Source organism: Pogona vitticeps, chromosome 2, assembly GCF_051106095.1.
Source record: "Pogona vitticeps strain Pit_001003342236 chromosome 2, PviZW2.1, whole genome shotgun sequence".
Taxonomy (NCBI): Eukaryota; Metazoa; Chordata; class Lepidosauria; order Squamata; family Agamidae; genus Pogona; species Pogona vitticeps.
Genome location: NC_135784.1, coordinates 240377353 through 240449441, shown reverse-complemented (window position 1 = coordinate 240449441; position 72089 = coordinate 240377353). Strand labels below are relative to the sequence as shown.

The 72089-nt window shown below is 40.0% G+C and overlaps 1 protein-coding gene and 1 long non-coding RNA gene across 4 annotated transcripts; both read left to right on the top strand.

Moving 5' to 3' along the window:
* The first annotated feature begins 13470 nt into the window (after window positions 1–13470).
* On the top strand, window positions 13471–22014 carry LOC144586954 (uncharacterized). 3 transcript variants are annotated; one of them, XR_013542052.1, is made up of 3 exons: window positions 13471–16691; window positions 20668–20757; window positions 21175–22014. It is a non-coding gene; the product is annotated as an uncharacterized LOC144586954 (long non-coding RNA). The 3 variants fall into 3 exon arrangements; XR_013542055.1 differs by lacking the exon at window positions 13471–16691 and adding an exon at window positions 16717–18710; XR_013542054.1 differs by lacking the exon at window positions 13471–16691 and adding an exon at window positions 18918–19164.
* Window positions 22015–24002: 1988 nt separating this feature from the next.
* On the top strand, window positions 24003–66925 carry SLC28A3 (solute carrier family 28 member 3). Its single transcript, XM_078384093.1, has 16 exons — window positions 24003–24166; window positions 27436–27527; window positions 29874–30063; window positions 32297–32441; window positions 33270–33383; window positions 35746–35823; window positions 44070–44150; window positions 45480–45560; window positions 46431–46556; window positions 48525–48655; window positions 50287–50455; window positions 51951–52148; window positions 57874–57955; window positions 59706–59804; window positions 62232–62340; window positions 64520–66925. Exons 1-16 carry the CDS (start codon window positions 24003–24005, stop codon window positions 64635–64637), a joined length of 1977 nt encoding a protein of 658 aa, XP_078240219.1. The 3' UTR covers window positions 64638–66925.
* The last annotated feature ends 5164 nt before the right edge of the window (window positions 66926–72089 follow it).

The window sequence follows — 72089 nt, the reverse complement described above, 5'->3', positions numbered from 1 at the left end:
CTTCACCAATGCTCGGAAGTGACTCTTATGACACAGCAGTGGAGAAACTATCAGTGAAAGTGGAAATTATCTGCCCTCCCTTATTTCCAGAAAAACCTGATGGAGCATTTGCCCCATGCCACTCTCCATCCTTTTTTTTTCTTTTTAACAATATCAGTAAATGAAAATAAACATAGACAAACACATCCAACTAAGCATATTATAGGTTGCTAGCTTAAACTAACCCATACTGATCAATAAAGCAACTTCCAATACTTTCAGCTTCCCTTCTCTATTCTGAATCCACTGCCAGTGTACATCCTGGTTTCTTTTTCCAACTTTCTCATATGCTGCCAGTTTCACATAATGAGCTTTTCTACTATCTTTTCTTCTTTTCCTGAACACTGCTGTTTATGTTGACTAATATATCTCTATTAGAAATGGCCATTATTAGAGCAGATCCACTGAAATCATTGGGAACAAATTAATCGTAACTAAAGTAAAACCCGGTGGATTCAATAGGTCTTCTTTAAGTATGATTAAGTCCTGTTCCAACCAACCAGTTTCACCCCACTATCCAACCTTTCGGCCAGAGCCTGGAAGTTTATCTGTTGTTGTTGTTGTTGTTGTTGTTGTTGTTTAAAAAACAGTCCCCAGAGTATGCCAGCCACTGTGGCAAGAATATTTGAGATCAGACATCCAAAAATGACTGGAAGTTTGCATAAGAAGATGGCCTTTTAGATGACAGGCAGACAGGAAACTGACAACTCCTGAAAACAAGATTTTAAGGAAGTCAAAATAGCTCCTAAACTTTCTATACCCAGCTTTATTTAATCATAATGAGAATGGGAAACTACATAACTGGATCAAATTGAGATGATAGGCAGCTCCTCTATATATGTGCCCAGGTCTCCTTTTCTTTACTGCTGGAGAAACTGCAAAACTACAGTCTATTATTCTAAAAAGTCACCTCAAATTACCATGGGGAATTTGTGTGTCTCAAAGTGTAATATACTCTATGAACTAAATTGAACATTTGTCCCACCTAGAGCAGATATGCTGAGTTGTAACATCTTGTTAGTGTTAGCTACTATGTGTCCCCCTAAAGGGTTGCCATATATCAGAACTGACATGACAGGATGCAATTATTATTATTATAGGTATGGCTGACACTGGATTTAGCCCTATATATGTAATTGCACGATACTAGCATAAATAATGATGCTTGAAGAGTGGGATTGCTTTGCATTAGCTTAAACAAGTCTCCCTACAAGTGTCTTGAAAACCTTAATCCCTTCTTCTTGAAACCATGTAATACTTGAAGTTAGATTGTAGGGAGGGGGCTTGGGGACAACATTTAGCCCATAATTCCACATCAGTCACCGTAATGGATGGGAATCGTATTACAGCCATAATAGTTTGATGCTGACAATTAATCTTTTCTGTAGCAGCTTTAGGCAGCTTTTTGAAGATAATTCACTTTCTTCTTCCAGTTGGAATTGTGAAATACATTTTAAGAGACTTACATGTAAAGCTGTGCAAGATAAATACTCAGTCATAAATAATGGGGTGGGGTTGGGGGGGTGGCCCAAGAGCTGTGAAGTCAGGGGGAAGCACTGTGCATTTTTCTCATTTTGTTACATGTGCTTGTAATAAGTCAATAAGAAATATTTTTCCTGACTCATATTAGTCTACTGGCATGAACAATATTGTGATGATTGTATGTGGCAGTCTGGGGATGGAGTGTCAGCCAGCAACACCTGTCTGCCTTTATTTTATTACAACTTTTTCCAATTATTATTATTTTGTGTAAGTAATCTTAATATTAAGTTGCTTCTTGAAAAAAAGAGATGACTCTATGTTAAATTAGTTTTAAATTACTTCATAATTCATATATTAAATCTGTGCTACATTTAACTTTCCTGTATCATGAATAAAAAGCATTGTATTTCTCCATGCATAAGACTATACTTTTGTCTAAAATCTTTCGACTAAAAATTGAGGATCGTCTTATATACGGAAGCTGAGAACAAAAACAAGTGGAGGGGAAAGCAGGGATCAAAGTGATCCTGAAGGGCTTTGACCCCTGCTTTCCCCTCCACTTGCTAAGCCCCACTTAGATTTCTTAATTTTGGGTTAGAAAAGTGGGGAGCGTCTTATACATGGGGGCATCTTATACACAGAAAATACGGTACTTTGCACTGAGTAAGTTCTGGAATATTTGTTGATCCAAAGAGAATTTAAACATACTGAGAGTAAGCAGTAAAGATAGCAGAGTATGGATTGGGTCAAAGCAGAGCTCAGAATGTTACATTGTAAAGGGAGCTCCTCGGCCCAAAGCCTGTTGCACAACCTTGTCAGCAGCAGATTGCCACTGATTAAAGACTTCATTTATTGATTTCAGGGTGTGCATAGCTGCATGCAAAGGCATGAAGCTGCATACAGACCAGCACTAAAAAGGGAAGTCTATAATCAGCAAGTAATCTGCCCACTCACAAGCATGTAGTTTTCACCGTACAGGGCAACTTACCCAACAGGATTTCTGTCCTTCTGTTACCAGTGACTTCTCATCAGCCAGGTAGCCATTATCATTACTTCAAATGTGTGCAAGTAATCATTGTGTTGCATGGAGTATGAGGTTGACAGCTCAATTTCCACTGTGCTTGGGCAAGCCGCATAGTCTTAGCGCTGGCCCCAGAAGAAGGGAATGGTAAACCACTTCTGAATGGGAAACCCTGAAAAGGGTAGCCATAGGTCAGAATTGATTTGATGGCACATGATTATTAGGTAAAGGTTCCCCTTGACAATTTTTGTCCAGTCATGTTCGACTCTAGGGGGTGGTGCTCATCCCCGTTTCCAAGCCATAGAACCAGCGTTTTGTCCGAAGACGATCTTCCGTGGTCACATGGCCCGTGCGACTTAGACACGGAATGCTGTTACCTTCCCACTGAGGTGGTCCCTATTTATCTACTTGCATTTGCATGCTTTAGAACCACTAGGTTGGCGGGAGCTGGGACAAGCGACGGGCGCTCACTCCGTCACATGGATTCGATCTTACGACTGCTTGGTCTTCTGACCCTGCAGCACAGGCTTCTGCGGATTAGCCCGCAGCGCCACCATGTCCCTTGATTATTATTTGTTATTAAATTATCTTGGAAATATTTGTAAAAATACAGAGATAAAAAAATTAGGGCCAAAGTCCTACTGTCCTTTTTTCACTGGTATAACATAAGCAGTGTAACTTTTAGCAGCAAATTGTTGCCAGCTGAAAGTCAGGATTGACCGTCTTTGCTGTACACTGAGTGATGTGCCTCAGCACAAAACAGATAATGGCAACACTGATTCATAATTTGCAGCAACACACTTTAAAACGTTGTATTCACAAATAACACAAAGAGATTTAACGAATAAGATTCGACCAATACTCCCCTGGTCACTTAGGACTGCTGTCAAAATTTCTGTCAAAATGCTTCTAAAATGCTTTGTAAAGTCATGTTTTACTCACTAAAGCTTAGTAAGTAAGATGTGCACATATTCATCCCCTTTTTGATTAAGTTAAGTCCCAATTAAGGAGTTAAGCATTAAGTCTCCTCAACTTGTTGTGTTGGATCTCTATTTCTTGATCAGCCTTTTTGGCTGACCAGGAGCATCTCTGACTTGTCTGGATTAAGTTTCAGTTTATTCATCCTCATCCGGTCCATTACTGAAATCAGACACTGGTCCAGAGCTAAAACAACTTTCTTTCAAAAGAAAGGAGAGATTAGGGTTGGGTGTCATCCACATATTGGTAACATCAAGATCCCAAACTCCAGGCAACCTCTCCCAGATGTTTCGTGTATGTGTTAAATAGCATAGGGGTCAAAACAGAACCTTGAGGATTTTTCTGGGCTGGAATGATTGTCTATCCAGCACTAACCACTCATTTTTTCCAGCCTTTGAATTAAAAGAGAGACCTCACCTCTCTGTTGAATTATAATTTTCCCTCACTTTAGCCTGTTGGCAGTTGTTTGTTTGCTGTTGATCTGTTCAGTTGGTTGTTAAGCATGAGTGTAGTAAAGAAAGCAGCATACACAAGTCTGTAATTTCAAGCAACTATAGGCAAAGAAACGTTTTTAATTCTTTCTCTTAAAAATGTTTCAGAGTGACTTACTGAGATCTTAAGTGCCAGTTAATGAGAAAGGGGTGGATGCTGGAGAAATTGTAGCTTTTCTGTCCTGTGGATCTCTGTACTTCTACGGTATAACAAAAAGAAAATTTTACCAGAAATTCAAAACTTTCTAACACCTTGGGGCTCCTGGAACTCAAAGAAAGGTTCAGGTTGAATTGGAAGCCCTTCATACTTCTCACCCAGAAGGATCCAATGGCTAGAATACTGTAGGTGCACAGAGTTCATCCAGAGACAGAAGACACTTCATGGCTTGAAGGTTCCTCAATGAGAAGGCTTCTACCTGCAATTTGTGAATTTCACCACAGGGAGGAGACACACACAGATCAGCAGCTCTTCTCACTACTGCACCTCTAATAGCAGAAGTCAGGAGAGCCACTACAGTGATATTAGGTGAAGTCTGCAGAGTGGATGTTTTCCATTATCATATCCTGAGAGTCTTCATCAATCACCAATGCCTTTCAAAATAAAATGTCATTATGTGTGGTAGAAGCTGCTAAGTTCTATACTCCCAACTAACTCTTTCCTTACAGCTACTTTCAAATGGACCATAACAGTCTTTTCAAGGTATATTCCCAGCTATTTTAGTACCTGGCCCACAATCATCAAAGTACATCCAACTTCAGAGCAGGGAGAGGCGCAGGCCTCAAAGCTTGCCACCACCTCTTCTCTGCTTTCACAACCAAGGAAGGGAAGTGAGGCACCTTACCTGTGTGACCTAGGGAGCAGAAGGAATCTTGACTTCTCTGGCTCAGATTATAATCAGAACAAGGTAAGATCTTTCCAGAATGTGATGCTCATTTCACCCATGGTACTAATCATATAAGGATTTCAAGATTTCTAACAGCAAACCAAAAAATGCAGACTTCAGGAATATTACCCATTAAAAGCATAAAATACACAATAAGCAAATTTGGAAATGTCTGCTTAATTATGCTATATGCATCTTGTTGTTGCTTTAGACAGGGACTCATGCAACTCATTTGTCAAAGTCTTAGACAGGTAAAACAGACAAGGGTGCAATCAGGTGAGCATGTATCCTGCTGTTTGGTCTGCTGTTTTGGTCCCTTTTTCCAGCAATCACATGGCATAATTACTGGAGAGAATCAGACCATCCTTAGAATGTTTCTGCCTGCACTTTTCTGAATCCCTGTCAGAGTTTTTTAATTTTTGGTGTGGGTAGAATCACTATGTTTTGGGTTGTTTCCAGGGAGTGCAATTGCTAGAAACGAACCAAAGTGAGCTTGGGGCTAACAAATTGCTGTCTGCTGTTGATTTCCCATGTTGTGAAGTGGTTTAAAAAGACAGCCACTTCATGATATTGTCCAATTAAACACTTCCTCTGCTTTGTGGAGGGGCAAAGGAAATTTGTTGCCCCTAATGGGCAGTACTGATGCAGTGCCTTTACTTGTAAAAAAATTAAAAATTGAAAATTTCCTTCTGGGTGGTTTACAATTTAATTATGCAAGCTACACATTCCACACACACCTGCTGGTTATTCAGTTTATCTACTTTGGAAGGATGGAAGGCTGAGTGAAACTTGAGCCAACTACCTGGGATTAAACCTGGGTCATGAGCAGAGTTTTCGCTGCAGTACTGCAGTTTAACCACTGCACCACAAGCCTCCCAAGAAGTGGTGTTTTTTTCTTTATTACTTTTTTTTAAAGGTTGGGTTGAGAACCTGCCTACAGCCAAATCCACTATCGGCACTTGTCAGTGGATTTGGCTATGGGCAAGTTATCCACCCAACCTTTTAAAAAGTCACAAAGAAAAAGCGGGGGGGACCTCATTATCTCTCCTGTTTCTTCCCACCAAGAGGAAGTTTTCAAAAACATTTTTACAAGTGATGCAGCATATCTGTGCTGCCCTCATCATGGCGGCGTCTATTCGTTTAGTCGTGTCCGACTCTTCATGACCCCATGGACCAGAGCACGCCAGGCCCTGCTATCTTCCACTGCCTCCGGTAGTTGTGTCAATTTCATGTTGGTTGCTTCGCAGACACTGTCCAGACACTGTCCAGCTGCCCTCATCGAGTCTCATAAAACGTTTCACTTCCTCTGCCCATCCATGGACCAGAGGCAGTGTTTAATGTGCCAATATTGTGAACTGGCTGTCTTCTTTCGACATTTGACAATATGAGAAATTGGCAGCAGAAGGAACTGGACAAAATAAGGTCACACAAGCACAAAATATCAGTGTTCGAAAAGATCTCAGACCTGAAATTCCTGATTAGAAGAGAATGTCACAGAAACCATTTGTGAATCATCATCATCTACTTACATTTCCTCCACACCCTTTGCAAAATAATCAGGAGGCTAGCAAAAGGAAAGTAGTGGCTTTAGAAGGAATAATTCATTTCAGGGTTAGGGCAGACAGTGTACATGGAATGTAAGAACCAATGTAAGGGTGAACTTAGATCCATCCTAGTTACAAAATCCAAGTGAATTAGATATACACTAATAAACAGAATGCCAATTTGGTTGTGAGTCTTGTCCTTCTGTGAGAAGGAACCTCTTCCCAGCAGTAAAGAGGAGTGTGAGCCGTCCCCTCAAGCACCCACAACAGAGGGATATTGTACTCCATACTGTATTGAGCCACTTAGAACAACAGGGAACTTATGCGAGGCTGTTGTTTGTGGATTATAGCTCTGCTTTTAATATCATTCTACCAAATAGGTTGTTTTTTAAAATGATCAACCTGGGATTACCTCAGGAGATCTGCATGTGGATAAAGGATTTTCTGACAGATAGGCCACAGTCAGTAAGGATAGGATCTCACCATTCTTCTACCCTGGTACTAAGTACAGGAGCTCCCCAGGGCTGCGTGCTAAGTCCCTTCCTCTATTCCCTGTACACACATGATTGCACCCCACTGTATAACACCAATGCAATTATTAAATTTGTGGATGATATGACAGTGGTGGGGCTCATAAATAAGAACAATGAGTCTGCTTATAGAAAGGAAGTACAAAGGTTGATACTTTGGTGTAAAGAAAATCATCTCACACTTAACATCAAAAAAACTAAAGAACTCATAATTGATTTTAGGAGGAAGAGAAATGTACATTTACCACTGTACATAAACGGTGAGGAAATGGAGAGAGTTGGTAGTTTTAAATTTCTGGGTACTTACATCTCAGAGGACCTCTCATGGACTATAAATGCCAACATGCCAATGAAGAAGGCACAGAAGAGGCTGTTTTTCCTGAGAATGCTCGGCAAGTTAAATTTATCTCAGCATTTACTTCTGTCATACTATCGTAGCACCATTGAGAGTGTCCTAACCTATGGCATTCTGGCATGGTTTGGGAGTAGCTCTGTAGCGGACAAAAAAGCTCTACAGAGAACCATTAAAATTGCCCAGAATATCATCGGGCTCCAGCTACCAACCCTGGATGACATCTTCACATCCCGCTGTCTGAGGAAGACACACAGCATCCTGAGAGACTCTTCCCATCCTGCTTATAACTTTTTTGAACAGTTATCGTCTGGCAGAAGATATAGAACAATTAAAACTCGGACCACACGTTTTCTGAATAGTTTTTATCCCAGAGCTATAATTGCAATTAATAATGAGCTTAAAGACCACCAGTAGTGAATAATTAGTTGGACTTTGTTACTTGGCCTGCGGTGTAGATGTTTGTATTTTTAGTGGGGGACTTTTAGTGGGTGGGGAGTGTTTGGGGAATTTTATGTGTGTGCATGTGTCTGGTCTCTGAGTGTCTGTGAATTTCATTGTATGGGTATACTGTGTATATACTTACAATGACAATAAATTAAATCATCATCATCATCATCATCATCATCATCATCATCATCATCATCAATAATAATAATAATAATAATAATAATAATAATAATAATAATAATAATAATAATAATAATAATAATAATAATAATGAGACAGCATATACACTGATACCAACAGTAGCCCAATTGGGAATAGAGGGGGGAAAGAGTGGGAAGGAGGAGCGAGAGGGAGGCAAGAAAGGGGAGGAGCCAATAGTAGAGGGATACCAGGTGACGGGGCTGAGGAGAATTGAGAAGGTGAAGAAGAGCTAGACTGGGAGGCTGATGAGGCGAAGGAGGAGGAGAAAAAGAAAGGGAGGTTAAGGAGGAAGACATTCCTCTAGGATGGGGTTGGTTAGAAATGGAAGACCCCTGAACAGGAGAATGTGTTGAGATGAAACTGCCTGTGGAAGAAATAGACAGGAGACAGCAATATCACACTGTGGGTCACGCAGGGAGTAACAGAGGAAAAGAGGGAGAAGAGGAGAAAAGGCAAAGAAAGGAAGGCTATGCAATACAGCTCGGGGAAGTAGATCCCATAGAATGGACAGTGTATGTCTATCCAAAGAAGGAAGATCGAGGAAGAAGGGGGCCAGACCAGTGGTGATGCCTCAGCCAGAGATGCCCGCAGAGGGAGAATGGGCTCGGCACCCCTGTCGTGACACCATATCTGAGGAGGCCCACAAGAAAGCCAACAGATCACAAACAGTTTGAAGTGAACCCCCAAGGGTGAACTCCTTTGTGTTGCCAGAGTTAAGAGACAATTATATTGAATACAAAGAAACGGAAGGCCCCGTTGGTCCACCTGAAGTTGTTATTTATAGTACTCCATTGTTTGAAAACAAAAGAAGTGTTTGTGAAAAAGGACTGCCTCCACTTTTTGGGGAACAGAAAGAGGAATGGGGTTTTCCCAAAGTTGAACTCACTCACACCTTCCCTTGAGGGACGTGGTGGAGCTGCGGGTTAAACCGCAGAAGCCTCTGTGCTGTAAGGTCTGTAGATCATCAGCTGTAAGATTGAATCCACATGACAGAGTGAGCACCCATCGCTTGTCCCAGCTCCCGCCAACCTAGCGGTTTGAAAGTATGCAAATGCGAGTAATATAGGGACCACCTCGGTGGGAAGGTAACAGCATTCCGTGTCTAAGTTGCACTGTCCATGTGACCACGGAAGATTGTGGCTCTATGGCTTGGAAACAGGGATGAGCATCAACCCCTAGAGTCGAACATGACTGGACAAAAATTGTCAAGGGGAACCTTTACCTTTACACCTTCCCATATGCTCAGGTTGGGTATCTGTCTTTTCCTACCACATGCATATTTGCATGCATAATCATTTTGGGGGAAAGAACCTTTATTAAAAAGCATGAAACTTCTCCAGGATCAAAGGTTCCTTATGACATAACACACACTGGAAATCAGGTTTGTGCATATCCAAGTTTTGGTTGTAAATATGAAAAAAAAAAACACCCACAATTTATTCAGAAGAGAAAACAAATCTGGATTGAAAAATGAAAAGCACATCAAACACAGACTCAGTGCTTGAAAAACCTAACATCTGTATTCCTCTGTTATTGCTAAGAAGTACCTCAGCAAACCACAGTGACCACTGAAGCTTACATGCTCAAGGATATGGCAATTTCCTGAGATGCCGCCTTTTCTCGGGGTCTGTTTGTGTCAAACATGATTGTGGAAGATCCATTCTCTGATCTCCCATTATTTTTTTCAAGGGGATACAAATTGGAGTGGAACCATAGGCTTGGAGAGAGCAGCCATTTGGTATTTATCTTTGTGTTACTTCCTGAATATAAATCCCCTGAAAGGTATTTGTTCTCTCGGCTAAAATAGACATGGGCTTGTCGGCTTGAAACAGAACTGCCTGAGGTAAGGATAGTCACAATTTCTACCATTTCTTGCAGCTCCAGCCTCCTTTCTGTTGCAGTTACTGTTTTTTTAAAAGTGGGAGATCTCCTGATTCCATATGTGGTCTGGCCCTCATCCATATTTCAAGGTTATTATAATGGAGCATTTCACATATCAGGATGATTTTTCCCACAAAGAAAGGCATGCATGTTTACTCTTTCTTGGCTTTTTTTTTTTTTTTTTTTTTTTTTTTTTTTTTTTGTGATTTCATGGGACTGCTGGGGCATCAGGTGTTCTCTTGCCCTGGTCTTTCAAATAGAAACCACACTTTTCCTTTCAGAGATTTAAGAAGAAATTTTACTTTGCACTGTGGATCTGTAATGCCCAACTTTTTCTTTAAGGAATTCCTTTTCCTTTGTGGCTCTGAAGGGGTTGCTGACACTCGCAAAAAAGGGTGCGGACAGAAGGGTTTACAGAAGCTTAGTTTTTTTTTCAAATTGAGACGTCATCCTGTAATGCGAACCAGGAAAAGTTGCTCTGATTTATTTGCACTGACAAATAAATCAGTGGCTCCATTTATATTTGTGGATTAACTCACTAGTTGATCTTGTGTGAATTCTCCACATTAACCATCTTCGTTTGAACGTCCTTCCTTTCTGAACTTTTGCTTCTTAGCTCGGGGTTTCTGTTTTTGCTTTGACCTGGATGTTGTGAAATTCTCTAATTTTGCCTTAATGTGTGACTGTCCACATCCCTGTTACCAACAATTGTCCTCTTTAGTTAATTATTAACATTAACTAATGAGGTCTGCTGTGTTTGACAACTGAGCATGGGCAATCATGTCTTTAGACAAGATCTGGAGCCAGGCAGAACAACAGCCTGCCTCTCACAAAGCTTCCGACATAGCCTTTCTCTAACTAGAAGCCTAATTTAGGACTCATAAAACTGACTGTTTCTTAGGACTTCTGTAGAACTTTTAAAAGGAATAATGGCACCAGCTTCCTTCTTAATGTACAGGACAGCAAAGCTTGCATAACCACTCATGAGGGCCAGGCCTTAGTCTCTGTTCCACAAGGCAAATGCCTGTCAGTTATTAAAACATAATGGAGTGAAAGGGTATTGTGTTTCAAGAGAGCTAATCTTGGGGATGACCTTGCTGACAGCAGAGATTTTCAGTAATTAAAGACTCTCCCTCATTCTGTACCCCCCAGCCTGAAAACCAAAGAGATTCCACAGGAGTCTTGGGATCTGCAGGGAAGAAATTGGAAATGTTTCATTTCCAAAAATTTGCTGCAACTGATGATGCCATCAGTCTTATGTAACAGGATCTCACCCAATACAATGCAATACCTTACGGTAGCGTACAATATGGAGCAGTATATACACAATATACAAATACACAATGGTTGAAATCATGTTGCACTGCTTCACAAAAAACCACAACTTTTGGGGTGACTTGCCTCAGGTTAAGAAATAGCTAGAGTAGAGACATAGTCCATAGTACTGTAGTGTCTACAAAGATTTCTTAATTTGAGCCAATTCGCTTCCAAAAACTACACCTTTTGCATAGCAAGATTTTGTCCAATGTAGACATTAACCCATGGTATTTATTAAGTAGTCTGAAAAGTTGTCGGTTGGATCAGAGGAAGGCCTGCCTAAATAGGTATGTTCTTAACAAGTGGGATACCCAGTGTGGTGTAGTGGCTAGAGTAATGGACTAAGGAGGTTTGCATTCAAAGCCCTATCCAGCCACTGAACCTTACTGGGTGTGTGGAACATAACAATAACTGTGTGCCATCATATCAATTCTGATTTACGGTGACCCTTTTCAGGATTTTCCTAGTAGAGGATACACAGAAGTTATTTACCACTCCTTTCTTTTGGGGGGGGGGGGACCCAGGTACTATGCAGCTTGCCCAAGGCCAGACAGGTTAGCTCCACTCATAGGAATCACCGTGCGGGACTGAATTCCCAGCCTAAGTCTCTACAGCTAAATCACTGAGCTATCCAACAGCAAACTATATCTCATTTACCTTGAAAGCCCTTTTAAGGTCACTATAAGTCAGTCCTGACTTGGCAGCATGTGACATAATATACATAACATCATCTCAACAATTGTACATACATGTTGAACATATGATGCAAGGTCATTCCACATAATAATTATAACATTGCTAAAGGCCCTGCTCCGGAGGGATGAAAAGGGAACTTGAGAAGCAAGTGTATCACCCTGAGGCCCCTTCTGAGCAGACCTTAATGATCAAATGGGTCTATGTGGTAACCTGGCCTGCCATTGTTTTGTATTGCCTGGGCAACAATACAAGTAGCCACTGCAGTTCCTTCAGCAGTAGTGTTATGTGCTGCCAGTAGATCTATCTGTTCTCTTGGAAGCTTAGCTGAAACATTCTGTGTTTTATTTTGATTTATTTTCTAAACACGTCTTTCCTGTTTCTTTACTGCAGTCACATGCCAGGTTGACATGTACATTGTGCTATCCACCATATCCACAAAATCTTTTTCGTCTTCAATCAGCATTATTTCAGATTCTATAACACTTGAGCATTTTAACAAGGCTGTCTGTTCATTGCACCATCAAATTGTAGAGCCCAAAGGGATCCCAAGGGGTATCTAGTCCAACCTCTGCCAATGAAGGAAATTCACAGCTAATGCACGCCGGGCAAACTGCCGTCTGACACTGATTTAAAAAAAAAAATCCCATGGAGGAGAAATCACTACCTTCTGAAGCAGCCTGTTAACAGTCAGACAGGTCATACCATCAGCAAGTTCAGCTTACTTAGTGCAAACATTGTTAATATAAGCTACCCCTTCTTCTTTACTTAAAAGGGCACCTACTTGGTGACTAATGTTCCATGTCCCTCATCCATGTCACTTTAATAATACATTGTGTACATTTTTGAGCAAGCAAGATCACACAATGTTAAACAGATTTGTTGTTGCATAATAGGCCCTCTAAGCCACTTGCTAAATGCCTTGAGGTGCTACTTCTAAAAACTATCTGTCCACTTCATCTCAACAGACCATTCTGTGCTTCTTGATTAAATTGAACAGACACACATTTTGACATGATCTTGACATGACTCTGGACCTACCTGCTGTTTGGAATATCTTTGCAAGCAAGCACAAAAGCCGTCTTTAACGATGAAACCACCACTTTTTTGGAATCAGGAAATGAGTACATGAGCATAAACCACAGGGAGAAGGACTTGTTGCAAGCAAGCATGAAATCAACAGAACTTCCTTATCCTGACTATGTTTCACTATGTATGAACAGATGTCATAAGCGGAAGCATTAAAACAACTTATTGCCCTCCAGATTTTGTTGGGTGTAGTCAGCAGTGGTGGCTACAGCATTGGACTAAGATTCAGATTTACTACTACTACTACTACTACTACTACTACTACTACTACTACTACTACTACTACTACTACTACTACTACTACCACCACCACCACCACCACCAATAACAACAACAATAATAATAATACTACTGCTGAAAGATTGTGGAAAATCTTATCAAAATTAAATGGCTGAATGATGGAAATACAATTAAATCCTTAAACACATGGGCAGTTCCAGTAATTAGATACCCAGCTGCAGTAATTAGATATCCAGCTATAGTAATACTGTACTGTAGATTAGACTCAAAATGAATTATAAGAATTGGATTGAAAAACATGGAAACTAATGAACATGTATCACACACTACATCCAAAAACTGATGTGGACAAAACAGTACCAGAAGCAGTTACAGATCTCAGAAATCACATCAGAGTTACAAAAACAGCAATATTAGGAACAGCATACATACTGTGCTGATATTTAACAGATAGGTTTTCAGTTAAAACTTGTATCTCTTTATAATACCAGTCAATGTTTTTTATAATTTTGACTGTGCCTAGTGTTTTTTAAAATCATCATCATCATCATCATCATCCACATAGGCATCCTTCAGTCTCGAGAGACTATGGTAATGTGCTCTGTATGGAGGACCTGGAACAGCATCTAGTGTTTCAGCGCTGTATGCAAAGCTGGAGTGTCCTCTCCAGAGCACGAAGCCTGGGTAGAATAATATGGAGGATAGGCTGTTACCCAAGCAGCAAATCCATGTCACCCAAGCAGTGACTCTCCATGTCACTGAAATAGTCCAATGGAAAGGCAAGAGCCAATACAACTGGTTCCAGCAACGTCACAGGAGTTAGCAGAACAACACGAACTGCCTCCAGGACTCAGGCTCCGGATTTTGCCTCGAAGTTAACTGCTGAAGCCGTTTCCATGAGTGGATATAGCCACAAGGCAGTGGAGGTTTGAAATAGGAGTTTTCCTTCTCCTAGATGGGCTGCCTTCCAAGGCTGATGATTCCCACCTACCAGTCTTCATCATCATCATTATCATCATCATCATTATAATGTGCTGTCATGTTGATTCCAACTTATGGCAACCCATTCTAGGGTTTTCTAGGTAGAGTACTCACATGTGACTTACCATTCTCTTTTGGGGGTGCTCTGGGACTGTGCAGCTTGCCAAGCTGCACAGTCCCTGGGAGGCACAGTGGGGAATCCAGGTACTCAACTTACGGACTGATACAGACAGTAATTTCATGGTCATGAAACTCAATGGTTAACTTTGATCCTGCTACACTCTCTTGGCCTGCCCTATTTCACAGGTTGTTGTGGAGACAACATTCCTTTGGAGGAATGGGATATAAGCACTTAGATAATCACCTGGCAGGTATGTTTGAATTATATTCCTGCATTGAGCCAGGAGGTTGGACTTGATGACCTTGTAGGCCCCTTCCAACTTCACTTTTTGATGATTCTTCGATAAGCGCAAAAAATTAATTGCCATCCGCACTAGTCACAACAGCATTAAGAGGTACACATTTTCTTCCTTCCTTCAGTAAGATTTACACAAGGGATCCCACTGAAAGTACCCCACCTCCTCAAATAAGAAAACTTTTCTAGGTTGAGTAGAGCCTCCTGGGTCACTGGCAAGGTCTGAAATTGGCATGTGAGACTTTTTGCTTATTTCAACTAACCTGTCAAAGTAAGTCAGCTTGCTGCTCCCTACTGCATAATTTAGATGCAACCCCATAGTTACTTTATTTCCCCATTTCCCATCAATAACTTTTTCTATTTACATTCTTTTGCTGTGGCTAACATATTTTGTAGTTACCTAAAGGTAAATTATTTAAGTAACATAATAAAAAGGGCATGTTTCAGGTTTTTTAATGAAACACAAACACAGAGATACATTTTCATTAAATTATATGACACACCTTAGAGTATGTCATATAATTTGACTGCTATTCTATATTGTATAATTTTATTGTTTGGGGTCCTAGATGAGCTTCCTTGACTTTTCAGGAAAGGCAGGGTATGCTTGAAAAAATACTGAGCCTGTTTGCATTCCACTGGCTGCAATCCTATTCAAATAATCTGGCAGGTAAATCTCACCGAACTCAGAAGGACCTGCTCACAAGCAAACATGTGTAACACTGCAGTGATTGATAACCACAATGCTAACTGGCATAAGTGACCCATTAATTCCCACGGAAAAGTCTGTCATTTCAAGTTTTCTCTGCTAGAAGAGTAAGATTTGGGATGTCCTAGCAGATCACTTAGCTGCTGTTGCAATTAGAAATCTTTGCTGATCTATTGCAAATTGCTCAAGAGATCTCCCAGAAGATACTGTACAGATGTACCTTCTGTCCATAGGAGGGCCATGAGTTTTCCTTCACAGAGGTCAGCCCTCTGTTTGAAAGGCTATTGAAAGAATTCTCCATTCCAAGGCAAACAGTTTGAAATGACTGCCTGATCCAAGTGCACTATAGATTTTTTTTAACTCCAAGGAGATGCCCTAGCTGTGTTAGTCTGTTACAGCAAAAAACAATTTGTCATAGGTTTTGTGGATTACAGCCCAGTTCTTTGAATGTATCTTCAGAACCATGTGAAGAAATGGCTGCCATTCATAATAGTTTATGCCAAATATATCTTGCTAATCTTCTTTTTCTTTTTTAATGAGCAGGCACACAGGGCAAACCCATGTCCACTAAGGCAGGTTGTACTCTTATTTCTATTTTAAACATTCTTGAGGGTGTGTATTTTTCCAAATTTGCATTAGAAATGTAAACTAGCACAGGCAAATTTTATGCAAATTGATATCCCCTCTGTATACTTAGCTGCACTGTCTGCCCCTCCCCTGATTTATGTATAGAGATGGAAAATGGGGGTGGGGTTGTTTGTTTGGTGAAGGGGTTGACTGCAGCATTCAAAATGCCCCAGCCATCTTGGCTGCCCCTTTTTCAAAGTTCTGATTAGCAGGCCCATTTCCCATCTCTGCCTAGATAACCTGCAAGCAGAAATTCAGGTATTCAGTGCCCTTTGAAATGTGTGCTTCATCCCATCATCAATAAATAACTTCATCTCTTTAAATAAAAGCATAATGGCATTAAAATGTTAATGCTACAACCAGAAGGTTATGCAGAGATCTGGACGTCTGGCTGTGAGAGAGATAATCATTGAACACGCTTCTGAACTCTCAGACAACTCAACCCCATGTGTTAATCATCCTCTTCTGTAAGATTTCACAAGCCTGGATTTTCACTTGGGTTAGTGTGTGACTACAGTGACTCCTTAGAGAGGTGGAGCATTCATTCAGCTTCAGAAATCTGGGTGTGACTACAGTCAGGTAAACCTCTTGTATTCGGAAGAAATAACAAATAGAGAGCTCCAATGGATATTGTTGATGGTCGTATAGGATCATAGCTGCAGCTTTGAAAAGAAGCCAGGCTCCCTGCCTACCCACTCAACAAAGCAATGGCAATGCCAGAAGTTAATGGAACTTTTTCTAACAGCTACAGGAACCCTGCATTTGAGGTAAGTTCCAAAGTAGTTTGGGTGTTTTTTTCCCATTGCTCTTTAGAAAAGCTAAAATGCCATGAAATGTGCCTGTGTGTTTGTGTTTCATTAAAGAAACAGAGGTTCTCTCCAGATTTCGCAAGAGCTGAGGCACCTGCCAAGAGCTGTCCTGTGAATGCAAGGTGTTCTTGCCTCAGATAACACAGTTGTGTGAAAACAGAGGCTCCACTGACTGTTTCTTTTGTCTCATGTTTTGTCATCAGAGCAGATCAACCCTTTCTTTGCTTTTGACTCTGAAGCACTGTAGCACTTGCACTCGTACAGACTTTCTAAACATTCTGCATTCACCAATGCCATTTGAAGAGCTCAGCATCTCCAGCTGGATTGTTGTCATTGTAAATTGTTATTGCCCAACTAGATTATTACAAAAGAGGCACTGGGAGCTATGTTTATCAGCCTCCTGCTCTGTTGCACTTGTAAAAAAAATTATAGAGAAAGTACTGTAGTCATATGCTAAAATACGTATACATACGCAAGCAGATTCATTTGATGTAGCTTCTCTGGTGTTGGTACCTCCATAGCACCCAAAGAAAAGAGGGGAAAACAACAACAACAAAAAATTCTGCTATCATGGGTTTTCCTTTTTTTCTGGCAAAACAAAATTTAAAAAAATTAAGAGAAAAAAATGTTGTAGCACCTTAAAGACTTACTGCTATATTTTAATGTGGGCTTTCACAGACAGGCCCACTTCCTCAGACTTGCCCACAAAAGGTGGCAGTAAAATATAGCAGTTTGCTTGTTTAAAATATTGGTCTTTAAGGTGCCCTAATGTGTTTTTTTCCTCTTCTTTTTGCCTATTGGTTTTGCCTGCTAGCACACACTAACATGGCTACCTCTTCTAAAACTTTCCTTTTTCTTGTATCCCCACATAGAAATAAAAGGACTCTGAAGGTCTTTGTGGACTTCATACAAATAAGAGCCACAGAACTTCAGCAACAACACTCATTAACATGGACAGCAAAGACTGTTCACAAGTTAGCAAGTTTCATAAAACACTAAACTATGTGAATACACCTGAAACGACAGCACTAGCACTCTAGATAGCTGATGGAGAAAGAAGACTCCTGTCCATGAACGACACCCACCTGAAATTGGGGGCATCTGGAATAGGCCCCTGCCAATTTTTTTAGAACAGCCTTTTCTACCCTCCGGGCATAAGCACACCAATTAACAGAAGTATACCTGCTAATATGCATCCTGAAAGAGGATAATACAATGGGCTCAAGTCACAGGAAGCCAGATTTTGGTTAAATATCAGGAAAAACATCCTGTTAGAGCAGTGCAACAATGAAGCCAATTACCTGGAGAGGTGGGGAGTGCTCCAACACTGGAGGCATTCAAGAGAAACTTAAGACAACCACCTGGCAGATATCCTTTGGTTTGTATTCCTGCATTAAGCAGGAGGTTGGACTTGATGGCCTTATAGGCCCCTTCGAACATTATTCTATGATTTATGGAGAAAAGGGATCAAAATCTTCCCAAATCCCACCCACTTCCTGAGACAATAGTATTTGTGAGAGAAAGAGGTTTGCTCAATAGGGAAATGGCAGAAGCCACTGTATGGGAAGGGAAGGCTGGTGCCCAATAAATTAAAGGAATACAAATCCACAAGCAGCTCAGCCTCTCATCTCTTCAATATTGGCTGCACCCATGAACAAAACCTTCAATCCAGACACCCCTGATCCCATGATAAATTCTGAGTCACTTGTTTCACACAACAGAAGTCCATACCAAAGCCAAGTTGTCTGTGTGTGTGTAGGGGGGAGGTTGGAAAATGTGACTTTATTTACCTCCTCCTCTCCACCTCTGCGAGCAAAGGTAAAGAGTCAACACTTATGTAAACCCCGCAGATTCAATGAGTTTATTTACGTTGGGACAATCAACTGGATTCAAGCCATTATCTCTTAGTCAATCCTGCTTCCTAGGTTCTTGTGGCAATAAAAACAGGGAAGACCACCATCTTGGACAAAAGGCAAGGTAAAAATGTAATAACTTAAAGTCCATGTTTCTAAATGTGTGTCTGCCTTCAGTCGTAGAAAACTGAGGAGAGCAGAAGCATGACTTAGACTACAAACAGCTTGTTGGGCAAGCAGACGCTAGATTCTACCACATCCAGTCCACTGTTTGTTCTGCAAGGGCTTCCTCAAACATCCTGGCTAGGCTCCAAAACAAGAAGTCAGCCCAGCTGGGAGAAGAAGTAGGAGTGGTTGTGGGGCAGACTCCTCACTCCTTCCTGCAGATTTGACCTTGATTTAAATCCTACAACACACTTGACACACTTGGTAATGGTGGTGCTGTTAATCTCTTGACTTGCTTTTACATCTGATTTGAGTTAAATTGTTTACACTCTCTGAGTTGCTTTTCAATTGACTTTGTGGCTGGAATTTTTTCCCCTGAAATCTGCTGATACAGGATAGAAATTTGCTGGCAGGTAAGTAAACAATAGGGTTTCTATAATGATGCATAGTTTGAATCCCATTCAACATTTAACAGCAAATTAGTGCTAAAATGTTGAGCACATAGGAAGAAAGTATGGTAAACATTGACTGCATCATATTTACTTGCTTTTCACATTTCTTACATCTCTGGCATCATGAATACTTACCTGATGGGGACAGAATGCAGCTAAATTATTTTCTAAGGGGAATTTTCAACCAAATGAGACTATTATGCATTAAGAGGGCTACAAAATGGACTATAAAACCCCACTCCCTTCTTCTGCCTTGCTTTTCCCATTGAACAGCTGAACCATAGAAAACAGCTCAGTAAGGGAAAGGAAAGAGCACAACAAAGAGAAAAGAGAACATTAGTTACTAATGCAGGAAGAAACCTCATGGTGCAATTCATTATGCAAGCTCCTTCCTCTGTATGGAAACCTATGGTACTCCAAAAAGTCACCTGTGCATTTTGCAAGTGCATGTGTGCAGTGTCCAGAGTGCAACTGCATTTTGAAAATGTTGACTTTCAATAAACTGTACAGGAGGGCTTGGCAGAGCAGCTGTGCATGTTAGGTGAAGTGTGCTTTCTCAGTGTTAACTGCCCATAAAAGAAAAAAGTGGAATGGAGTGCTTTTTAACATTTGTACCCCATTTTTCCTCAAAGAGCTGAATATTACATAATAAACCTATTTGTTTAAGCTGAGGTGAAGAATAATGTCTAACCTATAGATGAATCACTCCCTCTTCACACAAAAAAAGAAGAAATTAACCCCTCATTCTGCATAAGATTTAGATATACAAATATCCATTTATGGATATAAATTTGAATAGATATTCTAATTTAGATAGGATTATAATTCAGTGTCTCATACCAGAGAAAGACTGAGTTTTTCAGGGTCCCGTTCACCCTTTTTTCTTCTATTCCCAAATCAGATTCGGGCAAACAGCCTTTCACACAGGAAATTAAAGCCTGAGACAGGTGATCAAGGCAATAGGCATCTTAGAACCCAGAAATCATAGTTTGATACTTCATTATGAGGTGTCTGTGATACACCAATACATCTAGAAAAGATCATGTTGAGAAAGGCCACTACAGGCTTGGTTTCATGTTCTGGGAACCTGTTGCCCTCCAGATGTTAATGATGATGATGATGATCATCATCATCCTCTTAGAACTGCAGAACTGGAAAAGACCCTAATGATCAAGTCCAATCCCTATCAAGGAGGCACAATGGGGAATTGAACTCCTAACCTAAATCACTGAGCTATCCAGGGCTCTTAACTCAGGGAGCCTCTGGACATTGCCACAATTAAGTGGTCTGAAGAGAGTTGAAGTCCAACATCCCCATCAAACATAACAGATTTTGTTTCTGCAAAGAACTATTATTTGCTTTAGCTTTTTTCTTATTACAGTGTACATCATCGCTATACAGTGTGAGGATCGAGGGTATATCCACCTGAACTTTTTTCTCATCTTCCATTGTTCTGTCTTTCAGGAGGATATAAGTGACTTCCCAAACAAGAATGATGATACTGCGTTTAGAAACAGGAACTTGGAAAAAGGCCATTCATTCCACCTGAACCAGGCAAGAGAAACTTTTTTTCATGAGATTACCACAAACAGCTCTAAATCTGGCCTGCATCCAAAGTGAAGGTCAAAGTATTTATCTGGGTTGGAGAACATTTACCCCTCCAAATACAGTATGCAACTTCAGTTCCCATCCACCCTAGCCAGCAACCATGGCCACTGGAGAGAGAGAATACTGTAGTAACATTTGGAGGGCCCGAGGTTCCTTCTCCCTGTTTCACATTGAAGTTCTCTATCAGGTTTTTTTTTTTTCCAGTCAGCCCCAACCGCGGGTGATGGGGATAAATGAGATGAGAAACCCAGAGAACACTATATTCCATGTGGGGGACATTTGCAAAGGTCAGCCACTGTGATACAAGAAACAATGGATAAGGATCACACTATCAAGAATGTGTTGTGCTTCTTCTCTCTCCAGAATGAAACCAACATTGATATTGGCAGAGATCATCAAATACACAAACATGAAGCAGAAGACAACGATTCCAAAGGGTAATAATCTCATTTTTGGAGTCTTCTGTTCCCATTTTCCCCTTCAAATGAAGTGTTAAAAGAGACCATATGCTGTAGGGTCCTGGGCTGGGACTTGAGAGATCTCTGTTCTAGTCTCCACTGCGCCCTGAAACTTTTGGGGTGATTTTGAGCCACTAATTTTCTCTCCACCTGACCTACCTCATAGGGTTATTGTTAGGATAAAGTGGGCAATGAGAGAGCTATGTATGGCACTACATTAGAGGAAAGATCGGAAATATAATAAATAAATGGTCTTGTTATCTTCGGCTTGGCAATCTAGTATTCTTTGTCTTGGCTTCAGAGCTTTTGTTTATAAATGGAGGAAAAACCTATTTCAGAGATTGCCATCTGACCTACTCATTTCTCAATATTTACAATGTGAAAGAAATATAGGTGCATCAGGATTGTATAATTTATAAGGTGGTGTGTGAAGAATTGTTTCTAGTCTGTGGCCCCCTTCATATGTACCAGGACACACACACCATATGCCTCTGTTGAGAATGGTTGCTCTACAAATTTTCCAAGTTCTCAACAAACCTTCATCCTAAAATCGACGTTGCCAGTTTTGCAATGAATATTTGACCTTGAGGATTTCTTTCCATTTGTAGGTGAATTTGTAGCAACAGCTATAAAATTTTTTAGCTTTTTTAAAAAGGAGAAATAATTTTTATCAACCTCTGCACCTAGATGTAAAGCAACAGATAATTTTAGTTTCTACAGAGTGATTTCTCAGAGCTATGGATGACTGATGCTTCTCAGCATCTTCCAGTAATCATCACCTACTCAGTTCTACAGTAGTTGTACAGAACTAAGCAATACTTTTCTAGAGGAAAATCTGTGAGTAATATGGCCAGTTTCCTTGATGTGCTGATGCTGATGAAATGACTCATTTGGGGAAAAAAACACATTTATTTTGTATTTCTGCTTTATCCTATTAAGCAGATAGACAAAGTGCAAACTTTCTGTATTCTGCTATACATTTTCCTCTGATTATAGCCTAATTCACAAGTGAATTGAAATGAAATGGAATGACTAAGCATTGCCTGCTTATTAGAAAACATCACCTGGCTTATTGCTGTGTCATTAATGATGTGCAAGAATTGGATTATGAAGTTTTTCATGGTTTGGAGATAATGTTTCCTCACCTGTTAATCACTGTACATCATGTTGCTGTTAGGTTTAACATGTTGTGGTACTTTAAAGACTGGCTGTAAGCAGTAGCATGATTAAAGGAACAACAGAGGAAAAGTGTATGTTAATATAGAGAATGACAGACTTTACTTTTGAGCCTTGTTCTGAAATATAGGTTTGGTAGTTGTGAAGGAAAATAACAGTAGATAACAGTATAAGTATTGTATTTGGTAGTGACTTAAGAAACCTTGACTGATATTTAATCAATTTATATGAGTGTCCAGCATGTGCATAACTTCTGTGTCAGCTGTTTCCCTCTGGATTCTTGTTTTGTAGTTTTTCTATTACAGAATAGCAAGTTTCATATCTTTTGAAGAGTGTCCTGGTAGACTGAAGTGATTTGAGGCAGGTTTATACACAAAAGAATTAATAGACATAAATCAACAATGCACAGAAACCTAACATAGCTACCTCTTCTAAAACTGTATTTTTTGTGTGTGACATAAAAGGTGTGTGTTGAGGTATCTGTTTATGCTAGATGAGACTGTTTATTTTATTCAATACATTTCTAACTTGCCTTTACATTAAAAGCAGTGCACAAAGTGGCTAACAAATATCACTAAAATGGATTTATAGTTTGAAAAATTAAATAAATCTATGAAAATCATTGCAGTAATCAGCAATACATTACAAAAAGCATAACTGAAGAGAGAATTGATCACAGCTCCAAGTGGGGTGAATTCAGCATCCTGAATGCAACACAGGAAAAAGTCTTCTTCTGTGTTTCTAGAGGTTATTATATTTTTAAGAAGGTTTTAGCTCCCAATCACAGGTTGGACCTACACTGGTGCTCTGGGAATCTAAAGAAGATTGCTTGAAGTTAGGGAGGAGGTGTTATATTCCATTTGGTGCAATCTTAATATCTAAATGCAGAGAGGCAGAGGAAGTGATTTTTGGGGAGTTTTTGTTTTTGTTGTTTTACCTGTGCTAGACCATCATTGATACATGGAAACAATTAGATTAAACGTGTTTTTAAAATCATTTGATTTGTGTGTAATGTTGATGAATAAATTGCTGTAGCTGTGGCTTCACTCAGCACTTCCCACTTCGATTAAATTGAAAAATATTTTCTTTGCCTAAGTGATTCAATGCATCAGCAACTGTCCAGCAGCAGAAGAAAATCACTTCTCTTGCCCCTCCACAGATGAGCAAGGGAAGTGTTCAATTTGCCAGTATCCTGGAGTGGCTCGCTTATTAAGTTACTTGATGATTAGAGGTGGGAGTATTCGTATAAGAATACCCCTGCACAGCTGGTCTTAACGAGGGTTCAGCCCCCCCCCCGGGCCAGACCATCCACTCATGTGTCTGCAAGCAACAGCGGCCCCTCTCTTCCTTCTAATCACTCCCGGAGCCCCACTTGGTTAGCCAAGTGATTAAGTCTCTGATTACCAGGAAAAAGAGCAAACCAACCCTCCCCTGCAGCATACCAAATAGCAGGACAAATGCCCGTCTGATCGAGTCTTTGGACTCTGGGCAGGTTCATAATGAAATTGGCAGTCTCTGGATCCTTTCTAGGATCTGAAGGTTGAAAGGTTAAAACCAATGTCGGAAATCAAGAATCTGTGTACAGTATTCACGCCGCTGTCTATGATACCCTACCACAACCACAACTATGAGGAAGCAAGCTGCAGTCAAAACTGTGAAGCTTACTTCCTTATAATGAATATAAAACTGACGCTGAACTTCACAGACCTGCCCCACAAATTGTCAGTATGGCATAAGAATGTACATTACTATTCTATGTCAGAATAGTTTTCCATAATCAGCATTTTTAATTTTGTACTATCCAATTAGAGAAACAGGACAAGAAGAGGACATCTGCTTTCCTATGTTTGCCTTTATTATGTGTTATCATGTCACCTCCAACCTATGGCAACCCTGTGAATTGATTACCTCTGAAAGTCCTCTTACTGCCAACACTACTCAGGTCTTGAAAAATAAAGACCAATTATTGATGTCATCTATCTCATGTTCAGATGACAAAGAGGACAGTACCGTATTTTTCCATGTATACAACCCCCAATGTATAAGTTGCCCCTTAATTTTGACCCTTGCTGGAGGCAAAGGAGCAGTTAATGGGCAACTACTCCTCCACCTCCGTCTCCTGCTGCCTCCACTGCCCAACCACCTCCTCCATTGCGACTGCTGGGGCTCACCTCTAGCTCACGTTGTTGCAGCCTTGTCCCCTGCCTGAAGGGAGCGCTAGAGGAGGCGATGTCGTGGCAGCAATCAATGGGCAGCAGCAAGAGGCGCCCGAATGCACATGAGTGCTCCTTTGCCTCCATCTCGTGCTGCTGCTGTGGCCTCCACCACCGGAGGGGACAAGGCAGCGACGTGAGCTGGAGGTGAGCCCCGGCAGTCACACTGGAGGAGGCAATGGGCGGCGGCGGCGGCAGCAAGAGGTGCCTGAGTGCTCCTTTGCCTCTGCCTCCTTCCGTGTATAAAATGACCCTCATTTTCCCCTAATTATTTTAGGGGAAAGTGTCATTTTATACATGGAAAAATACAGTAGTTACTTAGAAGTCTTGTCTTCTTCTGATATGTCCAGATAAAATAGCCCAGTGCAGTCATTTTAGCTTCTTCTGAGCATTCAACCTTGGTTTGATTTAGAACTCAATTCTGGAAGTCCATAGTATGCTTAAAGATCTCATCTAACACCATAGTTCAGCCTTTTCTATTATTCAGCTTTCACAGCACTGCATTGTAGTCAGATGTATCACAGTATGAAGGTCTTGGTTCCCAAAAAGACATCCTTACACTTCAGGATCTTTTCTAGTTCCTTCATCACTTGTTGTCTTTAGCATCTAATTACTTGGGCAAGTATCTGCCATGTAAACAAGGAAGAGAGAACTTTGTAACTCCTTTTATTAGCTAGGAATTGTTGCTCAGCAGCCTCAAGAAGATCATTCTGCAATAGATGTGTGTCCCTTGTTAATTCAAATAATTTATTGGACCTTAGGAAAACTTCCAGCTTTCTCCCAGATTTGGGACCCAAGGTGAGGTGACATAGTAATTTAAAACAACGAAAAGTGGCACAACTGGTAACTTATAAGTGGAGGCTTTTGTGCTATCAGGAGAGCTATAACTGTTTCAAATAAAATAAATACCAAAGACCTGCTTAAATAAAAAGGCCCTTGCCTGCTGCCAGAAGGAGAGCAGGAAAGGAAGAGAACCTAGTCTCTCTTGATATGGACTTCCAGAGCCTGGGAGCAGCCAGAGAGAAGGCCCTGTCTTGAATTCTTACCATATGGGCCTTTGCAGGTGGTAGAACTGTGACAGGGCTTCTGCCAGAGGTTTTAAGGCATGGGTGGATGACGTCTTTTATATACTGTAATCTAGACCTGTCGTTCCCAATCTTGGGCAACCCAGGTGTTCTTCGACTGCAATTCCCAGAAGCCTTCACCACCAAGTGTGCGGACCAGGGTTTCTGGGACTTGCAGTTCAACAACACCTGGGTTACCCAAGGTGGGGAACTACTGGCCTAGACCCAAATCACACAGGACTTTGAGAGAACTAAACTTTCTGTGTTCTGAATTTGCACTGGTTCAAACCTTTTTATTTGATCAAGCTTGCAGGATGCAAGACTTATAAGTATTACTGATATGTGGATTTTTAATTAGTATATAAAGGTATTTTTAGATTAATTTCCTTGTTGTATATCATACAGTTGGCACACTGAATCATATTGGACAGATGCTTAGTTAAAGTAATAAGTGCATCTGCAAGATGCTAGTACAGACAAAATTTACTCAGAATTTTATTCAGCTTGATTTAAAGTTCTTAAAAGGGTTTTCATTTTAATAGAAGTTGTGGTGTATGAGAATTGTCCTGTAATTATAATAATATGCCTCAGTAAAATAATTTATGTGCAGGGTTGTTAAATGTACGGTACTTAGAAACATAGCAGTACATTCTCTTATTCCAAGCTTTGTACATCCTGTATTTATTTTACACTGTAAATCAGATCTGCCCATGATCATACCATTATAAAAGTGCATCATAATACCTGGTAGGCAGTACTTGTGTGTTCATTCACAGACATGGGAAAACCAGTAAGTATTGTTTACAATTTTGTGCTGCCATTTTCTTTCTGCATTTTTTGGCTTTCTAAACAATTATTTGGCGGTAGGGGACTTCTGCATAATTTATAACCAGTTCTTGTCAGTGTTTAAGAAGACTGAGGAATGAAAATTATGTGTCTTAAGCAAACATATGTGTGAAAGTGGTAAAGGAATCTGGAAAGTGTCTGTGGATTAATTCACTCTGCTGTAAATTATGCAGTTCAGGATAGCATTTAGGGACCACTTTTATTGTTGAAAACTTATTGAATCATTATAACAGGGATAAGGAACTGAAATGGAGTTTAGTGGGATTCTGTATCCTGTAGACCAGTGGTCCCCAACCTTTTTGACACTGTGGACTGCTTGGGGGGTGGGGTCCATGTGCGGGGCAGGGCACCCCCCTCGCTCACATGCATGCACGAAGGGGTGGCGGTAGCTCATGCAGGTGCGTGGACACTTGTGCACATGCGCAAATGGGTGGGGCGCTTGCATGGTGTGCACCTGCATGCATGCACGAGGGGGCTGTGCGGGGGGCATGGGAGGGGAATGCGTGTGGGAGGCGGAAGATCTGTCTCTGTGGCCTGGTCCAGCCAAGGCCACAGGCCGGCACCGGGCCATGGACCAGGGGTTGGGGACCCCTGCTGTAGACTATATCATGATGGGGACCTGGTTGAAATGCTGGCAGAAATGCTGGGTGAAGCTTTTCCATTTGCCACTTCTGCTGGGAACGAAACCTCGCTCCTTCATTTTCCTCTTTGCATGCTGATGTGCCTACTTTAATGTGTCTACTTGGGTTGGGCTGAACTTTGGATTTAACCCAGTGTCACTTCTACTGCTGAAGCATTGCTCCTTGAACATTGTTATTTCATTGGAATTTATTTTCCCCAACACCTCCTTTGCTTTTATCATTCCAGGTATCTTGGAAAGAAATATGATACTGTCATTCGCTTTTTCAAGAAACATGAAACCAGAATTCGATACATAATTTATGGAATACTCATAGCAGGTATTTATTAGGCACTTTTGGAACGCTTTGTTTTCTATAGATTTTGCATACATATATTTCATGTCTGAGAATAACAATATTAACTAGGTTGAAGTTATTATACCGCTATTGCACAACTACCCAGCTAATAAACACTGCACAAGTTGAAACGTTTGTGATAGATTGATCAAAAATGTGAAGTGAATACTGCTTATTATATGCTGCAGAGGAATTATACCCAAAGGATACATGTATTTCTAAAGTTTCAGGTCTTTCTCCCCCTTCTAAACAAATTAATAATACAATTCTATGTACTGAAATCTGTGAAGGCCTGCAATGCTTGTTATTTAATCTGTTATTGTTGTATTTGTTCTGAAATGGATGAGAAAGGCACTCACAGGATTTTCGGCCTTATGTGCAGAGTGGTCAGGACCATTGTCTGGATTTTGTCTGCTGTGCATGAATGGGGGCGTGTACCATTTGTTGTTCCAGTGTCGGTTGCAAAATGTCTTGGGCAGGTCTTTCTCAGTTTATTATGTCATAGAATGGAGTGAGCTAAAAAACAAAAACAAAAATCAAAAGAAGAATCAATCACCTCCTCATGAAAGCCCCCAATTTAAGACAATTCTGCCTAGCATTATTGGACTATATAAGCAGAATCAAAACTATTTTCTCCTAACTTACAGTTTAATTTTTTTTCATTAGATTCTTTGTTTATTTCCAATTCTCTGCAATGACCAGGCAAAATTGGCTATATTAGGATGGCTGCCAATGCTCTGAATTGGGATCCAAATTGTGGTCTTGGATGTAGCTGGTGCTAGAGGTTAGCTAGGTATCACTGGAGTGGCTCCAGTACTTGGCATTCCACAATGAAGCGGGGGCTTGTAATTAAGAATACATTACATTAGCTCAGGGCAAATTAAATTAAATCAATGATTTAACTGAAGATTTAAATCAGCAGGAAAAAATATTGATTTAAATCATTGATTTAGATCATATTTTCCAGGGCTAATATATCTTAGTGGGTTGGAGTGCATGGCTTGGGAATCAGAGGCTAAGAGTTCAAATGTGTACGTACTTTGCTTCTAGGAAGAGGGGCTTCCTGAGAACATTCAGTCAGTCTGTGTAGCCTTGGACAAGCCGCATGGCTCTAGAGCACCCAGAGAAGAACGGAATGTTGAACTACTATTAAGTACGCTATACCTAGAAAATCATGAACAGGGTCGCCATAAGTTGTATCAATTTAATGCCATGCCATTATTATTGTATGGGTTATAATTATAGAGTCCTTTGTAGTTGCCAAAGGAAGATTCTTTGTGATCCAAATTGGACGAGAAGAAGGACATTTGTTGTGTAATTACTGACCAGTGGAACCCTAGGGCTAGGCATTGTCTCATCCTCCTGCTTATTCCTGACACATGAGCTGACAAAATTGTATGTTTCCCTGAAGACCTGATTGAGATGTGAGTTGGGAAATGCTGTATTGGAGTCAACTCCCATTAAGTAAGTCAGCACTGAGGTCGGGGAAATTATTGTCCTTTTTTGCATTCTTGGCCTTCAGGTTGTTGTTTTCACTAGTTGCCTGGAACAAACCTAATCTTAATTCTATTGATCCCCACACAATACAATAGTATGTACACACTGGACTCTAGAGTCCCTATTTCAAGAGCAAGATCCTGGCAAGATTATCATCAGGCCAGTCATATTTTTGTTCTCACCCTCACCCCCACCCCTGGACCCATTCCCTGGAAACTAAAGTACAGTATCAGTATAAATAAACAAACACATGTAAATCAGCAGATTGCCTTTTTAGCTTTTGTTCAGGTAATGTGGTGACTCTCTTAGTGTTCTGCCGACAATTTATGCCAAAGACTTAACGAAGACAAAACTAATCCATAGTTTTGTCTTCAGCATAGGTTTTGAGTGAAAAGGACAGTGCTCGTTTTGGAATGATCATCAATAGGACCCTGCATGGGTTATATCAATCATGGGTGGTGTTGCAAAGTGCAGGATTTTTTATGCTGCACAACACTGCAAAATTACCATAATATTTTGACATCATTTTTGAAAGGATCAAAATTCTTGGGGTTTATGGTTAAACTTTGACTGACTCTGAACTTTTCTAGGGTAAATATGCTTCCGCCTCCCATCTACCCTAGAAGTCTCATCTTCTGTCTTTCATACTTTCCATGTGTCAGTGATCTTGTCTTTAAACAAATTGAAAAATCCTGTTGATAAGTGCCTTGATTTACACAAAAGCTTGGTTCGCATCAGGTCACCCTTGGGCTTTGGTTTGGGAGCTTCTGTATGTACAGGGGGCGTATCTGATACTTTTAACTAAAGTAGCTGTGCTTGTTTCCATGACAGCTTACCTGGCAATGGTAATTGCGGCCTGTATCTTGAATTTTCGCAGAGCCTTGGCCCTCTTTGTGCTCACTCTTCTGGGCATCTTTTTCATCTGTTGGGACTTTTTGATAGCCAGATATGAAGATAGAATCACAGAATTTCTTTCTCCTTGTAGAACATTTCTGAAAAACCAGTGGTTTTGGCTGAAATGGTAAATATATTGTATTTTTCTTTTTCTGCAGCATTGAAACAACAAGGTGATTCAGTTGTTTTGGTTTGTGATTATATATGTATTTATTCACTAAAATAACATTTTGAAATCATGAAATAGGCAGGAAATAGAAATGCTTTTATGAACACTGTGAATCTCAAGATGTTATATCTTGATAACATTTCACAATTTTCTATTTCTTGGATAAGTAACATTAATTATATCCATAATATGTTAACTATAAAATAGGAAGTATCTCTAGATTTATAAACTGATAGCAGCTTGATCCACAGCAAATAACAGATAATAATTGTTCCTCCGTGCCATCAAAACTACATCTCTGTGCCACTGAAGGCATATTACAGTGGACCGTCGACTTACAGAATGAATCCGTATTGGAACGGTGGCTGCCGGTCGAAAAGTCTGTAGGTTGAGGCTCCATTGACCTACAATGCATTGAAAACCGATTAATCTGTAACCGGCCGATTTTGTTCCATTTTGGGTTTTTTTCCGGTCTGTAGGTCGATTCTCCAGTTGCAAGTCGAACCTAAATTTTGTGGCCAGAGAAGTCTGTAACTCGAAAAGTCTGTAAGTGAAGCAGTCTGTAAGTCGAGGGTCCACTGTATAGGAACAGGCACCGATAACAGCAGTTTAATCCTGCATATTTGGCAATCTGATAAACATGGCTCATCTTATTTGAACATAATCAAGGAAAACGTAAATACTTGTGTGTTGTGTGTGCTATTGAAGATAACTAGTATATTTGTGGTAGGATATTAACTAATTTTAAAGTATTTAAATAATTTATTTGGGCCAAACATAAAATAAACAGGATAGCATGACATAAAAGGAGCAAATATTGGCTGGATCCAACTGGTAACTCAATCAACTGTCTGATCCTATGCATGTAGATTGCACAGAAGCAAGACCAATTGAATTCCTTGAGCCCTATTCCCAAGTAAGTAGCAGTCTTCCATGGCCTCACCCTGCTGTCTGGGAACATGTGGTTTGATGTTATCCACCACCTCTGAAGGGTACCAGATTGATGAAGACTGCGCTAACTGCTTAAATTACATTAATTTCAATGTGGTACAACAGCTTAAGCTATACACAAGGGCAGGGTTATATCTGTCTTTTAATTTACATTGGATTAGATTTCTTAACTTTCTGGAACTAGATGTAATTACAATAACTAAAGGACGGACACAACTTAATTAGGCAAAATTCTGTTACTGTACTGATTGGATTTTTGTCTTTTCTTGAAAGTACTAGAAAGAGGCCCGTTATGAAAAGGTAACAATCACAGTATTGAAAAACCTTACATTTCCTGAATAGGGTCACTAAGACAACTGCATCTGATTCCTTGAAATTTCAGGGTATTCCAGAGATTGATGGGCAGGTACTTAGAGCCTCACAGAGATCGGCTTCTGTGGTACCATGAGATGAATCCCTGTTTTACTGTCAGGGTGAGTCCTTGGAAGACTGCAACTTACTTGGGAGTAAGGCTCACTGTAGCACTGCTGCTAGCCTCTGTGTAACAAGAAGGCAGTGCTGGTGCTCCCTGCTTTGCCTCAAATGACATTATAGGCCTATAATTCAAGCACCCTGTAGGTTTTTCAGCAGTCCTCTCTCCTTGTTACAGGCTCTTTTTTTTAGGGTGCTGGCATTGCAGCACAGACAAAAACACCCCTCATATTGAGTCAGTGATCTCCGGAAGCAAGTGGAACTGAGTGGGGCTTGGGTCCCTGGTTTTAAAAGTGTGCTAGCATCACAGTATCTTCTCCTCCAGCACTGCTCACCCTGAAATCAGTCATCTTGCCTGAGATGTCCTCTGATTCTCTGAGACCTGGAAATCCTAGTTCTAGATCTCTTTTGCTCATTTCTTGAAGCCAGCCTTAGCTATAAATGGGAGACCTACAAGGCCCTAGTCCTGTGGTTTTGCAGGACGGCTCCAACAGCCATCTGTGATGGCCTACCTGCTGCTTGGCAACCCACTTGCTCTAGCGGTCTAAGGTCAAACCAGCAGATTTATTCAGCCTGTGGTAGACTGCACATACATACACGGATGAATACACATCGTATGAATTATGAATGTAAGTGTAAATCCATATATCTATATCTATGTTTCTGTATCCATGTAAATGGATAAATGAGATAAATAGTCCACCTCCCCCTTTCTGTCTCTGTGCTCCACCATATCATTCATTGCATTGTTTGAAATCCTTTTATCTAGGGTAGTATGGATTGCTCTAATGGCTGCCGTCGTGTGCTGGCTTGTCTTCGACACTGCCAAGCAAGGAACCAACCAACTCATTTCTTTTGGTGGGCTTGTAATGTATGTTCTCTTGATGCTGATCTTTTCCAAATACCCAACCAAAGTGAGTATTTACTGTCTTTCATTTGCCTTTTTAGTTTAATATACTGTTTGCTGTCCACTACCCAAGCTTTCCCCAACCTGTATGACTACAGCTCTTGTCTCCTTAAAGCATGGTGATGGGAGCATGTATTTAAGTACTGTACCAAGTTGCAGAAGAACACACTGACTATGAGGGATGCTGTGGAGTCTTGGGTTGCAACAACAAAGCAGGAAAAAGGCCAATGGGTCTGCTCTAAAATCGCACCTGGGAAATCAGGTCTCCCAGGTTAATTCACTTCAGACTATCACATAGGAGTGAGCAGTGAGAGGGGAAGAAATCAGCCTTGTTTGAAAATTGTTTACCCTTGGAATTCTCCTCATACCTGGTGTCTGAGCCTGCTTGGTTTTTTTCCCTTCCCTTCCCTTCATTTTCTTTTCTTTTCTTTTCTTTTCTTTTCTTTTCTTTTCTTTTCTTTTCTTTTCTTTTCTTTCTTTCTTTCTTTCTTTCTTTCTTTCTTTCTTTCTTTCTTTCTTTCTTTCTTTCTTTCTTTCTTTCTTTCTTTCTTTCTTTCTTTCTTTCTTTCTTTCTTTCTTTCTTTCTTTCTCTTTTAAAGGCTTGCTTTCCTAGTACAAGACCAACTAATGGACCAAAGAGGGGAGAATGTGAGGAAGGAAGCAACAGAAAAAGCAACGCTTGTGGTCCTCCCAACAGATACTTCTTACTTGTTTGACAGTAGACCCTTTGGGGCCACTGCAATCAAAAATCAGATCTATTAGTCCAATATATGATGCTTTAACTTTTAATGGTTTCCGTGATTTCTGTTCTTTTTTTCCTTGCTTGCATGCATAGGTTGTATGGAGACCAGTTATCTGGGGAATAGGATTACAATTTATTCTTGGACTAATAACCTTGAGGACAAAAGTAGGATTTGACTCATTCAGTTGGCTGGGACGGCAAGTGCAGGTAAGCCATGAGTGATGCATATTGTCAACATTTTTGTCTTTATGAATGAACCAAGAACTGTGGTGGTAAGAACTATGGGAGTCCTGAGAGCATGTCCTGATACATGTATAACTCCTGGCGAAGAGAAGAATGGCAACCATTTTTCCCACTTGGGCTTCTGCACCTCCAGTTGAAAGTATCTCTGGTTAAAAGGTATTAGAAATATCATTGCCTGAGACTTTAAAATGCTGTTGACAAGGGTCACGATAAACAGTCTACTCTAAACCATTGTAGCAACATTTCAGTCCCATGCATGTTTACCTAAAACTGTTTGCCCAGTATTTTATGGATTATTTCCCTGACTATTAACATTATCAGTCGCCATGGTTTTTAATCTATTGTTTATAATGGTTTTATTAGTTTTTACTGTTAATTGTTTAATTGACTTAGCTATAAGTTTTGCTGTATTTCTTCTTAGTAAACTGCTTTGTTTTTTAATGAAGTGAGTACAGAATCATTTAAATAAAAAATTAAATAATTAAGCCCTGAGTTTGGTTTCAGTTGTGCTTACTCCCAAATAAGTACAGAACTTTCATATTCATAAAGAAATGGCCAGAATAGAATCTGATGTACAACTTACCTTTGAGGAGATTTCACAGTGGGAATTGCTTTGGAGTAAACCCAAGACTTAAAAATTTAGTTTAAGAAAAAATGTCTATAATTGCAAACTGAAGTTACGTATTCATAACTGAGTATTGGTAGGATGATGCTCTGGGATCTACAGCTTCTGTATAACATTACTATTGTATTAATTCTTTCTTGAAATATTTTTCTGAGTTCCATACGTTGATTTATTCATATGACTTTTGCTTTATGAATTGATTAAATGTGACAGTATAAGGAACCCAAAAGTTTAACTTGTTTAATGTCCTTTGTGTATATCAATTAAATCACATCATTGTTATTTAACTATAGCTATTATCACCCAAGCACATTCCCTTTGTTCATTTTGGTTTTTAATGTTCAAAACTGGTCTGGCAAATCACATTTTTAATACAAGGAAATAGTGTGACTGTATTTTAAGGGCAACTGATAACTCTCTTAGTTGCTTCCTTGTTTTGGAAGCAGCGCTAAATTTACAAAAACTGTCAAGTGCCTGAACTGTGGCTAGTGATCTCTGGCTTTCTCTGTTTTCAACAATATTTCACTCACTTCTGATTATTTTTGGCTGTGACAGGAGGAAACCTTTGAGATCTAGTCTAAAACTGCTTTTAGTGTTTTAGTCTAGTCTAAAACTCCCTTTAGAGCATGAAGAATAGCACCCACAGCAAAAGTGGGCAGATGGTGCTGGGAGGAATAAATTCATAAAAAACCAAACCTAACCTGCAACTAAGAACCATTCTCTGGTCCTCAGTCATTGCTTACCTCCTCTGCAGTATCTGAATGTTTCTTTCACTGTAGCAATATCTCTGTTCATGCATTTTTGCACAGTGAATCCTTAGTGAAGAATGGATATGAGAACGTGACCCAATCCTCTCAATATTCTATGTGTCCATTTAAAAACATTAAAGCTCTCTCTCTCTCTCTCTCTCTTCTCTCTCTCTCTCTCACACACACACACTAACTGGGGTGTGTGTGTTAAGGGACCCATAGAGTCATAGCGTTCCAGATCATAACAGTAACATCAAAAACCCAAGTCCACATGGGAGAAACCCATGGCATGGCTATGGCTTCTCCGTATGTCATGTTTACCCTCCTCAGGCATTACCTTTGCAGTGGGGCATTGTCTTCCTTGGTGCCACTTCCTCATCCAAGCAGCACATGGTTTCAGTCCTTAGCTCAGTTCAGCCATATACCTTCTGGAATCTCTGGCAATATTAATGGTTGTCCTAGATAGTCCCACTCGGTTGTTTTCAACAGACTCACCTACAAAGGCATACCATTTAAAACATACCTGATGAGTTCAAGGGAGCTGGTATACCTCAGTGTGTTGGGGCACATGGCTACAGAGCTAGAAGCCAAGAATGTGTGATTGCGCCATGCCTTCTGGAATATAGCCAGCCAAGATCAACGTATGTGGTTGTGGTTGATGGGTTATGAACCCTGCCCACTGTGTGGCCTTGGGCCCAGAGCACCACCAGAAAGAGGGACTGGTAAACCACTTCTGGGTATTTTATACTTAGAAAATCCTGGGAGAGTACCTGGACATTGGAATCAACTTGACAGTGGATAATTAGTTATAAATTATTGAATTCAAGATGACTGAGTAGGTTACAATGTCCTAGTATGCTATTGTCCAGCAATTTCCAAAGAAATTCCTTAGGATATATTCATTGTGATTTTGTTTTTTAATTATGTGTGTTTTTTCTTTTTTTTATCTAAGACCTTTTTGGAATACACAAATGCTGGTGCTGAGTTTGTGTTTGGAGAAAAATATACTGATCACTTTTTCGCCTTCAAGGTAAGTTGTTATTACTTACACGGTATTTGGCACAGTGTCAATTGTACGCTGTAAGAAGATGTTCAAGAAAGGCCTGCAACCCAATGTCACTGTTTCATTTCCTTAAAAAAAAGATGCTTCTTTTTAGAGTTCCAGTCAGCAACTCCTTGATGGAGGGTTTGGATGAAGGGACAGGTGGCATGCCTGTCTTGCTGGAACAACGTGACACTCTGACCTAACTTTTTCATCTGAAGGAGGAAGATCAGGTTCAAATAAAACATTGTTAACATGTGCATATAAGAACAATCTTTGTTGAGGATCTTCAAGAAGAACCAAGAGCACAGATCAAGCGGTGTTGTTTATACAGTACAGACTTTTAGAGTACTACCACAAATTCTTCCTGTTACTTTTATTTTAATGAAAAGTAACTTCCAAAAAGAAGGTCCAGAGGCTATTAGTTGAGTGTCAGGGGGCTCTTTTCAAAAAGACAGTCTTGACTCAAAGTGCCCCTTCTAATTTACCAATCAATAAAATGTCTCTTGAAGACCTTCTGTCTTTTCTCTCCTGGGCTGGAGAAAGAGCAGCCAATACTTGACCTATTTAGAATGACATGTTGCCTGGCAATCAGCCCTTTGCTTCTATTTGCTACTTGAGTGAAGAAGAGAAAGCAATAACTTCCCTTCGCCCAACTCTTGCTCAGGCCAAGAAGTTATTAAGTTAAACTTCTTATTTATTTTTAAAATTCTCAGCACCATGACCAAAATCCAAGGGCAAATTGCTTCAAGTTAAGAAATTGTCATAAACATTTTGTGTTGCAAGCTGAATCATGTGATTCAGTACCCAACAAATAATACCTACATTAGTTTCTTAACTTGAGACAATTTGTGGGTGCACACATCTCAAGTTAAGCCATTAGCATTATGCCAGTATAATTACGGAAGAGCTCACTGGGCAAAATCCTCCAAAAAAGTTTGAAAGACTTCTATGTATTTGACCATCTGACACTGGCATTTGGTTTGACCATTTTTCCCCTTCAAAAGAACATCCTCTTCCTGCCCCTTGTAATACATATGGCACAGCATGTTCATATGGAATGTTTTAGGCTGTGACTACAGGGTCAGGTCCTGTGGGATTTGCTCCACTTATAAAGTGGGTGAATTCAAAGTGTTTTTTACTGACCACATGACACAGAGGCTGATTCAAACTGATCCAGTCTTTTTTTTAAAATCCCAAAACACTTCCCCCCCCCCCCGGCTGCTGTGGGGCTTCTACATTTTTAAGCCAGAATGATTCAAATGAGCTTTTCTCCATGTGTGTAGTTGTAGTACATTATTGTAATGTAAAGATGGTGTGTGTGTCTGTAGGTGGCATTTCAATGAATATGCAGTTGGGATATGATGTTCAGGACCAGGGGAACATGCCCTCCTGCATTCTTTCTTCTCAGCCTAAAATCCTCTGAATGTTTTTTATTTTTAAAATTCTGGCATAAAGATTAGTGCTAGATCATCTTAACTTATTGCTGGGTCCTCATTATCATTATTTCCTGCATTTGTGTCCCATAAAAGAATTGGCAGAGGTAGGACATGAGGAAGGAAGAAAATAAGGGAGGTCTATGGGCAGGAATATGAATCATATCACATCCTTTATGAATGGTGAACTCCCAAATCAATCTGCAGCTTCTGCATGAGCACTGACTGCAGTTTTAAATGTAAACAAAGCACAGGTTCATCACACGCCTTGTTTCTTAAGAGAAATGCAGACTTTTTGCTACCATAACTGAGAAATTAGGTGGTATAGTAACAGTAAGACACAGCTTTGAGAATGATGGGGGGCAACCTCTGCAATCCTCCACCCCATTTAATCACCCATCACTACTGTGAAGGAGTTTTCCCCTCAGCTTGTATAGCAAAGCACTTCACTATGGATTTCTAACAGAGGAGTCAAGCTATGGGAGAAAAAAATGCACAAGCATGTCTGACATTTTGACACATGTGACTGAAACTAAGGGAGATTGTTATTCCTATTTACATGTAGTCCAGTACTAATTGCGGCAATATATTGTGCCTAGAGTGGCTGGGTTATTTACTGAAGTCATGATCTCAGTCCTCTCAGTGCCACCTGCTGACTTTATGTAGGCAAAACAACACCTTCTGTGCACAAGAAGGAATTACCAGCAGGATTCGGGGAACCCCAAGTTTAACAGATTTACCTGTGACAAGAAAACATCTCTCCCCAAGGCTCCAGTGAAAGACAAGTAGGCTTTCATACATATAGAATGCTAGCTGTTTGGAGAGGGAGTGAAAATCAGGCGGGAAGAAGAATTGAATGGAATATAAATTCAGGACCAAATGTTGCTGCATGGAGTGAACAGGAGCAGTCCATACACAACACTTGACTGCAGGTCCACTTCTATTTCTGCATGCTCCTCTATATTTTTTTTTAAAGATCTACACATAGGAAACAAGACGAGTCAGAAGAAAGGTTTTAGCCTCACCTTCTCCATGATATTTTTGTCTGTACATGTTCTAATTTATATGGATGAGTACAGTTGGGACACAGGTTTCCCCTCTCAGTGAAAACGAGGTCATAATCATAATTATTTCTAGCTGGCTGGAGATAGATGATGTTCATTTGGGAACTCTTCAGTTTGGGACCAACTTTTCTCTGGGAGTTGATTTATCTGAAATATTGTAAGAAGGAAGAGTTCAGTGTTTTTGCCCCATTCTCTCCACCCCACCCCCATTCATTTTTCACACATAAAGTGTTTTTAAAAAGAACTTGTGTACCTGATTTTAATAAGAAACTGACATGGATTATTTCCTGACCCCACTGGAATTTCAGCATAATAAGGGAAATACAGTATATATCTCTTGTATTTCATGAGTCCCTTAGAATCCCATTGTTCCCACTGAATGCTGCCAACCTTTTTCTTGTTTAGTCATTAAATCATGTCCGACTCTTCGTGACCCCATGGGCCAGAGCATGCCAGGCCCTCCTGTCTTCCACTGACTCCCAGAGTTTGGTCAAATTCATGTTGGTAGCTTCGATGACACTGTCCAACCATCTCGTCCTCTGTTGTCCCCTTCTCCTCTTGCCCTCACACTTTCCCAACATCAGGGGCTTTTCCAGGGAGTCTTCTCATGAGATGGCCAAAGTATTGGAGCCTCAGCTTCAGGATCTGTCCTTCCAGTGAGCACTCAGGGTTGATTTCCTGCAAAATGGATAGGTTTGTTCTCTTTACAGTCCAGGGGACTCTCAAGAGTCTCCTCCAGCACCACAATTCAAAAGCATCAATTCTTCGGCGGTCAGCCTTCTTTATGGTCCAGCTCTCACTTCCATACATCACTACTAGAAAAACCATAGCTTTGACTATGCGGACCTTTGTTGGCAAGGTGATGTCTCTGCATTTTAAGATGCTGTCGAGGTTTGTTATCACTTTCCTCCCAAGAAGCAGGCATCTTTTAATTTCATGGCTGCTGTCACCATCTGCAGTGATCATGGAGCCCAAAAAAGTAAAATCTGTCACTGCCTCCATATCTTCCCCTTCTATTTGCCTGAGGTGATGGGACCAATGGCCATGATCTTAGTTTTTTTGATGTTGAGCTTCAGACCATTTTTCCTTTCTATTATTTTCCTGTATTTCTTTGCACTGTTCATTTAACAAGGCCTTCTTGTCTCTCCTTGCTATTCTTTGGACGTCTGCATTCAATTTTCTGTAACTTCCCCTCTCTCCCTTGCATTTTGTTTCCCCTCTCTTCTCTGCTTTTTGTGAGGCCTTGTTGGACAGCCACTGTGCTTTCTTGCATTTCCTTTTATATTGGGATGGTTTTTGTTGCTGCCTCTTGTACAATGTTATGAGCCTCCATCCATAGTTCTTCAAGTACTCTGTCCACCAAATTGAATTCCTTTAATCTGTTCTTCACTTCCACTGTGTATTCATAACGGATTTAGTTTAGATTATACCTGACTAGCCTAGTGGTTTTTCCTACTTTCTTCAGTTTAAGCTTGAGTTTTGCTATAAGAAGCTGATGGTCAGAGCCACAATCAGCTCCAGGTCTTGTTTTTGCTGACTGTATAGAGCTTCTCCATCTTTGGCTGCAGAGAACATAAACTGATTTCAGTATTGCCCATCTGGTGATGTCCATGTGTAGAGTCGTCTCTTGTGTTGTTGGAAAAGAGTGTTTGTGATGACCAGCTTGTTCTCTTGACAAACTCTATTAGCCTTTGCCCTGCTTCGTTTTGAACTCCAAGGCCAAACTTATCTGTTGTTCCTTTTATCTCTTTTTTTTTTTTAATTCTTTATTTTATTTAGGAACAGGGATAGAGGGTACAGAAAGAAAGAGGGGATAGGAAAGGAAAAATGGTTTTGGGGGATAGGAGAGCATAAAGTATAACATCATCCAATCAATTCATATTACTAATACATATCAACTTTTTGCTTTTTCACAGTTTGATTACCCTCCTGCTTTTATCTTATCATTTAATTTTAATTTTATTCTATGTTATTCCAACATTGTCTGGTAGCTGCTGCCATTTATACAATACATCCCATCGTTCAGTTTCTTTTGGAATTGAACAGTCTTTCAGCCCATCTGACAGAATATCCATTTTTTTCACTTCCCATATTTTCACCATAAAATTATCTGATTTCAGTATCTCTGCCTCCTTAAGATTTTTGTCATAATGCTTTTTAATTTTGGAAGCTGCATGGGTCACTGGATAACTCTCTACTGCATTCATATTACCTGGTGTCATGTCTAATACAGACGATTCTAAAGTCTGTACAACTTCATTTAAGTTTTGTTTGGCATCTACTGTCCCCTCTTTCGTCCCTTTCATCAAATTTTCTATTTTGCTAAGACCTGCATTCACTTGCTGAAACCCTGTTAATATTAGCCTTTGTATATTAATCTGCCATTCCTTTTCTATTTCTTGCACCACTATTCCAGAACTTTGGGATTGAACAGACCAAGTCTCCATTTGTTCTTTTGAATTTTTGGGGTCCATCTCAGGCTTTGGGGTTTGTATAAATACCACAATAATCACCCCCTAGAAATCCTTCCACAGTTTCCACAATTTTATCAACAATTCAAACCCCTCATCATAAACCTCCCCTTAGATCTCCCTCCAATCTTTGTCCAAATATTGTAGTATAAAAATCAACTTTAGCCCAGCAAATACAATATCAATTAGAACCGTGACGCAGTTATTTCTTCTTCTCCTGAGTTCAGCAAGCTTCTATTATTAGACTCACACGTGGTCACAAACAAAACAACAGTCACAGAGTCTCAAACTGTCCAGTAGATTGTCCTTGGAGCTTGTCTTGTGATCTTCATTAACCCCTTAATGCTCCTTAGTCCAGTTGGCCACGTCAGCTCCTTCTCCCGAAAACCACCAGATTCTATTATTTATAGTTCACAAAGTCCAGAGAAGGCAAAGAGTAACGTATCCCCGCCACACTGCATCCACCGAAGTCTCTTAAATCCAGTCAGACGGTGTTGCTGTCTGGGATTCTTCTCCAGAAACATAAGATTTATTTTTCCATCTCAGACTCTCGGCTTTAGAATCAGCCTGGCGTTTTAATAGTTCACTTGGAGAAGCTTAGTTTCGCTTTTGAGTCAGACTGATAAGATAAACCCGCCGCTGCATTTATTCTTTCCGCCAAATATTTTCATTCTTATTTCAGCTTAATGAGGCTGTTTCATAAATCAGAGGCTTCGGCTTACTTACTTGTTATATATTTTTAGTTTATATTGATTGCTCTCCTCTCCCCCAGTAAAGGGTTCCTCGCGGCTCAGTGCCAAAAAATGGCGCCCGCTCCAGTCCGTGCACGGTGATTTCTTCAGAAGAAAAAAGTCCGGGTCTGCCTCCCTTTCTTCTCCTTCTGCTGCTCACCATCTGCTTCAGAGAGACTTCTTCTAGACTCTCCTTTGATCCCCATTTCAAAAGGGGGATCCCGGACCGGAGGGTTCCAGCTTTTTCCAGAGAGAGCTCCTCTCTGGAGTTGCTGGCAGCACCGCAACAAAGCCCCGCCTCCCCTTGTTCCTTTTATCTCTTGACTCCCTACTTTAGCATTCTAATCCCCTATAACGAGAAGAACATCTTCCTTTATTGTCAGTTCTAGAAGGTGTTGTAAGTCTTCATAGAATTGGTCAATTTCAGCCTCTTCAGCATTGGTGGTTGGTGCATAAACTTGGATTACTGCGATGTTGAAAGGTCTGCCTTGGATTCGTATTGAAATCATTCTATCATTTTTTTGATTGTATCCCAATACAGCTTTTCCCACACTTTTGTTGACTATGAGGGCTACTCCATTTCTTCTACGGAATTTGTGCCCACAATAGTAGATACGATAATCGTCTGAGTTGAATTTGCCCACTCCCACCCATTTTAGTTCACTGATGCCCAGGATGTCAATGTTTATTCTTGCCATCTCCTGTTTGACCACATCCAGCTTTACCAAGGTTCATAGATCTTACATTCCAGGTTCCTATGCAGTATTTTTCTTTGCAGCATCGGACTTTCTTTCCACTTCCAGGCGTGTCCGCAGCTGCATGTCCTTTCGGCTTTGGCCCAACCACTTCATTAGCTCTGTTCTCAGTAGCATGTTGGATGCCTTCCCACCTGAGGGGCTCATCTTCCAGTATCATATCTTTTAGCCTTTTGTTTCTGTCCATGGAGTTTTCTTGGCAAAGATACTGGAGTGGCTTGCCAGTCCCTGCTCCAGGTGGATTGCGTTTAGTCAGAACTCTCCACTATGACCTGTCCGTCTTGGGTGTTCCTGCACGGCATAGCCATAGCTTCTCTGAATTACTTGAGCCCCTTTGCCACGACAAGGCAGCAATCCGTGAAGGGACTGCCAACTTACCAACCACCAATATAACCTTTCTGTGTTCAGAGGTACTTATTTAAAATATAATAATTTCTGAGTCTTTTTCTTGGAGCTCTTGCTATGTGGGACAATAGCATTTTGGTGCTCTCAACAGGTGCTTTCTGTCAGCATTCCAGTAATGAATTTGAGATGGGCAGAACAGAGAGACACCCAATTACCTGATGTTCTGATCATTGTGAATATTTTGCTTTTCTTTTTTTTAATTCTTCCTCACAAGCAAGCTCAGAATATGTCAGAATTATACTTTATAAGCACTCCGTGTTCCCGCTTACTGATGTGCATTCTCGTAGTATCTTTGATGCAATAATCAAAGGCATTCTTGAGGACAACAGCTGGCCCTGAATAACAAATGGTTGATGTAGCTTATTTATAAGTAAACCTCTGTCCAAGTAATCCTGATTTCTATGACACTCAACAAAATAATATGGGCCAGAAACCTAAAATTCAAGCTAGTGTTATTATTTCATGCAGTTGTGTGGTAAGTTTCATGTGCCTGTATAGATATACCAGTGATTCTCAAATAGTGCACCAATGGAAACTTAAAAACAAAACTGGAAAAAAATTACACCACAGTAGCCACTATTCTATAGCTTTTGAGTGCTGTTGGCACATTAACCCCTTCCCTCCTGGCCAATATATAGCTATAACTGTAGCACCAAATGTCCTTCATCAACTTTATTAGTTATATCATCTATGTCCCTTCTTAGAAAACCAGCTAATCTTCACCATAGTCATCTGTGGAATGGCAATTTTCAAATAGGATAGCTGCTATGAACTGTATCTGTGAAGAGTGTTTGGGTATTTCAAACAGTTTGAGTAGGGTGGATGGGTTGGTGCAATGCTGATATAAAGTCTGTCGGGTCCCAGGTAAACCTGTTCCTAGTTAAAAGTAGCCTTCCTCACCTCAACACACAGTGTTAAACTACAGCCTTCCTCATTCTGAACCATTGTCATGTCCTTGCTTTCTGTGGGTTATGAGAATTGTAGTTTAGCACACTTGAAGGGCCTCAGTTTGGAGAAGGCTGTTTTAAGATAATTGGCTCCAAATGTTTCCATCTTCAAAAGTGAAGTGGATGGAGTCTGAGGACAGGTGTTTCTCTTCTGTGGCATTCAGACCATGGAGTGCCTATCCCCTATTACAGCACTAGGGGTGCTGTAATACCAATTTTGTTCACTCAGGTTTTTAGTGATCTGTGAAATTTTGTGTTTTGTGAATAATCTCTGCTGTCAGTATTGAAGACAGTTCTTAAGCCTTTTTTTAAAAAATTGTCTTAAGTCTATAAGGCAGAAAGAACTCTGATTTTTTTCTAGGTAGGCATTTAGAAAAGGGGAAACTCTTGATGGTGGAAACTTTTTTCTTTTACCTTTACATTAGGTGCTGCCTATAGTCATCTTTTTCAGCACAGTGATGTCCATGCTTTACTACATTGGATTCATGCAATGGCTTATTAAAAAGGTAAAAAAAAAACTTAGGTGCTCTTCCAGATACAATGGATTATAAAATCTCACCTGGTCAACTCATATCTGGTGTTAGGTCTTGGGCAGGGCATGGGAAGTGTGTGTGTGTTTGTGTGTAGTTGTCACAATATATGTTCTCCACAGACACAGAAAAACAGTCAATCTATTGATTGACCTCTGAAAAACTAATATAACACACTGGCTGAAATACTGTTGCTTAGCATGGTAGGTTGCCACTAGAGTAGGCCCATTGAATCAGTGCGGAATTGTTGAGTCAACTCCTTCCTAAGTTCCATTGTTTCAATGAGCTGACTGTAGTTGCAACTCACTATGCTAAGCAACAGCATTTCAACCACTATGATATTACAATGTGGTGCAAATGCCTGGAAATAGTGGATATTTACCTCTTTGGGGAGTTCTTATATACAGTCAACTGACTACATTTCATCAAGCCTGCCTAACTGTTAAAAAATTTCTATACACCTTGGTTTGTGTGCTTCTGAGCACACAGAGGCACACAACAGAAAGGTTTTTTTTGAAATATGCTGTCTTAAATAATAAAACTACAGTGTCTGTAGTTAAATTGTCAAGATGGAGGCTATAAGCAGTTTGGGCATGGTATTATTTGGTTTTACTACCGTAGGACCATATAAAATCAATTGTCTCTCACTCTGTCTCTAGACAGAGGGCTGCCAGGCACCCAGTGAACTTCCCATGAGACCTGTTTCTCTAGAGTATGGCAGGAATAATGCTCTGCAAGTGGGTGATGATATCTCCATATTTTAGATATATCCATGAAAAAAGGAACTTACCATTGTTTTAATTTCCCCATACAAATCTGTTGGAAGATTCAGATTCACAGCTTTCTATTCAGATTTGGGTCCAGATGGGATTTGATCAGGTCCATATTGGTCCAGACTAAAATCAGGCCTAAATTGGAATCACCAACATGGGTCCCAAACTGAATAAGGGGCAATTGCATAGCTATAATTTGCTATAAATAGCCCAAGAAAGCCTGATATCTTGAAAAGTGCAATTCAGATTTCTTTGACCCAGTCCAGATACATGCTGTATCTCCCTGGCAACAGTCACTTAACCTGTCACCTAGGCCTCGCCTTCCCTACATTTGTGAATTGTAATTTTTTTCTATATTGTAATTTTTAAAAAAGTATAGGTGAATGGCAGACCTAGCAGAAATGCTGATGAATATTTAAAATGTGTTAGCTTGCAGAAAGATTCACCTTTGGTGCTTTAAAGCATTTGAAAACATGGACCAACTTGAAAACACCAGAAAACTAATTTTCTGCTCTATAACCTCCTTTTTTAGGTTGGATGGATAATGCAAATTACCCTGGAGACAAGTCCAGTTGAATCTTTAGTTGCAGCAGGCAATATTTTTGTTGGACAGGTGAGTCTGTGCAATAGAAAAATAAGCTAATAGCTTTAGGGCAGACCTCTTAAATTAAAAATAGGCCATGTGGAAACGTCTATCATTATAAAAAGTCATTCCCTTCCCCCAGAGACAATATAAAAACATATGTGCTCCTTTTAGAACTGTATTATGCTCCGGTGATCAAGCATTTCCATTAATGAGGGAAGAATTTGGTTATCTCAATTACATCAAGCTTCATGAGAACTACCTGAGCTGATGCCCTCCAGATATCTTGAGCAAAAACTCCTATCGTACGTCGGGACAAATCTGAAGGGCACCAACTTGGAGATGTGCAGCTTGAACCTGTTTAAACGTAATTTATTTTGAGCTTCTTAGCTTTCCTTATCCCATCCAAAAGGCTTTGTCTTGTTCCTGCCTCTGGTAGTAATATCTGTCTGAGCCTGGTTTATGTCACATGACACAGGAATACAATCATTATAAATTGGCAGGTTATGCCAAAAGATTTTTCATCATATTTTACCACCTAAGCCATAAAATCTCACAGCAAAATCTTTCTGTCCTGACAGTAAAATATAATAATCAATAAATTAAATAGCTAAAAATTTGCTGTCTTTTTCAGATGTACCCTTAATCTGCCTGAGTTGTCTGCTTCACTCTGCTCAATGATAGGGATGGCCATTAATAGAAACCATATTCCTGAAAAACTTCTATACTTACACAAATATTTTAGTATACAGAAATAAAAATAAGTTGAGATGAAATGTTAAGTGTTATGTTAAATGTTATGAAATTCTGTGCATGGAATATGACAATATATGAAGATACACTTATTTACTCATTTAGTTGCTTTTTAATTAATTTTTCCCAATTTCTTTTACTCTTCAGTCAGAATCTCCTCTCTTAGTGAAGCCTTATTTGCCCTATGTAACCAAATCTGAACTCCATGCTATTATGACAGCAGGATTTGCCACCATTGCTGGAAGTGTCTTAGGAGCATATATTTCTTTTGGGGTAAGGATGGAAGCTTGTTAGATATTAAATTTTGTTTTCCAAGTCTTTCTTTCTTCTTTTACATGGTTCACTCTCCTGCCATAGTCCTTTAGCAGGAAGTAACATTAAATGGAACTACAGTTCTCCCCCCCACACACACACACACACCAAACATTTATTTTTGAAGAATGCAGACATTTAAATTAGAGGTTTCATAGAGCCATAGAACTCTAGATCAGGAGAGGATACCCCCCCAAGGCTCATCCAGTCCAACCCTGCCTAAGGGAACATTGACAGCTCAAGCATCCTTGACAGGGTGGTCTTTCAAGGTTCATTTAAAAACCTCTGGTTTTCCTACCATTTTTCCCCTGATGATTTTTTTTTACTTTTGTAGAATGGAGGAAAAGAGATAGAATAGAAAAGAGGAATAATTTACAGTATGAGGAAAAAAGCAGTGCATGCACTATGGATTTTGGGAATATATAGGAGATCATATTCTTTAATATTATCTAGGCCCATGATAATCTGTTAATATTTTTCTAATTACATTTCTCAGTGTCCAACCGGCATTCCCATTTTGCCATTTACTGTATTAGACTTGAATTTCTTTTTCACCATTCATGCATATTTTTCAAAATGCTAAAGTGCATATTTATACTGTTCATGCATGTATGAGTATATGGCTCAATAAGAAGCTGACAACACATACCAAGATCCAGGTCTATAGAGCCTGTGTCCTGAGTACACTCCTGTACTGCAGTGAGTCCTGGACCCTTTGTGCATGGCAGGAGATGAAGCTGAACACCTTCCATATGCGTTGCCTCCGATGGAATTTTGGTATCACCTGGCAGGATAAAGTTCCAAACAGAGTAGTCCTAGAACGAGCCGGAATTTTCAGCATGTACACATTACTGAAACAGCGACGTCTACGTTGGCTTGGGCATGTCGTGAGAATGGCTGATGGTCGGATTCCAAAGGATCTCCTGTATGGAGAATTAGTGCAGGGAAATCGCCCCAGAGGGAGACCATGGCTGCGATACAAGGATATCTGCAAGCAAGATCTGAAGGCCTTAGGAATAGACCTCAACAGATGGGAAACCCTGACATCTGAGCATTCAACCTGGAGGCAGGCATTGCATCACGGCCTCTCCCAATTTGAAGAGACGCTTATCCAGCAGGCCGAGGTGAAGAGGAAGTCACAAAAGCAGCAAAAGAAGGGAGCTGGACAGGGGTCAGATTGGATTTGTCTTCAGTGTGGAAGAGATTGTCACTCTCGAATTGGCCTCCTCAGCCACACTAGACGCTGTTCCAAGTCCTCCATATAGAGCACGTTACCATAGTCTTTCGAGACTGAAGGATGCCTAACTAACAGCATGTATTTCCACAGGTTAAGCATGTGTGCAGATTTTTTGTTTAAGTTTGTGAACATGCACATACGGTTTTGCACACATGTTGTTCTACCCAAAAGGCCTGATGAGCCTTGGAAATACATACAGAGCTTTCTGCACCCACAAAGCATTCTCTGTTCTCATAGCACTGCTTTTGGAAGTCTTAATTGTCTTAGATTTTTTTCCTAATGCTTTATATAGTTCTGCAAATCTTGGGTTCTCTTAAGCCTGCTAATATCTCTTTTAGACACTATTAGAGCCATTTTCGTGAAAATACCTGATGAATTAAGATCCCCAATAGTACGGTATATACAAATTTTGGAATTCTCCTGGGCTTCTTTCATCACCTAGGATCTTCTTTTCACAAAGCTCCACCTTACACCTCTTGACAAGACCAATCTTTCTGATTTTTCATGCTGAAATGTATTGGCAAAAGGGACACAAAGAGAGAACTACTTCATTACTTAGGAGAGCTGTAGTCCAGCTTATTTAAGAAGGTGCTGGGTTGGAGAAGGTTGCTACAAGAATGCATTGGGATCATCCTCAACTTTTGGTGTCCGAAGTAAACATTGTATGATGGTTTTGCCCTTTGACATTTCAGGTGTCAGCTTCCCATTTGCTAACGGCTTCTGTAATGTCAGCACCTGCAGCGTTGGCGATTGCTAAACTCTTTTGGCCTGAGACTGAGCAACCTCAGATAACTCTACAGCAGGGCACAAAACTGGGGAAAGGGTAAGGAGACTTATATTGGTGTGACAACAAGCCTTAGTCAAAATTGGGGAAAAGTAATATGAATAGGTCCAGTCGTTATACTGATCAATGTTACATGTGGGCTGGTTTTGTGACCTCTGCTTGCCAGTGCTGCAAAAAAAGTGTCAATGCTGCCATTGCCGATACAAGCAAGCTGCTGAAATATGTTTACTCTTTGGATTTATATCTCTCTTTTCCCCTAGAAATGGCAGTTAGATTCAGCAATGCCACAGAAAGGACCCTTCCCTTCCCCTCCTCGCCACAGTAGCATTGTGGGCAGTATTGTTTTCTATGGTTGCTGCAGTAGTACCAGCCACAACAGCTGTTCTTGGTAGTGGCCCCAAATTTCAGTGGTTGAGGCAGTAGTGTGGTTCCAGATGGGTTGAGGGATACAATCTGCCCTCCCAGTAGTAAGTTGTTTATTCCTCTGGCAAATTTATTTATTGATTGATTGATTGATTGATTGATTGATTGATTGATTGATTGATTGATTGATTGATTGATTGATTGATACATACCCCGCCCATCTGGTCTATACGACCATTCTAGACAGCAAATGGTCCTGTACTGTATGGTGTCCATTAAGAAAAATCTAAAACACCAACTTCTTGTTTCTAATGCCAATTTGGCAAGAACTTTAGAAGAACTCACCATAGTTAATTTGGGCAGCATCACTCTATCAGTGGTTCTTAACCTTTGTTACTCAGGTGTTTTTGAACTGCAAATCCCAGAAACCCCAGCCAGCAGAGCTGATGGTGAAAGCTTCTGGGAGTTGCAGGCCAAAAACATCTTAGTAACAAAGGTTAAGAACCAGTGCTCTAGATCATGAACACTGAAACTATTCTGCTCGCCAGCCTCGCCAGCTCCTGGTTTCACAACTGCCGAGTCACTTCTGGGCAGTGTAATGACATAGATTGGGCTTTCTGCCTGCCACATAGCTTTAAAAACCCCAGAAAAGTAGTTTAAAAGAACTGAGCTCATAATGATCTCTTGAGAACCAAACTCTACAAATTATAAAACTAGTATGGTGCAATATAGCAGCTCAGTAAATGTTCCTGTCTCAGATCTCCCTTAGTTATGAACTACGTGATCTTAATCCTCTTTTTCTTGGTAATATTCTTTCAACCTCAGCTTTCCACCCTTCACAATGAGGTGTGTAACACCCCAAAACTAATACGTTATTTTGGTACTTGAGGCAGAATATTTCACAAATAACGTTCTCCACTCACTGGCTTGATAAGTATGATAAATTTAAAAACAGCTTTCTGCTACCTTTCCCAACAGCCAAAATCACACACTTGGAACAGCCACTTCACACTGCCGAAAAGCAGGGCAGCCTGTAGCTAAAGATCTCCTTCATTTTGTGCTGTTGGGCCAAGGGATGGTGTGTATGAAATGCTTTTAATGGTCGCAAGAAGCTCTTTGAACACTTAGTACTATTCTTAGGAATGTTAAACTGGATATTGTTCTAGTGACCATCCTGATAATTCAAGAAGGATGATTCTTACAATTGTGTATTGGGGGAAGGAGGGTATTTCAAGTTTTGCCCATTCTTTTAGAAGTGAAAATGTCACATGAATATGCACTCTTTTTCTCTTGTTTTCCTGGTGTAGGGATTCCCAAAACTTGTTGGAAGCAGCCAGCCAAGGGGCTTCTTCCTCAATTCCGCTGGTGGCAAACATTGCGGCCAGTCTCATTGCGTTCCTTGCCTTGCTGTCTTTCTTTAACGCAACTTTGTCTTGGCTGGGGAACATGTTTAACTATCCACAGTTAAGCTTTGAGGTAAGGCATTGTTACATGGAGACTTGTTAAAAGAATGGTATTTTCATGTCAAGGTGGCTAGTATTTGCATACCATGCTAGATGTGTTGTTCAGGACAAACAAATATGTTATTCTGCTATCTGCACATCATAACTCATGGGGCATTTTCCAAATGTTATTCCTGCTCCTATATAAAGCTTATAGTGGCTCCTTAGGCAAGGACGGGCAAAGTGTCACCAGACTGTAGCTCCCATCAGTCCTTGCCAACATAGTCCATGGTGAGCAATGGTGGGAGTTGCAGTTCAGAAATATCTGAAGGGCCATACTTTGCCGATCTCTGCCTTAAGGTAACAGAAGGCAACCTTTTTTGCCCCCAAGGTCTACGCGTAGCCAGCAGTTGGTGTGGTTGTGGGAAGGGGCCCAGCATCTCCTTGACTCTTTCACACAACTTTCCTCTCTATTCCCTTTTTTGCTCTTATACACATACATGCACAATTTTCTCTCTTTTGTTTAACCTCAAACATTAATATCTATGTGCATGCACAGCCTTCACACTTGCTGACTCACTCTCAAAGAAAGAAAATTGCTTGGACTACAAAATTCCAGACCCCTTTAGGGTGCTCAGGGGAGTATTTATTCTCAAGTTATAGTCCAAACAAGCAACTATCCCAAGATTTGGTCACACACACATTCCTTTCCCTCTCTCATGCTATCTCCCACATACACAAAACAAAAGCAGAGATAGGCAGTGGTAGTCCTCACAACATTATACAGCAGGAGTACAGAACCTGTTCTCCTAACGTTAGACTGCTTCTGCCAGAGCCAGTGTGGTATACTAGTTCAAGTGCTGGGTTACAGCTCTGGAGATTGGGGTTCCAATGCCCCACTCATCATGAAATTCAGTGGATAACCTTGGGCCAGTTGCTAAGGTCAACAGCTGTTGACTACAAGCTGCCTACAGTTGATGGGGGGAGGCCCTTAGGATAGTGTTGTTCAATCACACTTTCTGCCTCAGCTTTGCATTGCTCTTAGATCCACAACAGTGCCTAGGAGCAGAGCAGATTATCATTTCTGCTACATCTTAAAGCCCTGATTATCATATTGACATTTAACCTTGATGGTAGCTTTTCTTTGATGGTTGTCCGTGCTACAAAGCTTCAGTGGGTGTGATCTTTAGAGACATTGTAGTAGCTCCTAAGCTCCAAAGAGATGGGCACAAACCGCCAGTTTGATGGCTCATGGTAGTTCAGCCAACAGCCAAACAGATGTTCTGCAGTTTCAACAGGTGCCCACTCAAAGGCAGCACCTGGAGGAGGTTGGGCAGGGAAACTGGAGTGCTCCTTCTGAGTGGAAACCTGCTAGATGGAGTGGGATGCTGAACCATGAAACATCTGTTCAGCCATTGACTGGAGGTTCGTGCTCATTTGCCAAGAAACGTGTGAGAAACACCAGTAGGCAAATCAACAATCTCTATGTCCAGTGTCAACCTTCTCCCTGTCTCATGTGCTTTCTACAGATCATTTGTGCCTATGCCTTTATGCCATTTTCTTTCATGATGGGAGTAGACTGGGAAGACAGCTTTATTGTTGGTGGACTCCTGGGTTACAAGACCTTCTTCAATGAATTTGTGGCTTATAAGCAGCTTTCAAATTTGATCCATCAGAGGAAAGCAGGAGGGGAAATGTACATCAATGGTGTCAAGCAATATTTAAGTGTAAGTATTCTTGCACAGTGCATTGTTTCATAAGACCCAGTTCCTTTGTAGATAAAGTTCAGTCATACCAGACCGAACTGATCTTTAAACTGCTGTTGCTATATGACATCAAGTTGCTTCTTACTAAGCCCACCACACACACAGAGACACACTTATATGAATCTGAAAGCAGCTGCAGGCTTTGGAAAGGTGGATTTTTGATGACAATTCTGAGATGTATAGTGCTTTCTTTCTTTCTTTCTTTCTTTCTTTCTTTCTTTCTTTCTTTCTTTCTTACTTACTTACTTACTTACTTACTTACTTACTTACTTACTTACTTACTTACTTACTTACTTACTTACTTACTTACTTACTTACTTACTTACTGAATTTATATCTCCCATCATCTGGCAACCAGGCCACTCTGGGCTGCTAACAGCAATATCAACAACAATATTAAAATACGATAAAAATTAAATTAATAAATAAAGAAATGGGGTAAATTAAAACAGATGGCATTGAATGTGGTAAAAAGGGTGATGAAGAGGATGGCAAAAAGGATGGTAAAAGGGAGGCCAAGATCTTAATGCTCCAGGAAAACCTGGCAGAAAAGCCAGGTCTTCAGTGCTCTTTTGAACCCATCCAGCGAGGGTGTCAAGCGGATCTCAATAGGCAAGTTGTTCCATAGGCAGGGGCGACCACTGAGAAGGCCCGGTTTCTTGTTCTTTCTCTCCGGGCCCCCTTCGGGGTCAAGGCTCTCAACTGCCCTGCCTGTGAAGAACGGGTATTACGGACAGATCTGGCTGGGAGCAGACATTCTGATAGGTAAAGGTTCCCCTTGACAATTTGTCCAGTTGTGTCCGACTCTAGGGGGCAGTGCTCATCCCCGTTTCCAAGTCATAGAGTCAGCGTTTGTCTGTAGACAGTTTCCGTGGTCATGTGGCCAGCGCAACTAGACACAGAATGCCGTTACCTTGCCACTGTGGTGGTACCTATTTATCTACTTGCATTTTGCATGCTTTCGAACTGCTAAATTGGCAGGAGTTCTGATAAGTACCGAGGTCCTAAACTGTTTAGGGCTTTTAATGTTATCATCATAACCTTGAAGTCGATGCAGAAATGAACCAATTGCCAATGAAAGGTGGCCAGAATGGGGGAGATGTGCTGGAATTTCTTTACCCCAGTTATTAATCTGGCTGCTGAATTCTGGACCAGTTGAAGTCTCCGCATCAGCCTCAAGGGTAGCCCCACGTAGAGTGCACTGCAATAGTCTATTCTTGAGATTATGAGGGCATGAATCAGCATTGTGAGTGCCCCCACGTTTAGCTAGGGACACAGCTGGGCAATCCTCCGAAGATGGAAATGGGCTGCCCAGACCACAGATGCCACCTGGGTTTCTGTGGTGAGATATGGGTTCAGATTGATGCCCGAGCTACAAACCTCACTCTTTGTGAGGAGAGTCACTCACCCGAAGGAGAGGGAGTTTCCCAACCCACTGACGCCAGGGCCGCCCATATTCAAGATTTCTGTCTTGTCCAGATTCAGCCTCAGTCAAACCTTCCAAGTTTTGGTTTTATCCTACAGATTGTCTCAATCTTTGAGAACCCAGATCTTCTCACACTTTGATTTCCTCATCAAAAAGACAGTATTTTCTTTTGGACTGAATAATTTCATACTGAATCGAAACTGAGGGTTCAAAGCTGGTTTATTTGCATGACCACCATTTCAGAGTGTCAGGAAATGGATGACATTGATCCTGACCAGTGCTTTTCAGCCTTTTGCATCAAAGAACCTGGGTCCTTCTGTGAAAGAAACAAAAAGCTCACATTTTCAAAAAGGAATCTGTTTGTTCACAGGCATTCTGTTGTTTCAGTTATTACTTACAGTATGTGGACTTAGCATTCAGTGGGTCTGCTCTTAGCTTGGACTAGCAATAGAACAGTGGCCAAAGGTTAAAAAAAACAATGCAGTAGTACTACTAAAAGTGGTACTACTCCTAGATGATGTGTGCATAGAACTCAATGATACTTTTAACTGCCATTTTATTCGCAGTGAAGTGAGCATCTCACAGCTTCATCAAGAGCTGGTTGAAAGACTGTTTTGTCATTCTTAGTGAGTTCACTCCACAGAGTGGAATGCAACCTGCTTCTTAGTACATTCAAATACTTCTGCAAATTATCTCTTGAAGTCAGACTAGGTTGGGGCAAAGACTATGCCCACTAATATAGCAACTGGCTGTTGGCTATACAGGCTGGGGAATTTGGGAATTGTAGTCCAAAAAGGAAAATATTCTGAGTTCTGCTGCAAAGTCTGCTGTTTCACTCTATTGGTTGCACTTAGGCTTGACCCTGTATCTCCTAAATGTTTCCTCACTGCAGTACCAGTATTATGAACAAGTTTCTAGTTTTATAATTCTGGAACTAATTTTCAACATGAAAAATGGTGGCCCAATGGCAAAAGTACTTGGAACATTTGATTTTAATTTATGTTTTCCTCAGAGCTCTCCAATAAAACCTAGGTACAAGTGTCTCTCTTTCTCTCAGAGAGCTACATGTCCACCCCCACAGCCTGCAACAATGAGGCTTCCTGTCTTTCAATCATTTCCAGGAAAAAGTATGCCAAATGAGGCCTTGAAATGCTTTCCCCTGGGTATGCACAGAGCAAGAAGAAATATCTGCAAATTGGTTCTAGAAAACATGAGGGGGCACAAATGAGCATCTAATCAACTGAAGTACTAACATGATTTCATTGCAAGCAGGGAACAGCAGGTGGGAGGAGATATGCTAACATATTGGCATCTTTTGCCTTGAACTTGAAGATGGTCTCTTTCAATACCAGATTAATTCACTCAGAGGGAAGGCAGCATTTGCTCCAGGCATTGTAAAAGTCAGGAATGGAGAAAGCTTCATTAAGTTTTGAGAAGGAAAAAAAATATAATGTCGCTATGCTATACAGATTTATACAATGCTAGCTTGCTTTCTTCAGGCATGTTGTAAAATGGCTGACTATATTTGGTTGAAGTCATACTGGTTCTGAAGTATAGGGCTGGGTGGGGAATCAGATATGTCCTTCAAAGGCTGAAGGTGGAATGTAGTGTCCATAACACTAATAATTCAAATCCAGTTTTTTTCCTGTCTCTATGCTTCAAATAAATTCCATACTTTGACCCTCACCAGCTAGGGGATTACCTCTTTCCTTTATAGCCACATCTTTAAAAATCTCCCTGTGGATCCTGGTCACTATAGACTTATTGACTAGTTATTAACATATGTGCAGGGCACACACCCAGTCATGGCTTTGAGTTTACAAGAGTTGAGCAGGCCTGTTAATGACAGGATACTGTGGAGGTTACTCTTTCATAGGTTCACAGTGGGTGGTAGGTGACTTGATAGCAAAACAACAACAGAATTCACCCTGTGAAGGGGAGTGTGCTGGTCTCATTCCCTCTGTCATTTCTTCCCTCCCAGAAAGCAACTGCCTGAAAAGATTGTCCTGTATAGGATCTCCATGTGGGTCTGACCTCATGGCTCACATGGAATGTCTGTGTGGGCAGAACAAGGTCTTAGACAGTCCCTTTCCATAACAAAACAATAAGAGCATGGAGGGCAGAACTAAAATACTGAAAAGGGCTAATATTAGACTCATCTGATACCATTTCTGTAACACTTCTTGCTAGCCTAGTACTCTAGATTTAGGCATGAGATGGAACAGTATAATTTGAGATAGTCTAAATTATTAGCTGCAAGCATTTGTTAAAATGATAATGTTTTACATAAAGGAATGTTGTTGATTATTGTGTTTCTTTTAGAGGAATACTTAGTGACAGGTTCTAGAGACTTTAATAGCTTACATGATGTCACAAACTTCTTAATGACTATTTATCACAGTTAAAGTCTTTGAGCTCAGCCTAGATTAATTCCGATTGAACTTTCAATTCTCAATTTGTTTTTTGTTATTATTATTTCCCTCAGTTTTGCATCTGTCTTTGCCTTCTTGTTGTTGTGCCATCAAGTCACTTCCATCTTATGGCAGCTCTTAGATGTTTTTGAGAGTTGTGAGATATTCAAGGAATAGCTTACTACTGCCACCTCCCACTGAGTTTCCATGGCTAAGCTGATACTTGAGCCTAGGTTCCCCCCCCCATGTCCTAGTTTGACAATCAGCTATACCACATTGGCTGTCATAGTTGCCTTACACACTTATAACCTCTCACCAGGGTTTGGAAGACACATGTTGGATGCAATGATGTCACCTGTGACATGTTGCCATGGGGTAGCAAGGGTCAACACTATTTTTCCTCCAACCTCTTGCAAATCCACACCCTCATTACAGTATCCAAATGTATACAGTAACTAGAACACAAGCAGAAACCTGGAGTCAGGAATTCATGACTAGAAGTCTCTAAAGCCCATTCAGTTGTGCTTTAAATTCAGTTGAGTATGACTGAATAGGGCATGGCTGACCTCCTTAAATGTCAGAACAGAAAGGCATTTCCTTTTTGCTTTTTTTAACTGTTGAAACCTTCAGCTGTTCAGGGTTTAAAAACTGATCAAAATGAATTTGCTTGGTTTGTCTCTGTCTAGAAGCAATAAAGCAATTGTCTTTGTTTTCAAAATCTGTCACTGTGATTTTAGTGGCATTAACAGAAATTTGTAGCATATACAAGTAGCACATAGTAACTAGTACACACAATATAAAATATGCATAGTAACTAATATGCACAACATAATATATGCATAGCAACTAGTAGACAGTTCTGCCCATAGCATTTCTCTGCAGTAACAATAGTGTCATTTTCAGTGAATTGAAAGGAACTTGGAAGATGTACTTGCCATCGTACATACACTCAAGTGATGTGTGCACTCACTTTTGCTTCTGTAAAACAGGCTTAATTTTTCTAAGGTATTGTTTGAAAATCCTGTAAAAGCTATTTACTTGGAAGTAGTTTTAGGATAAATTACCTGTATGCAATGAGAAACAACACTTGCAAATCACTTATATTTCTTAAAGACTTTTTCTTTCGGTATTTATGTGCACAGAACTCCAGTTGTCGAAGCTGCCACAGTGGCCGGGAGCTGTATTTTTCTGACTTCTACAAATTGTGAAAATGGTGGGACTGAGAGAAGGGACTCCTCTGAGGTTGGTCGCATACAGTCAGCACTCCATCAGATCACTGTGGCAGCTTCTTACAGGTACAACTCTGTGCATGCACAAATATTAAAAAGGATACTGGCCTCCACCTACTGTATGTACACTAGCTTCCAAAAGGAAATCTTATGAAATGAATGTGCATGTTGTCCTCTGTATAGACACAGGGAAAAATATCAACATAATCAGATGTGACAATGTGTACTTATTCATTTCATGCTGTTGTCTGTTTAGAGGTGCTTTCTGTGTAGAACTGTGTCACATCTGAAATAGCCCTCAGGCCTCACAGGCATGTGCTAATAAATCCATACACGTCAAACATGGAATTTGCTATATTTTGAGAAATCTAAGCCATATTTTTTAAAAAAACGATCATAAATGAAGCCACTCACGAAGTGAAGTACGGACATGAAATTTATTACCTCAGCTATAAGTAATATGTTTCATCTTTATATGCATACAAAAATGCATTTATTGTACATTTATTCTGTGTTTGCAATAAAGGGAGTTCAAATAAAGTAGTTAAATCCTATTTTAGTACACTATACAGATCAAAATGGTAAGCCCATGTAATTGTATTAATGTGATTGAATTCCAGGTCCGATCAGAAACAATCGCCACGTATGCCCTCTGCGGATTTTCAAACTTTGGTTCTTTGGGAGTGGTAATTGGAGCACTGAGTAAGAATGCTATATATTTCTTTTCTGGAGCATTTTATTATACATAATTGCATTTTACAGATCAGGTCCAGGCTATCTGAAAGACCATATAAACCATATATTTTTATACTTAGCACAAGTATTCAAATTCTCGGGGAATGTGTTCTCTTGGTCCCACCAATGTCAAAATGTGAGTGTGGAGTTGGGACAAATACTGACACCACACCAGAGCTCAGGGGAATTCTTTAATATTTTTCTTTTTTAAATGTAAATGTTTTTGTAAATCAGAGGTTATTGCAGGCAAAGAATAAAAGTAAATGACCCAAATGAGATTAGTACTGTAGCACAGAAGGATATGCTGTATATCACTAAGTCCTCTTGTGACATGTATGATCCATTGAAGGGCCTTATGTGAGTAGCTCAGGTTACTAACGAGCTTTTGTCAAGTCCAAAATTTTGGCCAGATACTGTAATTATTTCTAAGGAAATTATAATCTGCTATCTGACTATTACAGCACTTTGAAGTAAATGCACTTTGGAAGTACTGAGAGTTAGAACCTTGAAACGTTATGATGGAGATACATCCTAGTTTATACTTCTGGAACTAGACAAACAAAGTAAGGAGAAAATACAATTAGAAAATGAGATACAGTTAAAAAAAAACTTCACAGTGTACCCAAGGCCATTACAGCAGATATGATCTCTTCACTAGTTAATAGTTAGGAAACTATTTTGGTTTTGTGGTGTTTTCGTTTTTTCCTGAAATCAGAATAATCTCAGAACTGTAGAACTGGAAAGGACCCTATGGAATCATCGAGTCTAGCCCCCGTCAAGGAGGCACAGTGGGGAACCAAACCCCTGACCTCTGGCTCCACAGCCAGATGCCTTAAACCAGTGGTCCCCAACCTTGGGCCTCCAGATGTTCTTGGACTTCAACTCCCAGAAATCCTGGCCAGCAGAGGTGGTGGTGAAGGCTTCTGGAAGATGTAGTCCAAGAACATCTGGAGGCCCAAGATTGGGGACCACTGCCTTAAACCAAGAACTACCCATTACACATTATAGTAGAATAGCTGAATTACTTGTAAGCAAATCTGAGGCTAGAATAAAATTTAAAAATGCTGAGTTGGAAGGAAGTAATTGTACAAATCAAGTGCAGCCTTTGAAAAAAAATTATGGAAACAACAATGCTTTGAATCATTTTGATCACTCCGGTCCGAAGTATTCTGTTGCCTGTGTTAGAGTAGCAAATGTCAGCCACCCAAATTAAGGTGCATAGCACAAAACCCAGTCAAAATATTTTAGAACAAGCAGAAAGTCCCTCAAGTATCTCTCCACATTCATTTATAACAAATTAATGATTTACTACCCTTTCCTTGTAACCAAAATCTATTGCCAGAAAGTAGCTGCATAGTGGCCAGCTCTGCTGAAATATGATGTTTGTGTAGCTTTAAATGAGATAATATGATTTATAATTTGCAAGAGGGAGCTAGGGGGAGATATGTATGTTACAAAAGGTATTGTAAGAAAGGTATCTTCATGGGCACCAGAAATTCAAAGTGGTCTTGGCAGGGTATGGCTTTATTGCAATACTATCAGCAGTTCACCAGCATCTTTCATAGCTACCCAACCAAGTTTATCTGGCACAGATAAAATTTTTAGTAAGTGTTGGAATTACTCTAGAAAGCATTATAACTTTTAGAAAAACAATAGAATGAATACTAGATCATTACACCTTGAACCCTCAATAGTTTTCCTCAAATGTGTTCCTCAGCATCATTGGCACCCTCCAGGAAGAGAGACATTGCAAGGACAGCCTTCAGGGCTATGATTGCTGGAACAGTGGCCTGCTTCATGACAGCTTGCATTGCAGGTATACTACCTTCATGTACTACGGATGGCAGTGGTGTGTGTGTGTGTGTCTCAATTTGTATCTTCAGCTACTAGTAGTATATTAAGCCTTTTTGTGCTGTTAAAGGTATTGTTTACATGGTCTGGGAAATATATGATAGGCAGTGAGTAATGAGAACGAAATGTTGGTAAGAATTATTCTGATTGGCTGGGAGAAACTAGGGGAGGAAGATGGTTGTGGAGTCTGAAGTCCAAGACACAGTCTGCTGTGGAGAGATGGGGAAGAGGGTGGTTTTTCAAGTGTGGGGTCTGAGGGAGTGGTCAGAGAGAGAGACTGAGGAGTGAATTAGATAATACTAGTGAAAGATCATGCTGAATGGATTTAAAGCCTCAGAATAAACATTTATTTAGCACTATTATGTTAATAAAACGTTATTTGTTCTATTCAAACTGAGTGGTGCTGAGTTCATTTCCCATGTGAATGACTACATGAGTGCTGTTATAAGGGCCTGAGTAAAGGGTCAGATACACATACATAGATGCAGCTAAAGGTTGATGACAGGAAAAGAGGAAGAGAGGAAATAAGTGATTATTAAAGAAAGCATGTTTATTTCTATGATGATTTAAAGAAACCATTACCTAAGTAGTCAAGTGACAAGATAAAGGGATTTGTGATATTGGTTTGTTAGAGAATGTGTGTAACACTGCATGCGCGCATGCAGTGTTACACAACAGCAACAACAGTGATGGAACAAACAGAAACAGGGGTCAAAATAGTTTGAAATAATACAGTTTTTCTTTTTTCTTCCCTTTCTTTCTTATCAGTGGTTTTAAAGAAATCTCAGCTATGTATTCTTGAAGGCTTTCATGGCTGGGATCTGATGGTTGTTGTGGATTTTTCAGGCTCTTTGGCCCTGTTCTGAAGGTTGTTCCTCCTGACATTTCGCCAGTCTCTGTGGCCGGCATCTTCAGAGGACAGGAGTAGGAACACAGAGCATGGACAGAGTTCCTACTCTAGTCCTCTGAAGATGCCGGCCACAGAGACTGGCGAAGCATCAGGAAGAAGAACCTTCAGAACACAGTCAAAGAGCCAGAAAAACTCACAACAACCATCAAATCTCAGATAGTTTATAGACCGAGGATAATATATGAGTTTGAAAGAAGTAAAATGGAAGATAAATCCTGTTTCACCTATTTCATCCCATTATAGAGTTTTTAAAACAGAGAGAACGGCATTTTTTCAAATAGAAATTAAAGGCAAGATATAGCAAAGTTGATTGTCTTTGTTACCCGCATGGATGTCCAACTCTTCCACTGAAATCAGTGGGATATTTAAGAGCTTAGCTTTGGCTGATTCATGATCTTCTGCTGGCATAATTAAGTTCTGGCAAGAGGTTCTTGGGTACTGCAATTCATAGAAGTGCTGGTAGGAGAAAGCCTCGTTGAAAGTTAGCTTCCTCACCCATTCTCCTCTAGTAGCACCCCCCCCCCAGCCCATGCCATCAAAAGTTCCTTTCCTAAGGTTTGGGAGATCCCCTGTGTTTTTCTGGTCTCCTGGTGATATCATCTAACACACAACAATGAGTAATTTCTACAACTAGAGCAACAATAATAGTAGTGAAGATCTGGGACCCCAAAAGGAATAAGAATAGTAAAGTTTCTTTTAATAAATATGATGTTCCAAGCTCTGGTTTGGAGTTTGAAAACAAGCAGTGGTTTGTGGGCATATTCTGATAACCTCTGTCATAAAACAGCTAAAGGTAGATAGGGTTGTTTGGATCGTACCTAAGTAATATAATAACATCATCAGTTCTTGGAGCATGATCTAAGAGCAAAGTCAGGCAGGTCTCAATGTGATCTGGTCAGTGTTTCAGTGGGGATCAAGTGTGACTGTTTAAGTCACTTCAAATTCCATAATGGAAGAAAGGTGGCATATAAAAAGTATGAAATGTAATGAATAAAATGTTTCTATTTTTAATATTAAATGGTGAACTTAAAAATGCAAGATGTGAACTTGGAAGAAAGCTGAGTTCATGTGGCCGATAAAGAATCCATTGTGACTTCTAGTTAAATATTATATTCGTTTTCATCCTTAGTACAGTTTTCAGTAATGCAATAGAAACTACGTATTTTCTGGAATGTAGTTCCCCTTCTGGTTGCATGCAAGGAACAAAATCTGGAACAAATCTAAATAATTAAAATACAGTTGGATGTATGAGAGAATATTTATACACCTCGAATGGATTTCTAACATCACAGTGAATATACACTCGAAAGTCTTCAGTTCATATTATTTTGCTTTTTGCAAATTTTATTTCAAAGTGAAGCAAAAATAGATGTGGAAAAAATGAGATCAGAAGTTGTACAATGAATTTTTTATGAGTTTGGCATTGTAATTGAAAGGTACCATCATTGCTTAATACATATGGTCTTTCTCTTGCATTTTCAGGAATATTATCTGTTGCAGAAGATCCATGCACTGCTGTATTAGGAAACAATTTCAACATGACTAGCAATAGTACAGAAATAGTTGCATGCTGCTTAAACCTCTTTAACAGGTAATTATAAAAAGGGCAGAGTCTGAAATTTACAGAGATAAGTCAAATTGCTGCTCTTACAAATTACCAGAATACCATATAATCAGACTTCCTCAACTCAGCTGTATTTACCTTACCTTACCTTGAAAACCTTAGCAACAACAACAATACATCAAGTCAATTATGATGTATGGCAAACTTTTCAGTGTTTTTTGTATGGAGAATACTCAGAAGTGGTTTAGTATTCCCCTCTTCTGGAGGCATCCTGGGACTACATGTAGCCCAAGGCTACACAGGCTGGCTCTATTCACAGGAGGGGAATTAAACTCCTAACCTCTGGCTCCATAGCCAGATACCTAAACTACTGAGCTATTATGGTCTGTATAAGTCAGTTCCAACTTAATAACATGTAACAACAACAACATAACAAAAATGAGCCACTGCTTTTATGAAAATATGGAATACAGAACAATGCTGCAAGAGCTTGTGAATACTGCCTGGCGATCCTTTTTTTAAACTGTTGGCACTTAAATATCTGTGGTTTCATTCCATTCCCTATGTACAGATCGCTATTTGTATCAACATATTAGTAAATCTGGCTACGTATTTCCTCCCCTCTTCCCTTCACCAAATTGGGTAACATTTCATCCATACATTGCTGATCAGGAAGTGTGACTGGATTGTCTTCAGAAGGGAGGGACTGTCTTGTCCAGCAGCACTCCCTCCCCCCCACCACTAAAGCTCCCCACCACCACTAAAGAAGATGGATTAGCCCTGGCTTGGTCAGTGGTGGGCAAAGTATGAGTCAGCAAATGTTGTTGGATGGCAACACTCTTCCCCACTGGCTATGCTAAGTAGAGCTGCTGGAAGCTGCATCATTTGGAAGTTGGTGCATTGCGTCATCCCTGTTTTATCTGTTACTGGAAAGTTTCTTATGAGGATATTGGCCTAGGAGGGCCAAGTGCTGTTACGAAAGACGGAGGATGGGGAAGTAGGCAAAAAGGCAAGACGATGGATAGAGGAAAGACCCAGAACATAATGGTGGCGTATTACAGACACAGGTTCCAGAGCATGCACTTTAGTGCAACTTCAGCTTCCTCTGGCCTTTAATAGAAACCATACTTGGATTTTCATTCCCTCTATCATTCTTTGGGCAGTTTTTCCGCTCTTGCAAAAAAAAAAAAAAAAGCTCATGTCTGATTTTTTTTTTTAAAAAAAATCTAGCTAAAATCTGGTTGCCACTGCGAGCATATCTTTCAATTTTGCAGATCTCCTGACTGCCACAAGAGCTTTGCTAGTCAGCACTATGCAGAGCCAGCTAGCTCCTGTTGGATACTGTGAAAGGGCAAGCTAGTTCTGAATTGCGTTCTCTATGGAAGGTTTGCCTAGCCAAAAAGGAATGATGACTGATTCTCAATGAGCGTTCACCAGTCATATTATGTACTTCAATACAAATCCTAAGTTAAGAGTTCTGAGGTTGCCTTTAAGGTTTTGTTTTAAATAACCTAGAAATTTGGCTGTCATGGTAAAGACTAAAGGATATTCAGTATGGATATTAAAGCTTGAAGAACAGTAAAGGCATGACAAAGTGTGCTTAGCGTCATTTGTAAGAATAATAACAATAATTTATAAGGAAAAGTAGAGTGAGGAGGCAACCACATTAACAAAAATGTGGGAAATTTTACTGGTGTGGAGCAGACCAATTCTACCCATTGATCACACAACACAACAGGAAATGTGAATCAACCCAGAGTCCTACACCCTTAACTTATCCCCACAACAGACCCTTCTACTTTTTAAAAAGTCAAATCTTTTTTCCTTTAATTCAAATTATGTGATTGCTTTGAACCAATGCGGAAAAGAAGGGCAAGGTACATGTGCATATACACACACAAACACACAGCACCTTTCCCCTCGTCTTTTAGTGCAGCCGTTTAAATCATACAAACTGGAATTTGCTGTTACAATTTCACGGCGAGTGAATGTGAGTGAATTCGTATTTTCCTCACTGTGTAGTCACACCCTCAAAACGTAGAACAGTTTTATCATGACTTTTTCCAAACTCACTGCATTTTCCAAACTCATTGTGGGGAAAACACTCATTTTATTTGAATACTCTCAAACTCATTTAACATGTTCTAAATTACTTTGTGTGTGTGTGTGTTTTTTTAATTAAACCTTGTTTTCTCTTTTCCATTAGGGCAAATGGTTCCACAGAAATCTTCTTAAAAGCAAGCAACAACTTGACTTTGGCTGGATGTTGTACTCTTCTGTACCAACCCACAATTAACTGCAGCTGGACCACTGCATTACCTTAAACTCTAGACATTTTTCTATGAGGAATATGTACAGACATTTTGCCTCACTGGTGATTTGACAGGAAAAGGATGATGGTAAACTCACCTTGTTGCTGCTGTACATAAGATTTATCTTGCTTTCAGTTTAAACTAGATTGGCAGCTAAGGACATCTTTCAGCATAAATGGAGTCAATGGGTAAGTGTTTGTGCTCCATATTTATCTTTGACCTCTTGGGTCATAATATAAGTACGTATGTGATAAAGAAGAAACTTAAATATTTGCCGCTATTTCGAAGGCGTATTTAAAACAGCTCAGAAAATCTTTCTTGCTTTTCCTTCTCGACTTACGAAAAAACTGGAAGAGAGTTTTCAGTTGAAAATCTGGAGCACTTTATATACAGTAATTTCTTCCACTGTGATAAAATTGCCTTACTGTGCTACAAAGTATATATACTTTTTAAAAAAAACTTGGAATTAATTCCATTTATTGCAATGGGACATATATCCAAGTAGATGGGATGTGCATTGCCTTACTTACTCCGAGGATTAAAAAACATGATTGTAGTTTTGTCATTACAGGAATTAAGAGATCTTCTGCGGAAGAGCTCAGTATGTGCCCATCCATTAACCCCACCACTATCAGAAATTATCTAATGCACACATGGAACTAGAAGGACAGAGCTTTGTCTCGTTTAAGGCATTTGTTTTTTAAATGTTGGTGCCAAAACACTAAAGCAGAATGTTTCTGGAAACTGCAAGGTTGGTTTCATGTGCCAATCCATGGAAGACATTACACATTTCTTAATTGAGATTTATATCAAAACAACCACATGACCAGAAGTCCTTCTTGAAATTCGGGTAGTAGAATAGATGTTTTTTTAAAAAAATCTAGATCATTTTAAATTAATGGAAAAGCAGATATATGCAGGCTTTTTGGATGGTAGCTTTATCAGTGACTTCCTAATGAAGTCACTGATAAATGAGAAAAGTGTTTACTGAATCAAGTTTAATATCAATGGTTAGCACTACAAAATACCTTTCATTGCATTATTATCAGTACAAGAAAAACCTCTTAATATAGGTACAGAAACAGATCTCACAGCAACAGTTTACAGGATCAAAGAAGAACAACAAGGTTGTTTATTTATTCCTTGTGATTGCATTTATTCCAGCTAGTTAAACTCCATGCAGTTATTGCTGCTGCTACATATTTATTGCTACAAAATTTAAATTTAAATGCTCCAGGAGTACCTGTTAAACAATATTTTAAAATACAGTATGTGAAGCCTTCCCTAAGCTTGTTTATCAGTTTCACCTCACACAAGGTGTATTGACACCACCCAATCATAATAGTGTCAAATAATTATATAGTTTGAGGGAAGGTAATGAAATAAGGGTCACTTGATGATGGGGTAAAAACAAGGGGTGTTGAGGGTTTTCTCAATCGCCCCCTCATAGAGAAGAGCCAACATGAATTATTGACATTTGTAGAACTTCATTTTAAAGGCCAACCTATACATTGCTTGTTCTATGAAACCTTCCATTGTAACTGTCCAGTGTATTGTCTATTTTTGTCCTGACACAATAGTTAAAATGGAAATCAGTATACAGTACTCTATGTGAGAAGAATTTTCAGTAGTGGGAAAATATATGATCAGCAGGAAAACAGCCTTAAGGAAAGCTTGTAGGTGGTGTGGAGAGCTGTAACTAGCTCCCACAGTTTCGGTGCCCTAATGGTTAAGCCTGGGTCATGTGAGACTGACTGGTCCTTTTTAGGAGAAATGTGGGGGAAATGAATGAATGAATGAATGAATGAATGAATGAATGAATGAATGAATGAATGAATGAATGAATGGGGAAGAGAGTGGAGGAACAGGGATAAACACCTGAATCTGAGTGTGCAGTGGCTGTATTAGTAATATACTGAGCCTACCTGCTCTATGCTTCCCTCTGCTTGAAGAAGGTCTGGCATAAGCACTAAGATTGGGTAGGCTCATGCCCTTCCATTTTTTTCCAGCAGATGTAGGTTATGCTGTCTGTATTTCAGCACCCTGGACCAAAGCCCCAGTTGTCCTGATCATCCCTCTTTCTTTATAAACAGGAAACAGTTACTGTTTATATATCAGAAATTGACTGTCATGGGGGGAAAAGTCAAACTAATTGAGTTCTCAATATAACCACTTTTAGCAGAACAAAAATGTCTTGTTACTGCATGTTACAGAATGAAAAGTGTTAGTGAATTCAATTTGTCAAGGGCCAAATAAGAGTATTTTGATCCTTTCGTTAATAAAGATATTCTGTGTTGTAATAATGTTCTGTTCTATTCTTGAATTTTAAAAAGCATCAATTCACTGCCATCACTATGATTGAACTGGCTTTTTTAAATGTTTCAAAGCATTTTTGTAGGGCACACTGTACATTTCTAGGAGAAACATGTTAATTAAAAAGTTTATTCTAACTGGCATGATTGGGTGTTTTATAGAGAGTGTTATCTTTTTCTCTGAATGTACAGTTCTTTGCCTAGCATGTACAGCCTTACTGATTGCTTCTTTGGTAAATACATATCAAAACAAACATATTTTGATCCACTTTTTAAAATATTTTCTTTGATTTATAGGCAAACAGACAACACGCCTCTAATTATTATTTCCAAATACATAATATTCTACTCAAAGTTTATATGAATCAATTTTATATTGATTCTTGTCATGCCAATGATGTATAAAGAAAGGCCGCTTTTCTGTAAAATGGTTATCATGCTGTCAATCTTCAAGTTCATAAATTCTGCCATAAAACCTGTATCATATATCTTCTTTATTCATTCTGACTTAGTTGGAGATCATTTTTTGATGCAGCTGATAATATACAATTAATTGTACTCTTCTGATGCCACTAACTCTTTTAAACAATAAATAATAATAATAATAAATAAATGATTTAAATAATAAAATAACATTATTAAGATCCAGTGGCACTTAGTGTTTTCAAAGGCCAGTTAGGGAACACAAGTTTAGTATGTCTGATATTTATTTTAAAAATTCTGACCGCACAATGCAGATGGATATTGCACAATGCACATGGAAGCATGGATATATATATATTTTTGCCCAGGAAGTATGTTTTGTTGGAGTTTTTACAACCTTGTATGCTGCCTGAAGAAGGTTTGGTTGGGAGGTACCTTTTTGGGCTATCAATCTATCCAGCACTAACCAATCATTCCTTCCCTGCCTCTGAATTCAAAAGGAGTCCCACCTCTGCTCAGTGCTTTTCCCCTCTCTAGAATCTGTTGAAATCGGTTTGCTGAAAGTAGTCATGTTTGTCAGTTTGCTGTTTAATCTGTTCAACTGGAAGTAAAAAAAAGTTTTTATTCCTTCTCCTACCAATGTCTCACTGTTATTGAAACTGTAAGGGCCAGTTAAAGAGAAAAGGGATGGATTATCTGGGGAACTTGAGGCTATTCTGCTATCTGAATTTCTGCACTTCTGCTGTGCAGCTAGAGGGGTTTAACCAGAAATTTAAAAACTCTGAAACAGTTCTTTTGTTGGAAAGTGAGGTTTTTAGATGGACATGAGTCATTTAGTTGAAATCGCTTGTGAAATTGATTTATTTTGAATTGTTTTGGCCTATGTGAACACCTCCATCAGGTGTCAATTGCATCTGTGGAGTTTGTCAAGTAATGAATGCCAGGATCAGCAGAAAGGGCTGCAGAGAAAGGTTGGGTAGGGGAAAGCACTCCCTCCTTCACAAGCCTAGATGCTGCCAATCATGTCAATTTCTCCTTACCCTTCACTGGTTGCCTTCCCTCTGGATGCCATCCCACCTCTCCCTCTCCTTCTCCATCTCTCCCCCTCTCTGAGTCTGTGTCTTCATTCATGTGCACTGGGCTGCAGGAAACCTTGCACCTGCTGACCCAAAAACCATGTGACTACCATGTGACTTTAAGCCAACTTCAAAAACCCTAATCCAGCTCTTGATTCATTTCCATAGTGTAACCATGCCCTCATTTGTTTTGTTCGTTCTGCACTGTCAAGTCATATCCATCTTACGGTGACCCTGATAGAATTTTCAAGGTATGTGAGATATTGATGGAATTGTTTGCCACTGCCACACACACATCCCAGTGAGTTTCCATGGTTGAACAGAGATTTAAATCCAGGTCTCCTGATTCCAAGTCTGCCACTCTACCCATTCCACTATACTGCACCACATACTGTCCACTCTATTCACTACAGGACATATAGTATTGATTCAGATCACACAATCTTTCCTCTGCTGGTGGCAGGATGTGCAGCTATGGCTCTCCATATGCTCTTTGGCCTGCAACTCACATCTGCCCTACTCAGCATAGCCAGTGGTGATAAATTACAGGAGTTATTTAAAAACCTGGAGTTTGCCAGTTACCTCTTCTGAGTTAAACGGCAGAGTGGTGCAATGCATGTCACCATGGCATATCTTATTGCCTTTAGAAAGACACACACACACCCCATTTTTGACATCCCAAGTCACAACACTTCTTTGCTGTTTAGTATTATTTTTAATTGCAGTGGAAAGGAATTCACTGTAGCAGCCAGTAACAGTACTCACTATGCACATGCTACTTTAACAAATGCAACAACAAGAATATTAGTTATCCCTCTGTAGCAATGTAGTAAGAGACAGACAATGCATACGGTGACATGGGATCTTCCACAATCTTTTCTATGCTATAGAGCAGGGGTAAGAAACCTATTCAACTCCAGATGTTCATCCTTGCTCATTTAAAGCAGCGGCCAAGACAGATCGGATATTAAGTCTACCAATAACTGGAGAGTCACAAACTGCACATAACTTAATGGGCTGTCAGTTTGGTCAGGAAAACAATAAGTAGTGAAGAAGCTTTCAGGCATGGGTTTTATTGATCCTAAAAGAACTGTACAGAAAAATATTTTTTTCCAGCTGTGGATAACCACTATTTTTCCATTCACAAAGGAGAACCTTGCCCTGTTGTATGATTAAACAAAGTCCTCTACTAGCCATTAAATTCTTAAATATGACAGTGATTAAAAACTCAGTATATGACAGAGATGAAGTTATTATTTTATTACTTGGCCGTCGTTACATTTCCTCTCAAAGCATTGCATGTGGATATCACATTGCAATGCTTCTTCTCTGCCTCTCGGGCAAGAAGCACTAGGTGGCAGGATTTCATCAGGGAAGTTTCTTTCAAGGCTGCTTTCCTGTAGCAGGTTCCAGAGGGTGTAATTTGTGTGTTGAAGAAACCATGAAAAATAATCCTGTGATCTGCAGCCTAAACTGGTGTCAGTTCGTGAATTGCAAAAGAACCATGACTAGGCAGGGTGTGGAAAGTTACTTCTAAAAAGTGAATTAGTTATGATGATCACCCGAAGGTCCCCACAGTAGCTGCCGTTGTTTTTTTTTTTAATTAAGCCTTCCAGTCTCTCCAAAGTGAGTAAAAAAAGTTACCATTGGCGTGGGAAAACATCTGAATACAATAGCATGAGACAAAACTTAAATGATGTGAACTTCCTTCACTTCTACGTAGTGAGGCTGCACCACTGTAACTCTAACAGAAACCCAAAAAAATAATAATAGTTGCCTTGCAGAAAGAGTTATTACTTCTCACTAAGTCATAATGTACTTTTTTTTCCTTACCTCCATTACTGGCAAAAGAAACTAATTGCAAGTAACTTGTCATTTGTAACTTATCACACCCAAACTCTGTTTGACTGCTCCTCAAACATCCCAAGTCAACTAGTTCTCTAGCAACTGTCTCTAGATCATTTAAACTTTAATAAATCTCCAGCACAGATTGTTGTTCTTGTTTGCCATCACGTGAGAATAGACTTATAGCAGCAGTGATGGGGCTTTCAAGGTAAATGAGAGATTTAAAGAGTGGTTTTGGCAGTGCCACACCTGCAGTGAGCTTCTGTGACTGAGATTTGAACCCAGGCCTCCTGACTCCTAGTCTGTCACTCTATCCACAATGCCACACTGGGCATCACAACACAGACTGCCGTTGCATTTTTAATAATATGACCTGTTGTAAGGGTTATAGTCAGGGCCAGTCTTATCATTAAAGAAAATGAGCTGGCTGCCTTGGGCAGCAGGTTTGGGGTATCATTAAAGATCTGTAAATTTATTATTGCTTTATTTTTACTGCAAAGAATAAGAAGAAGTGCTTATGAGATTTTATCCTTCAGGCAGTAAAATAATCTGAGTGACCAAGGATACAGTGAATTTTGCTCCTGTGCATCAGGCAGCAAAATAATAGGGACTAATTCCGCTTGTAGTTTCTCTACAAATCTGATGAACAAAGCATCAAGGGACTTTTTATTTGTAAGATTTTTTAAAACTATTTTGCAATGGGGTGTAAGAATGTATCGATCCACAGTTCAGTGGCTTAGTTCTCTGGTTGCAAAGCCAGAAGTTGGAAGTTCAATTCCCCACTGTTCCTCCTTGAGAGGGGCTGGACTGGATCCAGACTGAGGGTCCACTCAAGCTCTGCAGTTCAGTGGTTGTCCCACAAACCACAACAACCTTGATTTCCGCTGCCTGTGTGGCAAAATGTGCTAAGGGAAGTTGGCACCATCTACATGGAAGAAACTTCCACAAACCCCTACCTAATAAGGCACTGGGAGAGGATATGTTTGCCCTGAAACCTGCTTCTTTCACCTGCTCAGAATCAGATGACATTTCCTGGCATAGGAGCACCTCCTGAAAGAACCAAGCCAGACCAGTTTTAGGTGCAGGTGGTTTTGTGGCAAATGCATTTAATGTTGGGGTTTTGTTTCTTGTTATTTAAAGGACTATCTATAATTTTTTTGTGGTTTTGTAGGCAAGATGCATAAAAACACCCCTAGGTAAATCCTCTGCAGGATTTTAAAAGAGTGAGTATAAGGATTAGGAAGTTGTGCATAATTTTTTGTTAAAAAACTTTCATCTGAGACTTAGCAGGCGGAGGAACCACTGTATTTACTTTCAACTAGTAGCAAAGTCATAGAAAGTGTAAAGCTCATTACCATTATCTTGCCTTTATATGGCAATGAGGTGACACATTTCTTCACTTGGAACACTGTTGGTGGAAGAGTAAGCAAGATCATCCCTACACGTCCGCTTGGTCTCTTTTCAAAGGTAGAGTTACCAAATTTCTGTCAATTCAATGGCTCAATTAGCACTCAGATCAATAATTGAACTGAGTGTTGTGTGTGTAACCATAACATATGCATGTAATACAGGCTGCAGCCCTGATTCTACTTGTGTGTGTTCTGTGCTGTCTAGTCAAAACCAATTAATAGCGATCTTAATATGGCTTCTAAGTGTAGATATTTATGAATTATTTTACCAGTTCTACCCCTCCCCCCCGTGAGTATCTGTGTCCAAGTGGAGATTTAAACCTGGGTCTCCTGAGTTCTAGTCCATTGTTCTACTCACTACACCACACTGGGTAATTCTGCTTACTTCGTAACAATCCC

Excerpts from the sequence above, each read along its gene's own strand:
- SLC28A3 (XM_078384093.1), top strand. The coding sequence starts at position 24,003 with ATGTCGGAAATCAAGAATCTGTGTACAGTATTCACGCCGCTGTCTATG. Across the intron at positions 44,151-45,479 it reads TGCAATGGCTTATTAAAAAG|GTTGGATGGATAATGCAAAT; the intron begins GTAAAAAAAAAA and ends CTCCTTTTTTAG. Across the intron at positions 57,956-59,705 it reads AGTGGTAATTGGAGCACTGA|CATCATTGGCACCCTCCAGG; the intron begins GTAAGAATGCTA and ends TGTGTTCCTCAG.